The 68,698-nt window shown below is 50.7% G+C and overlaps 3 protein-coding genes and 1 pseudogene across 7 annotated transcripts in view; all 4 read right to left on the reverse strand.

The window, feature by feature from the left end:
* Positions 1–10,101: 10,101 nt before the first annotated feature.
* LOC117096479 (DNA dC->dU-editing enzyme APOBEC-3F) lies at positions 10,102–23,598 on the reverse strand. Of its 3 annotated transcripts, XM_033233924.1 has the most exons (8): positions 22,821–23,509; positions 22,417–22,554; positions 20,686–20,839; positions 18,580–18,862; positions 18,259–18,373; positions 14,207–14,363; positions 11,397–11,676; positions 10,102–11,172 (listed from the first exon to the last, which is right to left on the reverse strand). In XM_033233924.1, the coding sequence occupies exons 2-8, from the start codon at positions 22,464–22,466 to the stop codon at positions 11,054–11,056; spliced, it is 1,158 nt and encodes a 385-aa protein (XP_033089815.1). In that variant the 5' UTR covers positions 22,467–22,554; positions 22,821–23,509; the 3' UTR covers positions 10,102–11,053. The 3 variants fall into 3 exon arrangements, with proteins under 3 accessions (XP_033089815.1, XP_033089816.1, XP_033089817.1); XM_033233925.1 differs by lacking the exon at positions 22,417–22,554 and having other exon boundaries at positions 22,821–23,193; XM_033233926.1 differs by lacking the exons at positions 10,102–11,172; positions 11,397–11,676; positions 14,207–14,363; ... (1 more) ...; positions 18,580–18,862; positions 22,417–22,554 and adding an exon at positions 18,869–19,713 and having other exon boundaries at positions 20,681–20,839; positions 22,821–23,598.
* A 7,763-nt stretch (positions 23,599–31,361) lies between these two features.
* Positions 31,362–41,070, reverse strand: LOC117096478 (DNA dC->dU-editing enzyme APOBEC-3F-like). Of its 2 annotated transcripts, none has more exons than XM_033233922.1 (7): positions 40,752–41,070; positions 39,300–39,456; positions 37,444–37,723; positions 37,122–37,236; positions 34,448–34,604; positions 32,105–32,384; positions 31,362–31,786 (listed from the first exon to the last, which is right to left on the reverse strand). In XM_033233922.1, the coding sequence occupies exons 2-7, from the start codon at positions 39,447–39,449 to the stop codon at positions 31,500–31,502; spliced, it is 1,269 nt and encodes a 422-aa protein (XP_033089813.1). In that variant the 5' UTR covers positions 39,450–39,456; positions 40,752–41,070; the 3' UTR covers positions 31,362–31,499. The 2 variants fall into 2 exon arrangements, with proteins under 2 accessions (XP_033089813.1, XP_033089814.1); XM_033233923.1 differs by having other exon boundaries at positions 31,445–31,880.
* An 858-nt stretch (positions 41,071–41,928) lies between these two features.
* Positions 41,929–47,956, reverse strand: APOBEC3C (apolipoprotein B mRNA editing enzyme catalytic subunit 3C). The gene is made up of 4 exons (XM_033233932.1): positions 47,718–47,956; positions 46,199–46,355; positions 44,238–44,517; positions 41,929–44,013 (listed from the first exon to the last, which is right to left on the reverse strand). The coding sequence occupies exons 1-4, from the start codon at positions 47,732–47,734 to the stop codon at positions 43,895–43,897; spliced, it is 573 nt and encodes a 190-aa protein (XP_033089823.1). The 5' UTR covers positions 47,735–47,956; the 3' UTR covers positions 41,929–43,894.
* Positions 47,957–66,477: 18,521 nt separating this feature from the next.
* Positions 66,478–68,698, reverse strand: part of LOC117096484 — a 2,324-nt pseudogene continuing 103 nt past the window's right edge. Inside the window, exons 1-4 of the transcript XR_004442504.1 lie at positions 68,495–68,698; positions 67,618–67,908; positions 67,091–67,206; positions 66,478–66,813 (exon numbers count right to left, since the gene is read on the reverse strand). The exon at positions 68,495–68,698 is cut by the window's right edge and continues 103 nt beyond it. The product of XR_004442504.1 is annotated as a DNA dC->dU-editing enzyme APOBEC-3A-like (transcript). The remainder of the gene's footprint in view (positions 66,814–67,090; positions 67,207–67,617; positions 67,909–68,494) is intronic.

Below are 68,698 nucleotides of genomic sequence, written 5' to 3' on the forward strand. Positions count from 1 at the left end.
TTCTCCTGCCTCAGCCTCTAGAGTAGCTGAGATCACAGGCATCCACTACCACACCTGGATAATTTTATTTTATTTTTAGTAGAGACGGGGTTTCACTATGTTGACCAGGCTTGTTTCACACTCCTGACTGTCAGGTCTTGGAGCCCAGGCTAAGCCACCATATCCCCTGTGACCTGCATGTATATATCCAGATGGCCTGAAGCAATTGAAGATCTACAAAAGAAGTGAAAATAGCCTTAACTGATGACATTCCACCATTGTGATTTGTTCCTGCCCACCCTAACTGATACCATATAGCCTCCCCCGCCCTTAGGAAGGTACTTTGTAATATTCTCCCCACCCTTGAGAATATACTTTGTATGCCTATCCCAAACCTGTAAGAACTGATGATAATCCCACCACCCTTTGCTGACTCCTTTTTCGGACCCAGCCCGCCTGCACCCAGGTGAAATAAACAGCCTTGTTGCTCACACAAAGCCTGTTGGTGGTCTCTTCACACAGACGCACATGACATTTAGTGCCGAAACCCTGGACAGGAGGACTCCTTCAGGAGACCGGTCCTCTGTCCTCGCCCTCACTCCCTGAGGAGATCCACCTACAACCTCGGGTCCTCAGACCAACCAGCCCAAGGAACATCTCACCAATTTCAAATCGGGTAAGCGTTCTTTTCACTCTTTTCCAACCTCTCTCCCTACCCTACAGTCTTCCTCTCTCACTACCCTTCAATCTCCCTGTCCTACCAATTCCAGTTCTTTTTCCTCTCTAGTAGAGACAAGGAGACACATTTTATCCATGGACCCAAAACTCTGGTGCCCATCACGGACTCAAGAAGACAAGTCTTCCCTTGGTGTTTAATCACTGCAGGGACACCTGTCTGATTATTCACCCACACTCCATTGGTGTCTGATCACCACAGGGACACCTGCCTTGGTCATTCACCCACCTTCCCTTGGTGGCCAGTCAATTGCAGGGATGCCTGCTTTGGCTGCTCACCTACATTGCAGCACAGGGCTGCTCACTAGCCTCCCTTCTTCATGTTTGTACCCTCTCTTTGCTCTGAGCTTGCCTCCTTCACTATGGGCGACCTTACACCCTCCATTCTTCCCTCTTCTCCCTTAGCCTGTGTTCTCAAAAACTTAAAACCTCTTCAACTCACACCTGACATAAAACCTAAGCATCTTATTTTCTTCCACAGCACCGCTCGGCCCCAGTACAAACTCAACAATGATTCAAAACAGCCAGAAAACGGCACTTTCGATTTCTCCTTCCTACAATATCTAGAACATTCTTGTCCTAAAATGGACAAATAGTCTGAGGTGTCTGACGTCCAGGCATTGTTTTACACATCAGTCCCTTCCTAATCTCTGCTCCTGATGAGACTCATCCCAAATCTTCTTTCTCTCCTGTCTGTTCCTTCAGTCTCCACCCCAAGCTCTGAGTCATTCGAATCCTCCTTTTGCACGGACTCATCTGACCTCTTCCCTTCTCCTCAGTCTGCTCCTCGCCAGGCTGAGCCAGGTCCCAACTCTTCTTCAGCCTCTGCTCCCCCACCCTATAATCCTTCTATCACCTCCCCTCCTCACACCTGGTCTGGCCTATAGTTTCATTCCACAACTAGCCCTTCCCCACCTGCCCAACAGTTTCCTCTTAGAGAAGTGGTTGGAGCTGAAGGCATAGCCAAGGTTAATGCTCCATTTTCTTTACCCAACCTCTCTCAAATCGGTGAGCATTTAGGTGCTTTTTCATCAAATATGAAAACCCAGCCCAGTCCATGGCCCATTTGGCGATAACCCTTAGATGCTTTACCGCCCTAGATCCAGAGGGGCCAGAAGGCTGTTGTATTCTCAATACACGTTTTGTTACCCAACCCATTCCTGACATTAGAAAAAGCTCCAAAAATTGGATTCTGGCCCTCAATCCCACAACAGGACTTAATTAACCTCATCTTTGAGGTGTGCAATAATAGAGAAGAGTTGCAATTACTTGCCTCTGCTGTGAGAGAAACCCCAGTCACAACTCCAGCACACAAGGACTTCAGAACACCTAAACAGCAGGGGCCAGGTGTTCCTCCAGGACCGCCTTCCCCAAGATCTTGCTTCAAGTGCCAGAAATCTGGCCACTGGGGCAAGGAATGCCCAAAGCCCAGGATTCCTCCTAAGCCATGCCCCACCTGTGCAGGATCACACTGGAAATCGGACTGTCCAACTCACCCGGCAGACAGTCCCAGAGCCCCTGGAACTCTGGCCCAAGGTTCTCTGACTGACTCCTTCCCAGATCTTCTCGGCTTAGCGGCTGAAGACTGACGCTGTCTGATTGCCTCGGAAGCCTTCTGGACCATCACAGAAGCTTTGGGTAACTCTTACAGTGGAGGGTAAGTCTGTCCCCTTCTTAATCAATACGAAGGCTACCCACTCCACATTACCTTCTTTTCAAAGGCCTGTTTCCCTTGCCTCCATAACTGTTGTGGGTATTGATGGCCAGACTTCTAAACCTCTTAAAACTCCCCAACTCTGGCGTCAACTTGGACAACATTCTTTTATGCAGTCTTTTTTAGTTATCCCCACCTGCCCAGCTCCCTTATTAGGTCAAGACACTTTAACCAAATTATATGCTTCCCTGACTACTCCTGGGCTCCAGCCACACCTCATTGCCACCCTTTTCCCCAGTTCAAAGCCTCCTTTGCATCCTCCCCTTGTGTCTTCCTACCTCAATCCACAAGTATGGGACACCTCTCCTCCCTCCTTGGCAAACGATCATGCACTCCTTACCTTCCCATTAAAACCTAATCACCCTTACCCCGCTCAATGCCAATATCCCATCCCACAGCAGGCTTTAAAAAGGATTAAAGCCTGTTATCACTCAACTATTACAGCATGGCCTTTTAAAGCCTAAAAACTCTCCCGTTTTACCTGTCCAAAAACTGGACAAGCCTTATAGGCTAGTTCAGGATCTGTGCCTTATCAACTAAATTGTCTTGCCTATCCACCCCATGGTGCCAAACTCATATACTCTCCTCTCCTCAATACCTCCCTCCACAACCCATTATTCAGTCCTGGATCTCAAACATGCTTTCTTTACTATTCCTTTGCATGCTTCATCCCAGCCCCTCTTTGCTTTTACCTGGACTGACCCTGACACCCATCAGTCCCAGCAGCTTACCTGGGCTGTGCTGCCACAAGGCTTCAGGGACAGCCCTCATTACTTCAGCCAAGCCCTTTCTCATGATTTACTTTCTTTCCACCCCTCTGCTTCCCACCTTATTTAACACATTGGTGATCTTTTACTTTGTAGTCCCTCCTTTGAATTTTCTCAACAAGATACCTTCCTGCTCCTTCAACATTTATTCTCCAGAGGATATCGGGTATCCCCCTCCAAAGCTCAAATTTCTTCCGCATCCTTTACCTACCTCGGCATAATTCTTCATGAAAACATGTGTGTTCTCCCTGCCGATCGTGTCTGGCTAATCTCTCAAACCCCAACCCCTTCTACAAAACAACAACTTCTTTCCTTCCTAGACATGGTTGGATACTTTCACCTTTGGATACCTGGTTTTGCCATCCTAACAAAACCGTTATATAAACTCATAAAGGGAAACCTAGCTGACCCTATAGATCCTAAATCCTTTCCCCACTCCTCTTTCTGTTCCTTGAAGACAGCTTTAGAGACTGCTCCCACATTAGCTCTCCCTGACTCATCGCAACCATTTCCATTACACATAGCCTGAAGTGAAGGGCTGTGCAGTCGGAATTCTTACACAAGGACCGGGATTCTTACACAAAGCTACCGCACCCTGTAGCCTTTTTGTCCAAACAACTTGACTTTACTGTTTTAGGCTGGCCATCATGTCTCTGTGCAGTGGCTGCTGCTGCCTTAACACTTTTAGAGGCCCTCAAAATCACAAACTATGCTCAACTCATTCTCTACAGTTCTCATAACTTACAAAATCTATTTTCTTCCTCACGCCTGATGCATATACTTTCTGCTCCCCGGCTCCTTCAGCTATACTCACTCTTTGTTGAGTCTCTGAAAATTACCATTGTTCCTGGCCTGGACTTCAATCTGGCCTCCCACATTATTCCTGATACCACACTTAACACCCATGACTGTATCTCTCTGATACACCGGGCATTCACTCCATTTCCCCATATTTCCTTCTTTCCCATTCCTCACCCTGATCACACTTGGTTTATTGATGGCAGTTCCACCAGGCCTAATCACCACTCACTAGCAAAGGCAGGCTATGCTATAGTATCTTCCATATCTATCCTTGAGGCTACCACTCTGTCCTGCTCCACTACCTCTCAGCAAGCTAAACTCATTGCCTTAACTCAGGCCCTCACTCTTGCAAAGGGACTACACATCAATATTTATACTGACTCTAAATATGCCTTCCATATCCTGCACCTCCATGCTGTTATATGGGCAGAAAGAGGTTTCCTCACTACGCAAGGGTCCTCATCATCAGTGCCTCCTTAATAAAAACTCTCCTTAAAGCCACTTTACTTCCAAAGGAAGCTGGAGTCATTCACTGCAAGGGCCATCAAAAGGCATCAGATCCCATTGCTCAGGGCAACGCTAAAGAAGCAGCTAGAGTTCCAACTTCTGTCCCTCATGGCCAGTTTTTCTCCTTCTCATCAGTCACTCCCACCTACTTGCCCACTGAAACTTCCACCTATCAATCTCTTCCCACACAAGGCAAATGGTTCTTGGACCAAGGAAAATATCTCCTTCCAGCCTCACAGGCCCATTCTATTCTGTCATTTCATAACCTCTTCCATGTAGGTTATAAGTCGTTACCACACCTCTTAGAACCTCTCATTTCCTTTCCATCGTGGAAATCTATCCTCAAGGAAATCACTTCTCAGTGTTCCATCTGCTATTCCATTACTCCTCAGTGATTGTTCAGGCCCCCTCCCTTCCCTACACATCAAGCTCCAGGATTTGCCCCTGCCCAGGACTGGTAAATTGACTTTACTCACATGCCCCAAGTCAGAAAACTAAAATACCTCTTGGTCTGGATAGACACTTTCACTGAATGGGTAGAGAGGCCTTTCCCACAGGGTCTGAGAAGGCCACCGTGATCATTTCTTCCCTTCTGTTAGACAGAATTCCTCAGTTTGGCCTTCCCACCTCTATACAGTCTGGTAACGGACCGGCCTTTATTAGTCAAATCACCCAAGTGGTGTCTCAGGCTCTTGGTATTTAGTGGCTCCTGGTTTTACCTCAAATCACCACCCTTAAGTCTCTCTTGAAGTGGATAGAAGAACTTCAGGGGCAAGGTACCCTCCAATACTTTCACCCTGATGAAGTCCTATTCTTTACTTTTATACTCACTTTTACTCTGGTTCCCATTCTTATGCTACCCTCTACCTCTCCCCAGCTATCTCCACCACACCATCAATCTCACTCTCTCCTAGCCATTTCTAATCCTTCTTTAATGAACAATTGCTGGCTTTGCGTTTCTCTTTCCTCCAAAATCACCGAGGCATTGACTTACTCACTGCTAAAAAAAAGAAGACTGTATATTTTTAAATGAAGAGTGTTGTTTTTACCTGAATCAATCCAGCCGGGTATATGACAACATAAAAAAACTCAAGGATAGAGCCCCAAAACTCACCAACCAAGCAAATAATTACGTTGAACCCCCTTGGACACTGTCTAATTGGATGTAGTCCCAATTCTTAGTACTTTAATACCTATTTTTCTGGCCAGGTGCGGTGGCTCATGTCTGTAATCCCAGCACTTTGGTGCCGAGACCAGCTCAGTCGGGGAGACCCTAACCCAGCGGCACTAGAGGAATTAAAGACACAGACACAGAAATATAGAAGTGTGAAGTGGGAAATCAGGGATCTCACAGCCTTCAGAGCTGACAGCCCTGAACAGATATTTGCTCACATATTTATTAACAGCAAACCAGTCATTAGCATTGTTTCTATAGACATTAAATTAACTAAAAGTATCCCTTATGGGAAATGAATGGATGACCCGAATTAAAGAAATAGGTTGGGCTAGTTAACTGCAGCAGGAACATGCCCTTAAGGCACAGATCGCTCATGCCATTGTTTGTGGCTTAAGAATGCCTTTAAGCTGTTTTCCACCCTGGGTGGGCCAGGTGTTCCTTGCCCTCATTCCCATAAACCCACAACCTTCCAGCATGGGCGTTGGGACCATTATGAACATATTACAGTGCTGCAGATATTTTGTTTGGGGCCAGTTTATGGCCAGATTTTGGGGGGCTTGCTCCCTACACTTTGGGAGGCCGAGGTGGACGGATCACAAGGTCAGGAGATTGAGACCATCTGGCTAACATGCTGAAACCCCGTCTCTACTAAAAACAAAAAAAAATTAGCCGGGTGTGGTGGCGGGCGCCTGTAGTCCCAGCTACTCGGGAGGCTGAGGCAGGAGAATCACCTGGACCAGGGAGGCGGAGACTGCAGTAAGCCGAGATTGTGCCACTGCACTCCAGCCTGGGCAACAGAGTGAGACTCCGTCTCAAAAAAAAAAAAAAAAAAAAACTATTTTTTTCCTTATTTTATTCGGACCTTGTGTCTTCCATTTAGTTTCTCAATTCATACAAAACCACATCCAGACCATCACCAATAATTCTATACAACAAATGCTCCATCTAACAACCCCACAATATCACCCCTTACCCCAAAATATTTCTTCAGTTTAATCTCTCCCACCATAGGTTCCCACGCTGCCCTAATCCTGTTCGAAGCAGCCCTGAGAAACATCGCCCATTATCTCTCCATACCACCCTCCAAAATTTTCACCACCCCAACACTGCAGCACTATTTTGTTTTGTTTTTCTTATTAATATAAGTAGACAGGAATGTCAGGCTTCTGGCCCAAGCTAAGGCATTTCCTGTGACCTGCACGTTTACATCCAGATGGCCTGAAGCAACTGAAGATCCACAAAAGAAATGAAAATAGCTTTAACTGATGACATCCCACCACTGTGATTTGTTCCTGCCCCACCCTAACCGATACAATATAGTCTCCCCTGCCCTTAAGAATGTACTTTGTGCCGGGTGTGGTGGCTCAAGCCTGTAATCCCAGCACTTTGGGAGGCCGAGACGGGCGGATCATGAGGTCAGGAGATCGAGACCATCCTGACTAACCCGGTGAAACCCCATCTCTACTAAAAAATACAAAAAACTAGCCAGGCGAGGTGGCGGGTGCCTGTAGTCCCAGCTACTCCGGAGGCTGAGGCAGGAGAATGGTGTAAACCCGGGAGGTGGAGCTTGCAGTGAGCTGAGATCCGGCCACTGCACTCCAGCCTGGGCGACAGAGCGAGACTCCGTCTCAAAAAAAAAAAGAAAAAAAAAATTTACTTTGTAATATTCTCCCCCACCCTTAAGAATGTACTTTGTACACCTAGCCCAAACCTATAAGAACTAATGATAATCCCACCACCCTTTGCTGACTCCTTTTTCGGACTCAGCCCACCTGCACCCGGGTGAAGTAAACAGCCTTGTAGCTCACACAAAACCTGTTGGTGGTCTCTTCACATGGACGTGCGTGACACTGACCTCAAGTGATCTGCCCGCCTCAGCCTCCCAAAGTGCTAGGATTACATGCGTGAGCCACCAGGCCCGGCTGAGATGATTAATTTAAATGAGACCTCTAGTGTGGGCACAAATTAACTTGGCTGGGGTCCATAAAGGGGGTTGACCAGGTGTCATGAATCATGCCTTTAATCCCAGCACTTTGGGAGGCCAACGTGGGCAGTCAGGAATTTGAGACCAGCCTGGCCTCAAGTGTACGTGGTGATGTAGCAGGAATGGATGCAGACAAAACCGCTCAGACACCGGTTTTAGGAAGGAAGAGGCTTTAATCAGCTGGGAGCATCGACAGACTTGCATCTTAAGATCCAAGCTCCCTGAAGAAGTCTCTGGCCCTTTTAATGGCTTACAATTCTAGGGGGTCCACATGAAAGGGTTGTGATAGATTGTGCAAGTGTGGGCGATGTGACTGGGGGCTACATACATCAGCAGTGGGGGCTAGCAGAACAGAACAGAGAGTTTCACAATGCTTCTTCATATGGTCAGGTCAGGAGTTGATCTTTAACTACCAGGCCCAGGTAGCAGTGCCAAACAGTCTGGCCATTGATCTTACTTCTGCTTCTTTCTAACTTTTTGCTTCCTTCTGAAACAGGAGACAATGAGAGAGGTGGTCTCCTTCCTCAGTGAAACCTCATCTCTACTTAAAAATAGAAACATTAGCAGAGAGTGGTTCTGGGCATCTGTAATCCCAGCTACTCAGGAGGCTGAGGTAGGACAATTGCCTGAACCCAGGAGGCAGACGTTGCAGTGAGCAGTGATCCTGCCATTGCACTTCAGCCTGGGAAACAGAGTGAAACTCCATCTCAAAAAAACAAGAGGTTGTGTATGGTGGCTCATATCTGTAATCCCAGCACTTTGGGAGGCTGAGGAGGGTGGATCACCTGAGCTCACGAGTTCAAGACCAGCCTGAACAACATGGAGAAACTCCATCTCTACTAAAACTACAAAATTAGCTGGGTGTGGTGGCACACGCCTGTAGTCCCAACTACTCAGGAGACTGAGGCAGGAGAATCCCTTGAACTTGGAAGGCAGAGGTTGCAGTGAGCTGAGATTGTGCCATTGCACTCCAGCCTGGACAACAAAAGCAAAATTCTGTCTCAAAAAAAGAAGAAAAAAAAGTTGATATTTGGAGGCAGAGACCCCACAGGTGCAGGTGCACACAGGAAAGGCCACAGAGGACACAGCTGGAAGACTCCCTGCCACCCAGGAGGAGTGGCCTCCAAGCAAACAACCCCACCCACCCCTCGAACTTGGACCTGCAGCCCCCAGATCTGCGAGAAAATAAATGTCTGCTGTGTGGACACCTGGTCCAGGGCATCTTCTATGGAGGCCACAGCATGAAGGGGTCATTTTTATAGAGTCTCATTCTCTAATAACTTACATCTGCTTTGAAAATGTCAAGTCAAATTTGAAGTGTGGAGAAGAGCCTCTAAGTCTCACTTTTCATTTGCAAAGAAAGAATTGTAATTTGGGACATACACGCAGTCCAGGTGGTGTGCACCATGACGGGAGAACAGAGACGGCAACAGGTTTTATAAAAAGGAGAAATGGGCTAGGCACTGTGGCTCACACCAGCAATCCCAGCAATTTGGGAGGCCAAGGAGGGCAGATCACCTGAGGCCAGGATTTTAAGACCAGCCTAAGCTGGGCCCGGTGGCTCACGCCTATAATCCCAGCACTTTGGGTGTCCGAGATGGCTGGATCACGAGGTCAAGAATTCAAGACCAGCCTGGCCAAGATGCTAAAACCCCATCTCTACTAAAAACACAAAAATTAGCCAGGCATGGTGGCACGTGCATGTAATCCCAGTTACTTGGGAGGCTGAGGCAGGAGAATAGCTTGAACCTGGGCGACAGAGGTTACAGCAAGCCGAGATCACACCATTGCACCCCAGCCTGGGGAACAGAGCAAGATTCTGTTTCAAAAAATAAAATAAAAATAAGACCAGCCTGGGCAACATGATGAAACCCGTTTTTATGAAAAATACAAAAATTAGCCCGGCATGGTGGTGCACGCCTGTAATCCCAGCTACTCGGGAGGCTGAAACAGGCGAATCACTTGAACAAGGGAGGAGGAGGTTGCAGTGAGCCAAGACTGGGCCATTGCCCTTCAGCCTGGGCAACAAGGCGAGACATTTCAAAAAAAAAGGAGAAATGTTCTCTTGCCCTTTGGGAAAGCCCACGGGCACTAGGAAGGGTTGGGAGCTGGGAGGTTCCGTTGTTGAGTCGCTGCTTTGGGAGCAAGGAGTCCAAGACTTACAGCCATTTATCACAGAAGCTGTGGATAAAGCTGGTTTCAGGGTACAATGCACAGTTTCAGGAGTCAGGCTTGCAGAGAAGTCCATTTTGGGAGCAATGGTATGTGGCCTGACCGCTTTTCCTCCCTGGCTCCTGGCCTCTGTTTTAGCTGGGTAGGACATGAATGACCCAATTCATAGGATGAAATTTACAAAAGATGTTTCTCAAAACTTCTGGTATTCAATTTACATATATTCATACTCATTTAGGTTGAGTTTATTTATGAATTTATTTTCAGGCAGGGTCTCAATCTGCCATGCAGACCGGAGTTCAGTGGCGCGATCTCAGTTCCCTGCAGCCTCCATCTCCCCAGCTCAAGCAATCTTCCCACTTCAGCCTCCCAAGTAGCTTAAACTACAGGTGCATGCAACCACACCTGGCTTTTTATTTATTTATTTATTTATTTATTTATTTATTTATTTATTTATGTATTGTAGAGATGGGGCTTTGTCCTGTGGCCCAGGCTGGTCTCGAACTCCTGGGCTCAAGGGATTCTCCCACCTCTGCCTCCCAAATTGCTGGGGGATTACAGGCGTGAGTCACTGCGGCCAGCCTAGGTTGAGTTTAATAAGATGTGTTTACGCAGCCGGGCGGGGTTGCTTATGCCTGTAATCCCAGCACTTTGGGAGGCCGAGATGAGCGGATCACCTGAGGTCAGGAGTTCAAGACCAGCCTGGCCAACATGGTGAAACCCAGTTACTACTAAAAATACAAAAAAAAAAAAAAAAAAAAAAAAATTAGCTGGGCGTGGTGGCAGGCATCTGTAATCCCAGCTATTTGGGAGGCTGAGGCAGGAGAATCGCTTGAACCTGGTAGGCGGAGTTTGCAGTGAGCCAACATCAAGCCATTGTACTCCAGTCTGGGCGACAGAGCAACACTCCGTCTCAAAAAAAAAAGATTGGTTATGCTGGGGAGATGGGAAAAGGCAGGTTAGGGGCACATAGGCTGAGGGAACGGGGTCTTGGTGGGTGGATGGGTAGCCATGGAGGCAGAAAGGGGCCTCTGAAGGAAGAGCCTGGGAGAGCGGGGAGGAGGCAGTGAGGCAGGGGAGCACTGTGGAATGGCCTTGAGGGCAGGAGGGGCTCAGGATGACCAGGCAAAAGCAGAGCTGGTCCAGGGTGGAGGGGAAGCCCCTGCAGCGTGAGCAGGAGGCTAGAGGAGACAGACCATGAGGCCCGGGGAGACCCCTCACTCGAGAATCTCCTGCAGTTTGCTGTCCAGGAATAGAAAGTTGTCTTTTAGTCCCTTCCAAGGCTTGAACCGCTCATCACCATTGTACACAAAGTTTTCCCAACAATATTTAAAATCTGAGAAAAAACGAAGAGAAAGCAGTGAGGGCCCAGCAGGCCTCTCTCCAGGCCCTGGGCCTTCCCCTCCCAGGCCAGGTTTCCTGGCTGCCAGTTACAGTGGACGCTGGCCCCATCCCTGCAGGCTTCCCGGGGACACTGCCCCGCCCCACGGCATTGCAGCCCCACCTGCCCCTCATGCTGTCCCTCCCGCACCCGCTCCCCTCAGCCTTCCCACATCTCACCTTCGTAGATCATGATCTCCACGGAGGCCCCTTCCTCACTCAGGCTGCGGAGCCCCTCCTGGTAATCTGTATCCCAGAAGTAGTAGAGGCGGGCGGTATAGATGGTGAGCTTCACATTACTGTGCCTGGCCAGGAACTCGGCCACCTCCCCTGCACAATCTAGGCAAGGGCTCCAAGATGTGTACCAGGTGACCTGGTAGTTTGTGTTAGGAGACAGTATGTCCTCGCAGAACCAAGAGAGGAAGCACTTTTCTGCATGACAATGGGTCTTAGATTCAACCTGGGGAAGGAGGAGGAGGAGGTCAGGGGGAGCTCAGACCAGGAGCAGGAGGAGTGCAGGGGTGGGGCAGTGGGAGCAGAGGGTGGGCCTGGAGCCCCAGGGCGTTTCCTTATTTATTTATTTTTGGGACATGGTCTCTCTCTATTGCCCAGGCTGGGGTGCAGTGGTGCGATCTGGGCTGACTGTAGCCTTCACCTCCCAGGCTTGAGGAATCTTCCCACCTCAGCCTCCTGATTAGCTGGGACTGCAGGTGCGTGCCGCCACGCCTGTCTAATCTTTTCGTAATTTTTGCAGAGACAGGATTTCACCCAGGGTGATCTTGAACTCTTGGGCTCAGGCCGTCCTCCTGCCTCACCCTCCCAAAGCTCTGGGACTATGAGCGTAAACCACATGCACGGCCTTATTTTCTTTACTTTTCATTTTTCTGGGTACATAGTAGGCCCTAGGGCTTTTTATTCATAGAATTATCCCTTCTTCCATCCTTGTCCTTCCTTTTTCTTTTTTCTTCTTCTTCTTTTTTTTTTTTTCGATACGGAGTCTTGCTCTGTCACCCAGGCTGGAGTGCAGTGGCGCGATCTCCACTCACTGCAAGCTCCACTTCCCGGGTTTACGCCATTCTCCTGCCTCAGCCTCCCAAGTAGCTGGGACTACAGGCGCCTGCCACCATGCCCGGCTAATTTTTTGTATTTTTAGTAGAGACAGGGTTTCACTGACTTATTGAGCATGGTCTCACTCTCCTGATCTCGTGATCCGCATGCCTCAGCCTCCCAAAGTGCTGAGATTACAGGCGTGAGCCACTGCACCCGGCCCTTCCTCTTTACTTTTTTTGAGAGATGGAGTCTTGCTCTGTCACCCAGGCTGGAGTGCAGTGGCAAGATCTCGGCTCACTGAAACCTCTGCCTCCCGGGTTCAAGCAATTCTCCTGCCTCAGCCTCCCGAGTAGATGGGACTACAGGGGCGCACCCCCACGCCTGGCTAATTTTTGTAGTTTTAGTAGAGATGGGGTTTCACCATATTAGCCAGGCTGGTCTCAAACTCCTGACCTCATGATCCTGCCGCCTTGGCCTCCCAAAGTGCTGGGATTACAGGCGTGAGCCCCCGTGCTCGGCCCCTTCCTTCTTTATTTTATTGAGTCTTTCCCTGTCTCGTCACAGGTCATATGTGATTTCTGGCATCCTGTTCTCCAGGCACCCATTAACCAGGCATCCTCAGCCCCTGCTGTGGCCTGGCCCTATGGGGGTCTGCCTTGTTCCCTGTCTGCCTTCTGCTACGCAGGTCATTGGACCAGCATTGCCCATGGAGTTGAAGGTTGGCCAAAGGGGCTACTGAGCACTTGAAATGGGGCCCTGATTAGAAACGTTGGCCTGTGAACAATACACAGCTCATTTCAAAATCTCATTGTGAGAACAGACAAACTTTAACTCTCTCATGAGGCATTTTATATTAAGTATATGTTGAAATCGTATGTGAGATAATTGAGCTAATGCAGACATTAAAATGTCTTCCACCAGTTCTTGCCGCCTTTTTAGCGTGTGGGGACTTCACTTGTGCTTCACTCCTGAGTCCTGGGCGTTTCCGAGGCCAGCACTGCTGTAAGCCAGGCCTGCCCAGAACACAGACGGCTCCCTCCCTGAACACACTCTGAAAAGTCTCCTGTCTGGGCAGTGGGGACAGCAGGGGTGGGTGGAACATGACAGGGTGGGTGGGAGGTCAGTGGCCTTTGTGGGGGCGGCACGGTGAGGAGCAAGGGTTCACCATCCTGTGATGATGTGTCCTTGACATCGAGGAATCAGGGCAGTGGTGGGGGCGGCCCCACCAGCCCAGCAGTGACTGGCCCAGACACAGTGCCAGACACCACAGCAGAGACAGGATGGAAACCCGCTTCCCACAGCTGCTGTTTCTCGAGGACTGCCAGACGCACAGCTCCATGACAAGATTTTGGGAAAGAAAGTCAAGAGTGAGGGTGCTGGGCTCTAAGCAAGGCCTTTTGGGAAGAGGCAAACCCCCTCCACCATCCGATCCCAGGAGAGTCAGGGAGGAAGATCTGGGCCACGGACTTAAAAATGTGGGAGGAGGTTGGGCGCGGTAGCTCATGCCTGTAATCCTAGCACTTTGGGAGGCCAAGGAGGGGTGGATCCCGTGAGGTCAGGAGTTCGAAACCAGCCTGGCCACTGTGGTGAAACCCCGTCTCTACTAAAAATAGAATAAAAATTAGCCGGGTGTGGTGGCGGGCACCTGTAATCCCAGCTACTCAGGAGGCTGAGGCAGGAGAATCGCTTGAACCCAAGAGGCAGAGGTTGCAGTGAGCCAAGATCGCACCATTGCACTCCAGCCTGGGCAATTAAGCGAGACTGTCTCAAAAAAAAAAAAAAAGAAGAAAGAAAAAGGAAAAGAAAAAGAAAAAGAAAAAAAGAAATGTAAAAGGAAAGTACACACAGGAGAGCCCGCGCCGGGCACGTCACTTCTTGTGTTTTCTGCATTCCTAGCTGCTTAGCTCCTATTTGGGGTGTAACTAGGACTTTGGTGCTACCTGGTTTCGGAAGACGCCCTTCTTCCAGGAGACAGTTGAGCAATGCTTTATAATTTCCATGGTGAAGCACAGCCAGCTTTCGTTCCGACCATAGGCTTTCCGTAGGTTTTTAAAGTGGAAGTAGAATATGTGTGGATACATTGCCTCCATTGGGTTTCTGAAGGCATAAGACAGACAGAAGGCATAAGACAGACAATGCAGAGACTCCCCCTCCCCCACCCGGAGTCCTGGGGGCTGATGCCCGCTGAACACCACTTCCTGGACCGCCCTGGGCTCTGGGCCTCCCCCATCCCTCCACAGCCCTGAGAATGTCTGCTGCTTTCCCAGGCAGGAAGATTGGGAGAGAGAAAGAGGAGGGGATACTGGCAGGGGCAGCAGGGCCGGAGTGACCTATCCCAGCTGGAACCCCAGCTCTGGGTCTACCAATGCACACCTTTAACCTCCGAGTTTTTCTGCCACACATCTCCCGACCCATTAGGAAAATGCAACAGACAATAAAACTCTCCAACCTCAAATAGTTGCTTGAACATTTCAGCTCAATTCCTTCCTCACATTTCACCTGTCCGATGATGATGATTATTTTCACATTGGGATCACACCAAATACTCTCTTTTTTTTTTTTTTTTGAGACAGAATCTCACTGGCATCCAGGATGGAGTGCAGTGGCACGATCTCGGCTCACTGCAACCTGCACCTCCCGGGTTGAAGTGATTCTCCCGCCTCAGCTTCCTGAGTAGCTGGGATTACAGGCTTGTGTCACCACGCCTGGCTGATCTTTGTATTTTTATTTATTTATTTTTATACGGGGTCTCACTCTTTCACCAGGCTGGAGAGGAGTGGTGCAATCTCGGCTCACTGCAACCTCTGCCTCCTGGTTTCAAGCGATTCTCCTGCCTCAGCCTCCCAAGTAGCAGGGACTACAGGCATGTGCCACCACGCCCAGCTAACTTTTTGTATTTTTAGTAGAGACAGGGTTTTACCATGTTAGCCAGGATGGTCTTGAACTGCTGACCTTGTGATCTGCCCACCTCGGCCTCCCAAAGTGCTGGGATTACAAGCATGAGCCACCGTGCTCAGCACTAGTTTTTGTATGTTTAGTAGCGATCGGTTTTCATCATGTTGGCCAGGCTGGTCTTGAACTCCTGACTTCGTGATCTGCCCACCTCAGCCTCCCAAAGTTCTGGGATGACAGGCGTGAGCCACTGTGCCCGGCAGGCCCAGGTCACTCTCGTAAGTGCTGCATATGTCTGAGCTCATGGCACATGCCTGAGGCCTGCAGGGGCCATCCCTATTTTACAGAAGTGCCAGAGGCACAGAGAAGTAGGTAACCTGCCCAGGCCACAGAGCTGGGGATGGATGGAGGGCCCCTTTCCATGCCAGCCCTGTCCAGCCTCTGCATCACAGGCCCTGTAGCAGGGAGCTGTCGGGAACCAAGCTCTCTTCTTACTAAACTTTAAAATAAGAGCATTACTCCTGATCATCATATTTTTTCCTACATTCCAGGTTACATGTGTCATTCTAAAAGGTGAATGGTGCTTACGGAGGAGGAATGTGTGTCTGAGGTCATGTGCATCCTCCTCTGCTCACATTGGAGGCATCTTTGGAAGAAATGGCTTATTTTCTGGTACTGAGACCATTCCCTCCCCCACACCCTCTCCTAAGACTTTGTGTTGAAACAAAGTAAATCTTACAGAAATTTCATCAAAGTGCTGAGAAAAAAATGCCTGATTGCTGCAATCATCCTTTGGTTCAATTCTCCCAGTTCCTGAACTCAGGAATGGTGGGAAGCACACAGAGGGAGCACCCTCCCAGGGTGGGGAGCACCAACCCCATGGTGCCTTTCTGGGGAGAGTCTCAGCAGGGGGCCTGGGCTGGGGCAGGTCGGGGAGGCGGCCCATTCAGAAGCTGCAGACGGGTGACCACATAGCAGGGCAAACAGCATGGCTGGGAGTGGGAGCAAAAGAGGAAGCAGATAGGAGAGAGCCTAGGGCTGGGGCTGGGGCAGGGGGAGGCCAGGGCTGAGGCCCAGCAGGGCCACCAGGCAGGAAGAGGCAGCAGAGGCCCCGCGGGCAGAGCGGACGGTGGTCCCTGATCTGGGGCTTCATGTGCAGCCTCCTTGGCAGGCTTGCCCTGGCCCTGATGTTAGTCCTGGGCTTGGGTTCTATTTCTATCTTCCAGGGCCCTTGTTCCAGGAGACACCGGCTCTGTGAGTGACCTCCCAGGCCCACCTGAGTGCAGGCCTCACTCCAGGCTGCTTTCTCACCTGGATGGGAGGACCGCCAGAGGGACCCCTGGATCCTGCCCTCAGGAATCATCCCAGGGACGCCCCCCACCCAGCAGCTATGTGGTAGGGAGGGAGAGTGAGGGGCAGGTGTCTGCCTACCCCCATGCCTTCACACTCAGAGGCCACCATTGGAGGGAGGAATAGCGGGTGGGAGGTGGCCCTCAGATGTCCCCTCAGGATGCCACGTGTGCTCCCACACTGAGCTCCTTCCTTCCACATCTCCTGCCCAGAGTTGTTCCCTGGCTGGCTGAGTTCTTGTCTATATATCATAAAAGGGCAGAGCCTGGTGTCCCCGGCCACCCTGTCTTGCAGTTTGCTCTTCCTGTCTAAGACCCAGGTGCTTAGTTCCCGTCTCTCCCAAGGGCCTTAGATCATCTCTTTCTATGGCCTCTCTGGTCCCTGGTTGCATTTTTCTATTGTGCTTCCTGGAAAGTTCCTGGCATCTCAAGCCTCCCATTATCCAAGCCTAATCTTTTGTAAAATCTCACTCAACACCTGGCCAACATTGCAAAACCCCATCTCTACTAAAGATACAAATATTAGCCAGTGTGGTGACATGTGCCTGTAATCCCAGGTACTTGGGAGGTTGAGACAAGAGAATTGCTAGAACCTGGGAAGCAGAGGTTGCAGTGAGCCGAGATCGCACCACAGCACTCCAGACTGGGCGACTGAGGGAGAGGCTGTTTCAAAAAAAAAAAAAATGTATTCACATGGGACCTTGATCACTGAGTGTTTGACTCTTTCTGCATCTCCATCCTGTGGGAGGGATTTGAGAAGGGACAGGCGTGAGCAGGAGGCCGGGCTGGGTGCTGTTGGGTGGGGAAGCCATGGGGTGCGGCCCAGGGTGCAGCAAGGTCTGAAGGGAGGTGCTGTGAGGGTCAGGGCAGGACTCCTGGGAGACAGACACACAGAACGGGGACCCCTGCACACACCACCCAGGCTTGACCCAAAGCCTCCTGGGTCGTTGTCATGGGGTAAGTTGTATCTTCCCAACGCTGATATGTTGAAGTCCTCACCCCCACCTCCTCACAGGATAACTGTATTTGGAGACAGGTCCACTAAAGTGGTGATTAAATTAACTCATGGTCCTTAGGGCGGACCCTAATCCTGTCTGACTGGGGACCATAAACAAGGAGGACATTTAGAGGCAGAGAGACCCTAGGGTTGCAGGTGCACAGAGGAACGGCCAGAGGGGACAGGGCTGGAGGAGCGGCCACAGAGGACACAGCCCCGCCCACCCCTCCACCCTGGACTTGCAGCCTCCAGATCTGTGAGAAAATAAATGCCTGCCCTGTGGGCACCCGGCCTGGACCATCTTCTATGGCAGCCGAAGCCTGAAGCTCTGTTTCCACAGAGGCGGCTCCTTCTCAGGGGCTCAGGTCAGCCTTGAAGGATGTTGCTCAAAGCTTCTGGCTGTCGGGCTTGTGAATATTCACGCCCACTTACGTCCAGTGTTATGACAACTTCGGTTATGCCAGGGAGATGGAAGGAGCCAGGCTGGGGATCCCAGGCTGTGGGGAGGGCGGCCTTGGGGGTGGATGGAGGTCGCTCTGGAGGCCGAAGGGGCCTCTCACTCACAGAGGGGCCCAGGAAAGCAGCGGGGAGGCAGGGAGGTGGAGGAAACACAAGGAGTTGGGGTGAGGGGGTGTAACTATGAGGGCAGACAGGGGGCAGAAGGGAGGGCAGGAGGGCCTGGCCAGGGGAGGTCTCAGGAGGATGAGCAGGAGGTGAGAGGAGAGAGACCATGAGGCCAGAGGGAGACCCTCACCTGAGAATCTCCTTTAGCTTGCTGTGCAGGAATGCATAATTGTCATCGAATTTGTCCCAAGGCATGAATGACTGACCTTCATTGTACACAAACTTTTCCCAGCAGTATGCAAATTCTGACATGAAGAGGCAGGAAGCAGTCAGGCTCTCCCCTGACCCTGGTCCTGCCCTCCCAGACCTTGTCTCCTGGCTGTCAGTTGTGGTCAGCGCTGGCCCTGCCCCTGTAGGCTGCCCTGGGACGCCCCCAGCCATGGCATTGCAGATCCATCCATCTCTCATGCTGTTCCTCCCCTCACACTCCCCTGACCCCTCCTCCTCTCACCTTCATTGTCCATGATCTTCACACGAGCCCCTCCTGCCTGACGCAGCCTGCAGAGTGCCCTGCGGTAATCTGTTTCCCAGTAGTAGTAGAGGCGGGCAGCAGAGATGGTCAGGGTGACATTAGGGTGCTCAGCTAGGAATTCGGCCACCTTCGCCACACAGTCCGGGCAGGGGGTCCAGGATACAAACCAGGTGATCCGGAAGCGCTTGTAAGCAGGCAGCTGGTTGCCACAGAACCAAGAGAGGAAGCACATTTCTGCATGGTACTGAGGCTCGAAATACACCTGGAAGAGGAGCAGGGGCAGGAGAAGCTCTGAGAGGGGGAGCAGGAGGAGAGCAGGGGTGGTGCAGAGGGAGGAGGGGCCAGGACAGGAGTCCAGGGGATCTTGCCATTGAAGCTCCTTTCCTCCATCCCCCTGATTAGTTTGAGTGATTGTCTGCTCCAAAGCTCATGTTCAGTGTTAATTGCTATGGTAATGGCCTTAAGAGGTGGCACCTACAAGCGGCTATGAGGTTGTGGGGACTGCACCTTTGTGGGTGCCACTGCTGTGGTTATTCAAGGGCAACTTTAGCCCCACTTTCTGTCTCTTGCCCTCTAGCTGGAGGGGCAGCCAGTCAGACTAAACTCCTGCTTCCTCTTGTCCCGGTGTCATGGAGCAGCAGTGACTCGACATCCCAGGCCACTCTGTCTAGAGCATCCCCTGAGCTTCTGGCAACAACCTTCACCCCCACGTGACTGTGCAGCTCGCAGGGCCTGGAAAGTCGCTGGTGCCTTGACAGTGGACTTCCCAGCGTCCAGAACTCGAGCCAGCACATTTCTATTCATTGTGAATGTCCCCGTCTCAGTCCTGCTGTTGAAGCAACACAAGGTGCACCAAGACACGTGCTTCCCTTCGTTTGGGAGTTTTCCCAGCCCTCTTCACAGACGTGTGTGTGAACTCTGGCATCCATTCTCCCAGGCATCCATTCACCAGACATCCTCAGTCCCTGCTGTGGCCTGGCCCCCTGGGGTCGGCCTTGTTCCCTCCCTGCCATCTGCTGGGGAGGCCACTGGACTTGCGCTCTCCCATGTAGTGGGGGGCACTGGCCAAGGGGGCTACTGAGCACTTGAAATGGGGCTCTGATGAGAGAGAGACCTGGGCACCTGAAAAATACATCATACACTGCTGATTTCTCTTTTTGTTGTTGTTGAGACATAGTTTCACTCTTGTTGCCCAGGCTGGAGTGCAATGATGCAATCTCAACTCACCATAACCTCTGCCTCATGGGTTCAAGTGATTCTCCTGCCTCAGCCTCCCAAGTAGCTGGGATTACAGGTGACTGCCACATTGCTTGGCTAATTTTTTTGTATTTTTAGTAGAGACAGGATTTCACCATGTTGGCCATCCTGGTTTTCGAACATCTGACCTCAGGTGATCTACCGGCCTTGGCCTCCGAAAGTGCTGGGATACAGGCACAAGCCACCCCCCAAACACAGCTTATTTCAAAGACTCAGCATGACAAGAAAAAGAAACTTCATTATCTTGTCAAGAATTTTATGTTAAATAATGTTGAAGTAATGTTAGCTACATTGGATTAAATAAAATATTAAAATTAAGCCGGCACTGTGGCTCACACCTGTAATTCCAACACTTTGGGAGGCCGAGGCAGGTGGATCATCTGAGGTCTGGAGTTCAAGACCAACCTAGCCAACATGGTAAAATCAGGTATCTATTAATAATACAAAAAAAAAAAAAAAAATTACCCATGCATGGTGGTGGGCACCTGTAATCCCAGCTACTCGGGAGTGTGAGGCGACAGAATTGCTTGAACCCAGGAGTCAGAGGCTGCAGTGGGCTGAGATTGCGTCATTGCACTCCAGCCTGAGCAACAAGAGAGAAACTCTGTCTCAAAAAAAAAAAAAAAAAAACAAGGCCTTTTGTGCAGAGGCAAACCCCCTCCACGATCCGATCCCAGGACGGTCCAGCAGGAAGGTCAGGGCCACGGACTTGGAAAGTGTGGGAGAGAAGGGCGCCCTGGACAGCCCGCCCCTGGGCATTTCACTCTTCAGTGTGTGGTTTGCTTTCCCAGCTGGCTTAGCTTCTGCCTGCAAAGTGATTGGAGGTACCTGGCCTCGAAAGATCTTTGCGCCCCAAGTAGGCATTGAGGGGCCCCTTGTTTTCACTTCGTAGCACAGCCAGACGGTATTCCGACGAGAAAGGATGGGTCTGTTATTAAAGTTGTAGAAGAATGTGTGTCGATCCATTCGCTCCACTGTGTTTCTGAAGACACAAGAGAGAAACCAGCCAATGCAGAGAGCGCTCCCAGGAGCCCTCCGCGCTGATGTCCGCTAAACACAGCTTCCCTGACGGCTCTGGGCCTCCCCCATCCCTCCACAGCCCTGAGAATTTCTAATTCCTTCCCAGGCAGGAAGACCGGGGAGAGAGCAAGAAAAGGGGGTGCTGGCAGGGGCAGCAGGACCGGGGTGACCTCTTCCTGCTCAGGGCCCAGCTCTGGTCATTCCAGGGGTACATTCCCCACCCTCCCGGTATTTCTCCCACCCACTCTCCAACGCATTAGTAAAATGCAAAAGAGAATAAAGTTATTGGCTGGACATTATGGCTCATAACTGTAATCCCAGCCTTTTGGGAGGCCGAGGTGGGCCGATCATTGAGGTCAGGAGTCTGAGACCAGTCTCACCAACATGGTGAAACCCAGTCTCTACTAAAAACACAAAAATTAGGCAGGCATGGTGGCGGGTGCATGTAATCCCAGCCACTCAGGAGGCTGAGACAGGAGAATCACTTGAACGTGGGAGGCAGAGGTTGTAGTGAGCTGAGATCGTGCCATTGCACTCCAGCCTGGACAACAAGAGCGAAAATTCATCTCAAAAAAAAAAAATAAAATAAAATAAAAAAAAATTTTTTTTAATAATAATATTTTTTAAAAAATATCATAGATTTTAACCTTTCAGCCAGTTCCTTCCTGACATTTCACCTCAGTATATTACTATTTTTAAATCACGGTAGAACTGAATTCTGAGGCCCAGGCCACTCTTCTAAGTGCTGCGTGGGTATGAGCTCATGTGATGCTGCCCTAGGCTTGCAGGGGCCATTCCCGTCTTACAAAGGAGGGGCCAGAGGCACAGAAAGGTGGGGTAACCTGCCCAGGCCACAGAGCTGGGGATGGATGGGGCTGGGCCTCTTATCAGACAAGCCCTGTCCAGTCTCTGTAGCACCGGCCCTGCAGGAGGGAGTCATTGGGGACCGGGCTCTCTTCTTACTAAATTTTAAAATAGAAGCATTTCTCCTGATCATTGAGGCTTTTCCCCCATATATTCCATGTTTTTTGTTTTGTTTTTGTTTTTGTTTTCTTTTGAGACTAAATTTCACTCTTGTTGCCCAGGCTGGAGTGCAATGGCACGATCTCGGCTCACTGCAACCTCCGCCTCCTGGGTTCAAGCGATTCTCCTGTCTCAGCCTCCAGAGTCACTGGGATTACAGGCGCTCACCACCGCACCTGGCTAATCATGTATTTCTAGTAGAGACAGGGTTTATCCATGTTTGTCAGGCTGGTCTCGAACTCCCGACCTCAGGCGATCCACCTGACTCGGCTTCCCAAAGTGCGGGGATGACAGGCTTGAGCCACCATGCCCGGTCACTATAATCCATGTTACTGGTGTCATTATAAATGGTGAATGCTGATCGTAGAGGAAGAGTGTGTGTTTGGAGTCATCTGCATCCTCCTCTGCCCACAGTGGAGACATCCTTGGAAGACATGATTTATCTTGTGCTTCAGAGACCATTCCCTCCCCACACCCTCTCCTAAGACTTGGTATTTAAAGCATAGTAAATCTTACAGAAAATCCATCGAAGCTCTGTGAACAAAATTCCACATTGCTCCCATCATCCTTTGGTTCAATTCTCCCAGTTCCAGAGTTCAGGAATGGCAGGAAGCACACAGAGGGAGCACCCTCCCAGGGCAGGGAGCACCAGTCCTGCCATGACTTTTGTGGCAGGGGAGAGTCTCAGCAAGGGGCCTGGGCTGGGGCAGGTGGGGGAGGCGGCCCATTCAGAAGTAGCAGTGGGGCAACCACAGAGCAGGACAAAGAGCCTGGCTGGGAGTGGCAGGGGCAGGGGAGCCAGAAGGGAGGGAGCCCAGGGCTGGGGCTGGGGCAGGGGGAGGCCAGGGCTGAGGCCCAGCAAGGCCACCAGGCAGGAAGGGGCAGCAGAGAGGCCCAGCGGGTCGAGCAGGCAGTGGTACCTGAACTGAGGCTTCATCCTTGGCTGGCTAGTCCCGACTATGATCTTTGTCTGAAGCAGGAGGGTTTCACTTTCTGCTACCGGCTCCTGGTTTTAGGACAGCCCTCCTTAAAGTGACCTCCCAGGGCCTCGTAGTCATGGCCCCTCCCTCTTCCTGCTCTGGCACTGGAGTGGGAGGCTCTGGGATGCTTTATCTTCCTCAGGCTCTGACCCTCTTTCTGTTTTTCTCTGGGGTCCTCCCCCTGGCAGAGGGACCTCTGATAAAGACAGGCCGCTCTGTGAGGCAGGACCCAAAGTAACCGCAAAGGGAAAGAGAAAGTCTTTGCAGCCAGCGACTGGGAGGTGGGTCCACACCAGGCAGAGCCAGCAGAGCACAAGCCCCTCCCCTGGTAGTCCCGCCCAGCTGGAGCCGCCTCTCCACCCTCAAGACAGACAGGCTGATGCCTCTGCAGAGACTCCTGGATCCTGCCCTCAGGGATCGTCCCAGAGATGGTCTCCACCCAGCAGCCATGGGGACAGGGAGGAAGAGTGGAGGGTCAGGCATCTGCTTTCCCCCAGGCCTTCACACTCGGAGGCCACCATGGGAGGGAGGGACAGCAGGTGGGTGTGGGCCTCAGATGTCCCATCAGGATGCCATGTGCATCCCTGCACTGAGCTCTTTCCTTCCTGCTTCTCCTTCTTCCCCATCTCCTGCCTGGAGTTGCTCCCTGGTAGGCTGAGCTCTGGCCTCCTCATGTCATGGAAGGGCAGTGGCTGGTGTCGCAGGACAGCCTGTCTGGAGCCTCCCTGTGGGTCTCACAGCTCCCTTTCCCTGGTAGTGTACTCCCATGGTGCAGTGACCTAAAAATTACACAAGGTATACATTTGGTTTTTTTGTTTGCTTGCTTTTGTTTTTTGTGGTTGTTTTGTTTGTTTGTTTGTTTTTTGAGACAGAATCTTGCTCTGTTACCCATGCTGGAGTGCAGTGGCATGATCTCAGCTCACCGCAACCTCCGCCTGCCAGGTTGAAGCGATTCTCTTGCCTCAGCCTCCCATGTAATTGGGATTACAGACCGCCACCCCTATGCCTGGCTAATTTTTGTATTCTTAGTACAGACAGTGTTTCTCCTTGTTGGTCAGGCTTACAGGCACCCACCATTATGCCTGGCAAATTTTTGTGTTTTTAATAGAGACAGGGTTTCTCCACGTTGTTCAGCTGGTCTTGAACTCGCAGTCTGAGGAGATCCATACACTTCGGCCTACCAAAGTGCTGGGATTACAGACGTGAGCCACCACGCCTGGCCACAATGTATACATTTGGAAAGGAGACTTTATTTCTTGTTAAGAGTGACAGCCTGCAGGTGGCCATCCTGCAGCCTGGGAAGAGCAGCCTCCGGGAAACACCAGAGACAGACATTTAGAAGCAGGAGGGGTTGGGGCAGGAGCTTTATGCTGAAGGGGTTGGCTAAACATACGTATTGAACAGGCTACAGGATGAGCTGTGAATATTCATGTAGGTGGCTGCAGTCCGTGCTTATCGAACAAACATGCATGTAACATATGATCCCAGGCGGGCACGGTGGCTCACGCCTGTAATCCCAGCACTTTGGGAGGCCGAGGCAGGTGGGTCATCTGAGGTCAGTGTCAGGCCTCTGAGCCGGAGCTAAGCCATTGTAACCCCTGTGAACTGCACATATACATCCAGATGGCCTGCAGCAGCCAAGAAGTCTGAAGCAGTTGAAAAACCACAAAAGAAGTGAAACAGCCAGTTTCTGCCTTAACTGATTAACCAACCTTGAGACGTTCCACCGTTATGACTTGCTCCTGCACTGCCCTAAGTGATCAATCGATCTTATGACACTTCTCCTGGACAATGGGTCTCATGGTCTCCCCACCATGCGCCTTGTGACCCCCTCCCCTGCTGACAACAGATGACCACCTTCGACTGTAACTTTCCACTGCCTACCCAAGTCCTATAAAGCTGCCCCTCTCCTATCTCCCTTCGCTGTCTCTCTTTTCGGACTCAGCCCTCTTACACCCAAGTGAATAAACGGCCTTATTGCTTACACAAAGCCTGTTTAGGTGGTCTTCTGTATGGAAACACGTGACAGTCAGGAGTTCGAGACCAATGTGGCCAATATGGTAAGACCTCGTCTCTATTAAAACTACAAAAATTAGCCAGGCGTGGTGGCGGGTGCCTGTAATTCCAGCTACTGGGGAGGCTGAGGCAGGAGAATCACTTGAACCTGGGAGGTGGAGGTTGCAGTGAGCTGAGATCGCGCCACTGTCCTCCAGCCTGGGAGACAGAGTGAGAGTCCATCTCAAAACAAAAAACAAAAAAAGAACAAAACAAACAAACAAAAATCTAAAAAAAAAAAGAAGCCACCGTATAAACCCTCCTCACATTGCGGTGGAGACATTTAAATATACTACAATTAAGCCTGTATGTCAAAAGGTCCCTTCAGGACATGGAGGCACCGAGATTTGCCAGGTCTGTAAACCACGCAGAACCAGTCCGTGGTCCATGGTCTGTGGTCCATGGTATTCTGATCTGGAGAAAGTCACTGAAATCAGTCTCTTGTGCAGGGAAAGCAGGAATGAGGGCTGTGGAGCAGAGGCTCTGTGGCTCCGTGTCAGGACGCTGGATGAGCTGTGATTGTTTTCATCTTTACCTAGAGGCAGTGCTTGTTTAGCTGCTAGAGCAAAAGAAAAACTCTGTGGCAGGCAGAACAGAGTTTGCTGTTGAAGTGTGGGATGTGTGACCTCACCCTTGCCTGGCACGGCCTGAGGTCCTGGTTGTGATTTGGTATCTTATTGCCATGAAGAGTCTGTTCTTGTTCTGCCCGTCTTACGATTCTGTTTTAACATTACTGCTGGTCAGCTTTTTCTGCTGGTCAGCTTTTTCTAAGCTGCAAAAGGGCGGGGTGATAATGAGGCGTGCCTGACCTCCCCTCCCATCACACCCGGGAACTCAGTTTTAAGGTTTTTCTGAGATACCCTTGACCAATCGGGGCCAAAGCTGGTGGGGGGATCGGGGGGGGGGCAAAGATTTTATTTTTACTTCATAGACCTGAAGACTAAGCTCTGATTTGTTTTTATTTAATCTTGCCCAGAATCCTATCTAAGGGGTCTGGGGACTCATGCCTTACAAACCACACATCCTCGTCAGAGGGGTTCTATTTTTATTTTATTGTATTGTATTTTAATTGAGGCCGAGTTTTGCTCTTCTTGCCCAGGCTGGAGTGCAATGGTGCGGTCTTGGCTCACTGCAACCGCCGCCTCCCAGGTTCAAGCGATTCTCCTGTCTCAGCCTCCCAAGTAGCTGGCATTATAGGTGCCTGCCACCACGCCTGGCTAATTTTTGTAGTTTTAGTCGAGACAGGGTTTCACCATGTTGGCCAGGCTGGTCTCAAACTCCTGACCTCAGGTGATCCACCCGCCTCGGCCTCCCAAAGTGCTGGGATTACAGACATGAACCACCGCGCCTGGCACAGATGGGTTTTATTTAATCCTATATATTGTGAGTTACTTTCCAATCTGACTCAGACACAACATTATGTGACAGAGAAGAAAGACAAAATATTTTACCCCAAAACATGTTTCTTTGCCGTATCTTGAAAAGGCCATGCAAAGTTGTCCTTCGTGGGGGAAAGTTTGCATCTGTAAAGAATCTTTATTAATAAAGCTGGATCTTTTCTTCTAGGCCTCCCAGTCCTAAACAGATTAACTAGTTGCACCTTTTAAAGACGTGAATGGGAAACATTTGTCATCTATTGTCTCTAAGGGCAGCCACTATGAGACTTCAAAAGAACCTTGGTCTCCACAATCTTTTATCTTAACCTAAACATTTCCTTTCTGTGGATGCCAGGTCTCTAGACAAACTCACCCAATCATCAACCAGAAAATGTTTAAATTTACCTGTAGCGTGGAAGCCCCCCACCTCCCTTTCCCTCACTTTGAGTCGTCCGACCTTTCTGGACTAAACTCAGTTTTTGTTTTTCTTTCTTTCTTTTTTTTTTTTTTTTCTTTCTTTATACTTTTTTTTTTTTGAGATGGAGTCTTGCTCTGTTGCCCAGGCTGGAGTGCAGTGGTGTGACCTCGGCTCACTGCAACCCCCACCTCCCGGGTTCACGCCATTCTCCTGTCTCAGCCCACTGAGTAGCTGAGATTACAGGTGCACACCACCACGCCTGGCTAACGTTTTGTGTATTTTTAGTAGAGATGGGGTTTCACTATGTTGGCCAGACTGGTCTCGAACTCCTGACCTCATGATCCGCCCACCTCGGCCTCCCAAAGTGCGGGGATTACAGGCACGAGGCGCCATGCCTGGCCTTTTCTTTTTTTTTTTTTATTTGAGACGGAGTCTTGCTCTGTTGCCCAGGCTGGAGTGCAGTGGCATGGTCTTGGCTCACTGCAACCTCTGCCTCCTGGATTCACACAATTCTCCTGCCTCAGTATCCCAAGTAGCTGGGATTACAGGTGCACACCACCACACTCGGCTAATTTTTTGTATCTTTAGTAGAGACGAGGGTTCACTATGTTGGCAAGGGTAGTCTTGAACTCCTGACCTCGTGATCCACCTGCCTCAGCCTCCCAAAGTGCTGGGATTACAGGCGTGAGCCACCGCGCCCAGCTCTTGTATTTCTTAAATGTATTTGATTGATGGCCCGTGCCTCTCTAAAATGTATAAAACCAAGCTGCACCCCCACCATCTTGAGCACATGTTCTCAAGCTGTGTCATGGGCCATGGTCACTGGTATTTGGCTCAGAACACATCTCTTCAAATATTTTACAGAGTTTGACTCTTTTCGTTGACAGCCCCAAGACCCAGGTGCCTACTCTGTTTCCTCTGAGGGCTCGAGCTTCCGGTTCTCTAGCCCCTCTGGTTCCTGGTTGCCCTTCTACTTTCTGTTCTGCTTTCTCGAAAAGCTCTGGGCATCTCAAGCCTCCATGGAGTACCCAATTCGACTTTTTACTGAAAATCTCACTTAAACACCAACTTGATCACTGATCAAGTTTTCTTTGCTCTTTCTCTTTCACGTTCCCTAGGCTGTGTCCTAGTCCAGAGCCGCACTGCTGGGAGGAATTTCACAAAGGAGGGGCATGAGCAGGAGGGAAGGCTGGGTGCTCTTGGGTGCAGGAGGGTAGGCTGGGTGGTACACCCAGGAAGATCTGGGTGGAGGGGCTGTGAGGGGCAGGTCGAGACTCCCCTGGGAGACAGACACACAGGACAGGAACCCCTGCACACCCCACTCAGGCCCGCCCACAATGACTGCAGCTTGTTGCCGTGTTGCCCTGTTTCTCCCAAAAATCAGTATATTGAAGCCCTAACCCCTCTACCTCAATGTGTGCTTGTATTTGGAGACAGGTCCTTTTCAACAGATGATTGATTACTTACTTAATTAATTTTTTTGGAGACGGAGTCTCACTCTGTCTCACAAGCTGCAGTGCAGTGGCACCATCTCGGCTCACTGCAACCTGTGCCTCCCTGGTTCAAGTGATTCAAGCCTCAGCCTCCAGATTTGCTGGGATTCCAGGTGTCCACCACCACACCCAACTACTTTTGCAATTTCAGTAGAGATGGGGTTTCACCATGTTGGCCAGGCTGACCTCCACCTCCGCCACCTTGGCCTCGAAAAGTGTTGGGATTACAGGCGTGCGCCACCACACCCAACCCAAATTAATTAATTTATTATTATTATTATTTTTTATATGCAGTCTCACTCTGTCTTCCAGGTTGGAGTGCAATGGCGCGATCTCGGGTCACTGCAACCTCTGCCTTCCAGGTTCCAGTGATTCTCCAGCCTCAGCCTCCAGAGTAGCTGAGATTACAGGCGTCCACTACCACATCCAGCTAATTTTTTGCATTTTTAGTAGAGACGGGGTTTCACCGTGTTGACCAGGCTTGTTTCAAACTCCTGACCTCAAGTGATCCACTGGCCTCGGCCTCCCAAAGTGCTAGGATTACATGTAGGCATGAGCCACCACGCCCGGCCGAGATGATTAATTTAAATGAGACCTCTAGTGTGGGCACAAATTCACTTGGCTGGTGTCCATAAAGGAGGAGGTCCGCCGGGTGCTGTGGCTCTTGCCTTTAATCTCAGCACTTTGGGAGGCCGAGGTGGGCAGTCAGGAATTCGACACCAGCCTGGCCAACATGGTGAAACCCCATCTCTACTTTAAAATACAAGAATTAGTGGAGAGTGGTTCAGGGCGCCTGTAATCCCAGCAACTCAGGAGGATGAGGCAGGAGAATTGCTTGAACCTGGGAGGTGGAGGCTGCAGTGAGCAGTGATCATGCCATTGCACTCCAACCTGGGCAACAGAGTAAAACTCTGTCTCAAAAAAAAATAAAAGGTCAGGTACGGTGGCTCATACCTGTAATCCCAGCACTTTGGGAGGCCGGGGAGGGTGGATCACCTAAGCTCACGAGTTCGAGACCAGCCTGAGAAAAATGGAGAAATCCCTTTCTCTACCAAAACTACAAAATTAGCCAGGCATGGTGGCCCATACCTATAGTCCCAGCTACTCAGGAGGCTGAGGCACGAGAATCGCTTGAACCCTGAAGGTGGAGGTTGCAGTGAGCCAAGATTGTGCCATTGCACTCCAGCCTGGGCAACAAGAGTAAAACTCAGTCTCAAAAAAAAGATAATATTTGGAGGCAGAGAGACCCCAGTGGTGCAGGTGCACAGAGGAAAGGCCACAGAGAACACAGCCAGGAGGAGCAGCCTCAGAGCAAACAACCCCACCCACCCCTCAAACTAGGACCTGCAGCCTCCAGATCTGTGAGAAAATAAATGCCTGCCGTGTGGACACCTGGCCCGGGGCATCTTCTATGGAGGCCAGAGCATGAAGGGTCATTTTTATAGAGTCATTCTCTAATAACTTACATCTGCCTTGAAAATGTCGAGTCAAATTTAAAGTATGGAGAAGAGCCTCTAAATTTCACATTTCATTTGCAAAGAAAGAATTGTAATTTGGGACATACACGCAGTCCGGGTGGTGTTCACTATATCCGGAGAACAAAGAGATGGCAACACGTTTTATGAAAAGGAGAAATGGGCTAGGCGCTGTGGCTCATACCAGCAATCCCAGCAATTTGGGAGGCCAAGGAGGGCAGATCACCTGAGGTCAGGACATTAAGACTAGCCTAAGCCAGGCCTGGTGGCTCACACCTGTAATCCCAGCACTTTGGGTGTCTGAAACGGCTGGATCACCGGGTGAGGAGTTCAAGACCAGCCTGGCCAAAATGCTGAAACCCCATCTCTACTAAAAACACAAAAATTAGCCAGATGTGGTGGCATGCACATGTAATCTCAGTTACTCGGGAGGCTGAGGTAGGAGAATAGCTTGAACCTGGGCGACAGAGGTTGCAGTGAGCCCAGATCGCACCACTGCACTCCAGCCTGGGTGACAGAGCAAGACTTCGTCTCAAAAAAATAAAAAAAAAATAAGACTGCCCTGGGCAACATGACGAAACCTGTTTTTACTAAAAATACAAAAATTAGCCCGGCATGGTGGTGCGCACCTGTAATCCCAGCTACTCGGGAGGCTGAGACAGGAGAATCACTTGAACAAGGGAGGCAGAGGTTGCAGTGAGCTGAAACTGTGTCATTGCACTCCAGCCTGGGTGACAGGGCGAGACACCGTTTCAAAAAAAAAAGAGGAGAAATGTTCTCTTGCCCTTTGGGAAAGCTCACGGGCACTAGGAAGGGTTGGGAGCTGGGAGGGTCCATTGCTGAGTCGCTGCTTTTGGAGCAAGGAGTCCAAGACTTACAGCCATTTATCGCAGAAGCTGTGGATAAAGCTGGTTTCAGGGTACAACGCACAGTTTCAGGAGTCAGGCTTGCAGAGAAGTCCATTTTGGGAGCAATGGTGTGTGGCCTGACTGCTTTTCCTCCCTGGCTCCTGGCCCCTGTTTTAGCTGGGTAGGACATGAATGGCCCAATTCATAGGATGAAATTTACAAAGGATGTGTATCAAAACTTCTGGTATTCAATTTACATGTATTCACACCCATTTAGGTTGAGTTAATTTATTGATTTATTTTCAGATGGGGTCTCGATCTGTTGCTCAGACTGGAGTTCTGTGGCGTGATCTCAGTTCACTCTAGCCTCCACCTCCCCGGCTCATGCAATCCTCCCACTTCAGCCTCCCAAGTAGCTTAAACTACAGGTGCATGGAACCACACCTGGCTTTTTTTTTTCCTGTATTTCTTTTGTAGAGATGGGGCTTTGTCATGTGGCCCAGGCTGGTCTCAAATTCCTGGGCTCAAGCAATTCTCCCAACTCTGCCTGCCAAAGGCATGAGTCACTGCAGCCAGCCTAGATTGAGTTTAATAAGATTTGGTTATGTAGCCGGGTGGGGTGGCTCACGCCTGTAACCCCAGCACTTTGGGAGGCAGAGATGGGCAGATCACCTGAGGTCAGGAGTTCAAGACCAGTCTGGCCAATGTGGTGAAATCCAGTCACTATTAAAAATATTAAAAAAAAAAAAAATTAGCTGTATGTGGTGGCAGGCACCTGTTATCCCAGCTACTCAGAGGCTGAGACAGGAGAATCACTTGAACCAGCTAGGTGGAGTTTGCAGTGAGCCGAGATCCAGCCATTGCACTCCAGTCTGGGTGATAGAGCGAAACTCCGTCTCAAAAAAAAAAACAAATTTTTTTTTTTGTTATGCTGGGAAGATGGGAAGAGGCAGGTTAGGAGCACCCAGGCTGGGGAAACAGGACTGGGGAGGTGGATGGAGATAGCCATAGAAGCAGAAAGGGGCCTCTGCAAGAAGAGCCTGGGAGAGTGGGGAGGAGGCGGTGAGGCAGGGGAGCACTGTGGAATGGCCCTGAGGGCAGGAGGGGCTCAGGATGACCAGGCAAAAGCAGAGCTGGTCCAGGGTGGAGGGGAGGAGGCCCCGGCAGCATGAGCAGGAGGCTAGAGGAGACAGACCATGAGGACCGGGGAGACCCCTCACTCGAGAATCTCCTGCAGTTTGCTGTCCAGGAATAGAAAGTTGTCTTTTAGTCCCTTCCAACGCTTGAACCGCTCATCACCATTGTACACAAAGTTTTCCCAACAATATTCAAAATCTGAGAAAAAACGAAGAGAAAGCAGTGAGGACCCAGCAGGCCTCTCTCCAGGCCCTGGTCCCTCCCCTCCCAGGCCAGGTTTCCTGGCTGCCAGTTGCAGTGGGCACCAGCTCCATCCCCACAGACTCCCAGGGGACACTGCCCTGCCCCACGGCATTGGAGACCCACCTGCCCCTCATGCTGTCCCTCCCGAACCCACTTACCTCAGCCTCCCCACATCTCACCTTCGTAGTCCATGATCTCCAAGGAGGCCCCTTCCTCACTCAGGCTGCGGAGCCCCTCCTGGTAATCTGTATCCCAGAAGTAGTAGAGGCGGGCGGTATAGATGGTGAGCTTCACGTTGCTGTGCTCGGCCAGGAACTCCGCCACTTCCCCTGCACACTCTGGACAAGGGCTCCAAGATGTGTACCAGGTGACCTGGTAGTTTTTCTTAGGAGACAGTGTGTTGTTGCAGAACCAAGAGAGGAAGCGCTTTTCTGCATGACAATGGGTCTCAGGATCAACCTGGGGAAGGAGGAGGAGGAGGTCAGGGGGAGCTCAGACCAGGAGCAGGAGGAGTGCAGGGGTGGGGCAGTGGGAGCAGAGGGCGGGCCTGGAGCCCCAGGGCGTTTCCTTATTTATTTATTTTTGGGACAGGGTCTCTCTCTATTGCCCAGGCTGGGGTGCAGTGGTGCCATCTGGGCTGACTGCAGCCTTGACCTCCCAAGCACAAGGAATCTTCCCACCTCAGCCTCTCGATTAGCTGAGGTTGCAGGTGTGTGCTGCCACACCTGTCTAAATTTTTTTTTGTAATTTTTGTGGAGACGGAGTTTCACCATGTTGCCTTGGCTGTTCTTGAACTCTTGGGCTCAAGCGATCCTCCTGCCTCAGCCTACCAAATTTCTAGGACTATGAGCATAAACCACATGCATGACCTTATTTTATTTCTTTACTTTTCATTTTTCTGGGTACATAGTAGGCCCCAGGGCATTTCATTCATTGAATTTCCCTTATTCCATTCTTCTCCTTCCTTTTTATTTTTTTGTTTTTATTTTTTACGAGATGGAGCCTTGCTCTGTCGCGCAGGCGGGAGAGCAGTGGTGTGATTTCGGCTCACTGCAACTTCTACCTCCTGGGTTTTTTTTGTTTTTTGTTTTTTGTTTTGAGACAGAGTCTCACTCTGTCACTCAGGCTGGAGTGCAGTGGTGCAATCTCAGCTCACTTGAATCCTCCTGGATTCAAGCAGTTCTCCTGCCTCAGCCTCCCGAGTAGCTGGGATTACAGGCGCCCGCCACCATGCCTGTCTAATTTTTATAGTATTAGTAGAGATGGGGTTTCACCATGTTAGCCAGGCTGGTCTCAAACTCCTGACCTCATGATCCGCCGGCCTCGGCCTCCCAAAGTGCTGGGATTACAGGCGTGAGCCACTGGGCTCAGCCCCTTCCTTCTTTATTTTATTGAGTCTTTCCCTGTTTCATCATGCCCTCAAGCGTAAATTCTGGCATCCTTTCCCCCAGGCATCCACTAACCAGGCATCCTCAGCCCCTGCTGTGGCCTGGCTGTATGGGGTCTGCCTTGTTCCCTGTCTGCCTTCTGCTGTGGAGCTCACTGGACCAGCATTGCTCATGGAGTTGAAGGTTGGCCAAAGGGGCTACTGAGCACTTGAAATGGGGCCCTGATTAGAAACGTTGGTCCACGTACAATACACAGCTCATCTCAAAATCTCATTGTGAGAATAGACAAACTTTAACTCCCTCATGAGGCATTTTATGTTAAGTATATGTTGAAATCATATGTGAGATAATTCAGCTAATGCAGACATTGAAATGTCTTCCACCAGTTCTTGCTGTCTTTTTAGCGTGTGGGGACTGGAAACACTTGTGCTTCAGTCTTGAGTCCTGGGTGTTTCTGAGGCCAGCACTGCTGTAGGCCAGGCCTGCCCAGCACATAGACAACTCCCACCGCAAATACACTCTGAAAAGTCTCCTGCCAGGGCGGAGGGGACTGCAGGAGTGGGTGGGACACGACAGGGTGGGTGAGAGGTCAGTGGCCCGTGTGGACAAAATTTTGGGAAAGAAAGTCAAGAGCAAGGCCTTTTGGGAAGAGGCAAACCCCCTCCACCATCCGATCCCAGGAGAGTCAGGGAGGAAGATCTGGGCCACGGACTTAAAAAATGTGGGAGGAGGTTGGGCGCGGTGGCTTATGCCTGTAATCCTAGCACTTTGGAAGGCCAAGGGGGGCCGTTCACGTGAGGTCAGGAGTTCAAAACCAGCCTGGCCACCGTGGTGAAACCATGTCTCTACTAAAAATAGAATAAAAATTAGCCGGGTGCGGTGATGGGCACCTGTAATCCCAGCTACTCAGGAGGCTGAGGCAGGCAAATCGCTCGAACCCAAGAGGCAGAGGTTGCCTGAGAGAGACTCTGTCTCAAAAAAAAGAAGAAAAGAAAGAAATGTAAGAGGAAAATATACACAGGAGAGCCCACGCCAGGCACAGGAGAGCCAACGCCAGGCACATCACTTATTGTGTTTTCTGCATCTTCAGCTGCTTAACTCCTATTTGGGGTGTAACTAGGACTTTGGTGCTACCTGGTTTCGGAAGACGCCCCTCTTCCAGGGGACAGGTAAGTACTGCTTTATAATTTCCACGGCGAAGCACAGCCAGGTTTCATTCCGACCATAGGCTTTCTCTAGGTTTTCAAAGTGGAAGTAGAATATGTGTGGATCCATTGCCTCCATCGGGTTTCTGAGGGCACAAGACAGAAACCCCAATGCAGACACCTCCCCCCACCAGAGTCCTGGGGGCTGATGCCCACTGAACACCACTCCCTGGACCGCCCTGGGCTCTGGGCCTCCCCCATCCCTCCACAGCCCTGAGAATGTCTGCTGCTTTCCCAGGCAGGAAGATTGGGAGAGAGAAAAGAGGAGGGGATACTGGGGATACTGGCAGGGGCAGCAGGGCCAGGGTGTCCACTCCTAGCTGGAACCCCAGCTCTGGGGCTACCAATGGGACACCCTCAACGTCCCTGTTTCTCTGCCACACATCTCCCAACCCATTAGGAAAATGCAACAGAGAATAAAACTCTTCACCCTAAAATAATTGCTTGAACATTTCAGCTCAATTCCTTCCCCACATTTTACCTTCTGATGATGATGATGATGATTTTTACATTGAGATCACACCAAATTTATTCTTTTTTTTTTTTTACATAGGGTCTCACTCTTGCACCCAGGCCGGAGTGCAGTGGTGCAATCTCAGCTCACTGCACTCTCCGCCTCCTGGTTTCAAACGATTCTCCTGCCTCAGCCTCCCAAGTAGCTGGGAATACAGGCGCCCACCACCACACCTGTCTAATTTTCTGTATTTTTAGTAGAGACGGGGTTTCATCATGTTAGTCAGGATGGTCTTGAACTCCTGACCTTGTGATCCGCCCGCCTCAGCCTCCCAACGTGCTGATTACAGGCGTGAGCCACCGTGCCCTGCCCTAATTTTTGTATTTTTAGTAGAGATCAGGTTTCACCATGTTGGCCAGGCTGGTCTTGAACTCCTGATTTCGTGATCTGCCTGCTTCAGTCTCCCAAAGTGCTGGGATGAGAGGCATGAGTTATTGTGCCCGGCCGGCCAAGGCCACTATCCTAAGTGCTGCATATGTCTGAGCTCATGGCATGTGCCTGAGGCATGCAGGGACCATCCCTATTTTACAGAGGAGGTGCCAGAGGCGTACAGAGGCCAGGTAATCTGCCCGAGCCACAGAGCTGGGGCAGCAGATCGAGCTGGGGCCCCTTTCCATGCCAGCCCTGTCCAGCCACTGCATCACGGTCCCGCAGCAGGGAGCTGTCGGGAACCAGGCTCTCTTCTTACTAAACTTTAAAATAAGGGCATTACTCCTGATCATCATATTTTTTCCTACATTCCATGTTACAGGGGTCATTCTGAAGGCGAAGGGTGCTTACAGAGGAGGAGCCTGTGTCTGGGGTCATGTGCATCCTCCTCTGCTCACACTGGAGGCATCTTTGGAAGAAATGACTTATTTTCTGGTACGGAGACCATTCCCTCCCCCACACCCTCTCCTAAGACTTTGTATTGAAACAAAGTAAATCTTACAGAAATTCCATCAAAGTGCTGAGAACACAATTCCACATTGCTCCAATTATCCTTTGGTTCATTTCTCCCAGTTCCAAGGTTCAAGAATGGTGGGAAGCACACAGAGGGAGCACCCTCCCAAGGTGGGGAGCATCAGCGTGGCCATGGCTTTCAGGGGAGAGTCTCAGCAGGGGGCTTGGGCTGGGGCAGGTGAGGGAGGCGGCTCATTCAGAAGCAGCAGTGGGGCGACAACATAGCAGGGCAAAGAGCCTGGCTGGGAGTGGGGGGGCAGGGGAAGCAGAGGGGAGAGAGCCTAGGGCTGGGGCTGGGGCAGGGGGAGGCCAGGGCTGAGGCCCAGCAGGGCCACCAGGCAGGAAGGGGCAGCAGAGGCCCCGCGGGCAGAGCGGACGGTGGTCCCTAATCTGGGGCTTCACATGCAGCCTCTTTGGCAGGCTTGTCCTGGCCCTGATGTTAGTCCTGGGCTTGGGTTCTATTTCTATCTTCCAGGGCCCTTGTTCCAGGAGACACCTGCGCTGTGAGTGACCTCCCAGGCCCATCTGAGTGCAGTCCTCATTCCAGACTGCTTTCTCATCTGGATGGGAGGCCCGCCAGAGGGACCCCTGGATCCTGCCCTCAGGAATCATCCCAGGGACGCCCCACCCAGCAGCTATGTGGTAGGGAGGGAGAGTGGGGGGCAGGTGTCTGCCTCCCCCCATGCCTTCACACTCAGAGGCCACCATTGGAGGGAGGAATAGCGGGTGGGGGTGGCCCTCAGATGTCCCCCCAGGATGCCACACGTGCCGCCACACTGAGCTCCTTCCTTCCACATCTCCTGCCCAGAGTTGTTCCCTGGCAGGCTGAGTTCTTGCCTCCTCTTGTCCCCATGTCACAGAAGGGCAGCGGCTGGTGTCTCAGGCCACCCTGTCTTGCTGTTTGTTCCTCTAGTCCAAGACCCCTGTGCCTCAGAGGCAGAAGGGGCCTCTCACTCACAGGAAGGGCCCAGGAAAGCAGGGAGGAGGCAGTGTGGAGGGAGCACCAGGAGTTAAGGGAAGGCGGTGTGACCATGAGGGCAGGCGGTGGGTCAGGAGGGAAGGCAGGAGGGCCTGGCCAGGGGAGGCCTCAGGAGGATGAGCAGGAGGTGAGAGGAGAAAGACCATGAGGCCAGAGGGAGACCCTCACCTGAGAATCTCCTTTAGCATGTGGTGCAGGAATGCATAATTGTCATCAAATTTGTACCAAGGCACGAATGGCTGACCTTTATTGTACACAAAGTTCTCCCAGCAGTATGCAAATTCTGAGACGAAGAGGAGGGAAGCAGTCAGGCTCTCCCCTGACCCTGGTCCTGCCCTCCCAGGCCTGCTCTCCTGACTGTCAGTTGTGGTCAGTGCCAGCCCTGCCCCTGCAGGCTGCCCTGGGACGCCCCCAGCCATGGCATTGCAGATCCATCCATCTCTCATGCTGTTCCTCCCGCTCATGCTCCCCTGACCCCTCCTCCTCTCACCTTCATAGTCCATGATCTTCACTCGGGCCCCTGCCTGACGCAGCCTGCAGAGCGCCCTCCGCCAATCTCTATCCCAGTAGTAGTAGAGGCGGGCGGCGGAGATGGTCAGGGTGACTTTAGGGTGCTCAGCCAGGAATTCGGCCACCTTTGCCACACAGTCCGGGCAGGGGGTCCAGGATACAAACCAGGTGATCCAGAAGCGCTTGTAAGCAGGCAGCTGGTTGCCACAGAACCAAGAGAGGAAGTACATTTCTGCGTGGTGCTCAGGCTCAGAATACACCTGGGAGAGGAGCAGGGGGCAGGGAATGATCTGACAGGGGGAGTAGGAGGAGTGCAGGGGTGGGGCAGGGGAAGGAGAGACCAGCACAGGAGTCCAGGGGATCTTGCCATTGAAGCTCCTTTCCTCCATTTCCCCCTGTTTGGTTTGAGTGATTGTCTGCTCCAAAGCTCATGTTCAGTGTTAATCGCTGTTGTAACGGCCTTAAGTGGTGGCACCTACAAGCAGTTATGAGGCTGTGGGGACTGCACCTTTGTGGGTGCCACTGCTGTGGTTATTCAAGGGTAACATCAGCCCCTCTTTCTGTCTCTTGCCTTCTATCTGGAAGGGCAGTGTGTCAGACTAAACTCCTGCTTCCTCTTGTCCCGGTGTCATGGAGCAGCAGTGACCCGACATCCCAGTCCACTCTGTCTGGAGCATCCCCTGAGCTTCTGGCAACAACCTTCACCCCCACGTGACTGTGCAGCTCACACGCTGAGGCAGGAGAATCGCTTGAACCCGGCAGGTGGAAGTTGAGTGAGCCATTGCACTCCAGCCCCAGACAACAAGAGCGAAACTTGGTCTCAAAAAAAAAAAAAAAAAAAAAAGAAAAGAAAAGAAAAGAAAAGAAATCTGGGAAGTGGCCAGGCATGATGATTTATGCTTGTAAACCCAGCACTTTGGGAGGCCAAGGCAGGTGAATCCCCTGAGGTCAGGAATTCCCCAGCCTGGCCAACAAGGTGAAACCCTGTCTCTACTAAAAATAGAAAAAATTAACTGGGCATGGTGGTGGGCTTCTGTAATCCCAGCTATTCAGGAGGCTGAGGCAGAAGAATCACTTGAATCTAAGAAGTGGAGGTTGTAGTGAGCCGAGATTGTGCAATTGCACTCCAACCTGGGCGCCAGAGCAAGACTCCATCTCAAAAAAAAAAAAAAAAAAAAGAAAAAAAGACATGTGGGAAAAAATACACAATTGAGAGCCCATCCCTGGGCATTTTATTTATTGTTGTATTTTCTGCATTCCCAGCTGCTTAGGTCCTGCTGTAGCACGGGTTAAAAAGAAAAGATGAACTAGTTTTCCTCCACCTAGCCAGCTCACTCCAAGGACAGTTATAAGATAACACTGCCTGAGAAGTCAAGGCCAAAGGAATGGGCTCCAGACACCACCCTCACACCCCTCCAGAGCAAGGTTGAAGAAAATAAAAAAAAATTTTAAAAAAGACAAATTCCTTTACTGTCTCTCCTTTCCAGAACCATTAATTATAACTATATTTTACAAATGTCTATATTCAGCCAGCTCCTGTTTTTCTTTAGACATAGCTTCTAGGCCACCAGGTATAGAAGGCCATAAGTTATGCCAAGTCATCAGTTATGCTATGCATTCTGTGATCTGTCACTGTTGGATTAACGCCTTTGTTCTGCTTCTATAAGTTTGCCTATAAATACTTCAGTCTGTCTTTGTTAAGGGCTTAGCCTTTTTGGATGTGAGTCTACTGAGCTGGCGCACCTAAATAAATCCTCCAGTCTCACCCATATCAGTCTCTCCAGTCCTCTAATTCCTGCAACACTGCCTGTGATTTGATTGAAGTTTGGGTCGTACCTGGCCTCGAAAGACCCCTGTGTCCCAAGGGAGCTTTGAGGGGTCCTTCCTTTTTTTCACTTCGTAGCACAGCCAGGTGTAGCTCCGACCATAGAGGATGGGTTCATTTTCAAAGTTGTAGTAGAATATGCGTTGATACATCCGCTTCATTGGATTTCTGAAGGCACAAGAGAGAAACCGGCCCATGCAGAGAGCCCTCCCTGGAGTCCTTGGGGCTCATGTCCACTGAACACAGCTCCTGGGATGGCCCTGGGCCTCCCCCACCCCTCCACAGCCCTGAGAATTTCTGCTGTCTTCCCAGGCAGGAAGACTGAGGGGAGAGGAAGAGGAGGGGATGCTGGCAGGGGCACCAGGGCCAGGGCGATCTCTCCCAGCTCGGGCCCAACTCTGGCCTTTCCAGAGGTACATTCCCCACCCTCTCAGTATTTCTGCCAACTCACTCCCCAACCCATTAAGAAAATGCAAAAGATAATAAAACTCTTCACCCTTAAAAAATGGCTTTTAACCTTTCAGCTCAACACCTTCCTGATGTTTCACTTTGCATGTTAACATTATTTTAAAATCACGGTAGAACCGATTTCTGAGGCCCAGGCCACTCTTCTAAGTGCTGTGAGGGGTTTGAACTCATGTGAGGCTGCCCTAGGCCTGCAGGGGCCATTCCCATCTTACAGAGGAGGGGCCAGAGGCGCAGAGAGGTGCGTAACCTGCCCAGGCCACAGAGCTGGGGACAGATGGAGCTGGGGCCCCTTTCCAGGCCTGTCCTGTCCAGCCTCTGCATCACAGGGCCCTGCAGGAGAAAGCTGCTGGGGACTGGGCTCTCTTTTCACTAAATTTTAAAATAAGAACATTTCTCCTGATCATTGTGTTCTTTCTCACATTCCATGTTACTGGTCATGTTCTAAAAGATGAAGAGTGACCTTGGAGTGGAACCTGTCTGGGGCCATCTGCTGACTGTGGAGACATCCTTGGACGATATGATTTATCCTGTGCTTCAGAGACCATTCCCTCCCCACACCCTCTCCTAAGACTTGGTATTTAAACAAAGTAAATCTTACAAAAAGTCCAACAAAGCGTTGTAAACAAAGTGCCTGATTGCCCCAATCATCCTTTGGTTCAATTCTCCCAGTTCCTGAGCTCAGGAATGGTGGGAAGCGCACAGAGGGAGCACCCTCTCAGAGCGGGGAGCACCAGCCTGGCCATGACTTTCAGTGGAGAGTCTCAGCAGGGGGCCCGGGCTGTGGCAGGTGGGGAAGGTCGCCCATTCAGAAGCAGCAGTGGGGCAACCACACAGCAGGGCAAGGAGCCTCGCTGGGAGTGGGGATGGCAGGGAAGCCAGAGGGAAGGAAGTCCAGAGCTGGGGCTGGGGCAGAGGGAGGCCAGGGCTGAGGCCCAGCAGGACCACCAGACAGGAAGGGGCCAGAGGGACCCGGCGGACTGAGCGGGCAGCGGTACCTGATCTGTGGATTCACGTTCAGCCTCTTAGATACGCTTGTCCCAGTCCGCTCTTTTTTTTGAAACGCTGTGGTTTCACTTTCTGCTTACAGCGCCCTTGCAGTTAGGCAGCCCTCCTTAAGTGACCTCCCAGCCAGGCGCGGTGGTTCACAACTGTAATCCCAGCACTTTGGGAGGCTGAGGCAGGCGGATCACGAGGTCAGGAGTTCCAGATCAGCCTGATCAAAATGGAGAAACCCCGTCTCTACTAACAATACAAAAATTAGCCCGGTGTGGTGGTGGGCACCTGTAATCCCAGCTACTCGGGAGGCTGAGGCAGGAGAATCACTTGAACCCGGGAGGTGGAGGTTGCAGTGAGTCAAGATCGTGCCACTGTACTCCAGCCTCGGTGAGAGAGCGAGACTCTGTCTCAAAAAAAAAAAGCGACTTCCCAGGGCCTTGTGAGTCTTGGCCCGTCCCGCTTCCTGTTCTGGCACTGGTGTGGGAGGTCATGGGATGCTTTATCTTACTCAGTCTTTCACCCTCTTTCTGGTTTTCTCTGGGGCCCTCCCCTGTGTAGAGGAACCTGTGACAAAGACAGGCTGCTCCTTGAGGCAGGACCCAAGGCAATTGCAAAGTGAAAGAGAAAGTCATTGCAGCCAGAGGCCTGCAGGTGGGTCCACACCAGGCTGAGCCAGCAGAGCAGACGCCCCTCCCCTGGTGGTCCCGCCCAGCTGGAGCCTCCTCTCTACCATCAAGACAGACAGGCTGATGCCTCTGCAGGGACTCCCAGATCCTGCTCTCAGGGATCAACCCAGAGATGCCCCCCACCCAGGAGCCATGGGGACAGGGAGGGAGAGTGAAGGGCATGGCGTCTGCCTGCCCCCAGGCCTTCACACTAGGAGGCCACCATAGGAGTGGGGGACAGCAGGTGGGTGTGGGCCTCAGATGTCCCACCAGGATGTCAAGCGCGCCCCCAAACTGAGCTCTTTCCTTCCTGCTTCTCCTCCTTTCCCATCTCCTGCCCAGAGTTGCTCCCTGGTGGTATGAACTTTTGCCCTCTCTTGTCCCCAAGTCATGGAAGGGCAGCGGCTGGTGTCCCAGGCCAGCCTGTCTGGAGCCTCCCTGTGGGTCTCACAGCTCCCTTCCCCTGGTAGCGTGCTCCCATGGTGCGGTGACCTAAAAATTACACAAGGTATACATTTGCAAAGAACACTTTATTTCTTGATAAGGGTGACAGCCTGCAAGGTGGCCATCCCACAGCCTGGGAAAAGCAGCCTCTGGGAAACACCAGATACAGACATTTAGAAGCAGGAGGGGTTGGGGCAGGAGCTTTATGCTGAAGAGATTGGCTAAACATACATATTCAACAGGCTACAGGAGGAGCTATGAATATTCATGTAGGTGGTTGCAGTCCAGGTTTATCTAACATATATGCATGTAACATATGATCCCAGGCGGGCACAGTGGCTCACACCTGTAATCCCAGCACTTGGGGAGGCCGAGACAGGCAGATCACTTGAGGTCAGGAGTTCGAGACCAGCATGGCCAATGTAGTGAGATCCCTTCTCTACTAAAACTACAAAATTAATCGGGTGTGGTGATGCATGCCTTTAGTCCCAGGTACTTGGGAGGCTAAAGCAGAAGAATCACTTGAACTCGGGAGGCAGAGGTTGCAGTGAGCCGAGATCGTGCCATTGCACTCCAGCCTGGACAACAAGAGCAAAACTCTGTCTCAAAAAAAAAAGGTTGATATTTGATGTTTGGAGGCAGAGAGACCCCAGAGGTGCAGGTGCATAGAGGAAAGGCCACAGAGGACACGGCTGGAAGAGACTCCCTGCTAGCCAGGAGAATTGACCTCGGAGAAAACAACTCCACCCAATCCTCGAACTTGGACCTGCAGCCCCCAGATCTGCTAGAAAATAAATGCCTGCCGTGTGGGCACCTGGCCCGGGGCATCTTCTATGGAGGCCAGAGCATGAAGGGTCATTTTTATAGAGTCTCATTCTCTAATAACTTACATCTGCTTTGAAAATGTCAAGTCAAATTTAAAGTGTGGAGAAGAGCCTCTAAATTTCGTATTTCATTAGCAAAGAAATAATTGTAATTTGGGACATACACGCAGTCCGGATGGTGTTCACCGTGTCGGGAGAACAGAGAGAAGGCAATTATAGAAGGAGAAATGTTCTCCTGCCCTTTGGGAAAGCTCACGGGGACTAGGAAGGGTTGGGAGCTGGGAGGGTCCATTGCTGAGTCGCTGCTTTTGGAGCAAGGAGTCCAAGACTTACAGCCATTTATCGCAGAAGCTGTGGATAAAGCTGGTTTCAGGGTACAACGCACAGTTTCAGGAGTCAGGCTTGCAGAGAAGTCCATTTTGGGAGCAATGGTGCGTGGCCTGACTGCTTTTCCTCCCTGGCTCCTGGCCTCTGTTTTAGCTGGGTAGGACATGAATGACCCAATTCATAGGATGAAATTTATAAAGGATGTGTATCAAAACTTCTGGTATTCAATTTACATGTATTCACACCCATTTAGGTTGAGTTTATTTATTGATTTATTTTCAGGCAGGGTCTCGATTTACTGCCCAGACCGGAGTTCAGTGGTGCGATCTCTGTTCACTCCAACCTCCACCTCCAGGACTCAAGTAATCCTCCCACTTCAGCCTTCCAAGTAGCTTAAACTACAGGTGCATGCCATCACACCTAACTTTTTTTTTTTTTTTTTTTTTTTTTGGTAGAGATGGGGTTTTGTCATGTGGCCCAGGCTGGTCTCGAACTCCTGGGCTCAAGCGATTCTCCCATCTTTGCCTCCCAAAGTGCTGGGGGATTACAGGCGTGAGTCACCATGCCCAGCCTAGGTTGAGTTTAGTAAGATTTGGTTATGCTGGGGAGATGGGAAGAGCTAGGTTAGGAGCACGCAGGCTGGAGGAATGGGGTCTGAGCGGGTGGATGGGTAGCCATGGAGGCAGAAAGGGGCCTCTGCAAGAAGAGCCTGGGAGAGTGGGGAGGAGGCGGTGAGGCAGGGGAGCACTGTGGAATGGCCCTGAGGGCAGGAGGGGCTCAGGATGACCAGGCAGAAACAGAGCTGGTCCAGGGTGGAGGGGAGGCCCCCGCAGCATGAGTAGGAGGCTAGAGGAGACAGACCATGAGGCCCGGGGAGATCCCTCACTGAAGAATCTCCCGCAGGCATCTTGTCAGAGATCGAAAGTTGGTTTTTAGTCCCTTCCAAGGCTTGAATGGCTCACCATCATTGTACACAAAGTTTTCCCAACAATATTTAAAATCTGAGAAAAAACGAAGAGAAAGCAGTGAGGACCCAGCAGGCCTCTCTCCAGGCCCTGGTCCCTCCCCTCCCAGGCCAGGTTTCCTGGCTGCCAGTTGCAGTGAGCACCAGCTCCATCCCCACAGACTCCCAGGGGACACTGCCCTGCCCCACGGCATTGGAGACCCACCTGCCCCTCATGCTGTCCCTCCCGAACCCACTTACCTCAGCCTCCCCACATCTCACCTTCGTAGTCCATGATCTCCACAGGGACCCCTTCCTCATTCAGGCGGCGGAGCCCCTCCTGGTAATTCGGATACTGGGAGTAGTAGAGGCGGGCGGTATAGATGGTGAGCATCACGTTGCCGTGCCTGGCCAGGAACTTGGCCACCTCCCTTGCACACTCTGGGCAAGGGCTCCAAGATGTGTACCAGGTGACCTGGTAGTTTGTGTTAGGAGACAGTATGTTCTGGCAGAACCAAGAGAGGAAGCACTTTTCTGCATGACGATGGGTCTGAAGACCGACCTGGGGAAGGAGGAGGAGGAGAGCAGGAAAGCTTAGACCAGGAGCAGGAGAAGTGCAGGGGTGGGGCAGTGGGAGCAGAAGGTGGGCCAGAGCCCCGGGGCGTTTCCTTATTTATTTATTTTTGAGACAGGGTCTCTCTCTGTTGCCCAGGCTGGAGTGCAGTGGTGCCATCTGGGCTGACTGCAGTCTTGACCTCCCAGGCACAAGGAATCTTCCCACCTTAGCCTCCCAATTAACTGGGACTGCAAGTGTGTGCCGCCACACCTGCCTAAATTTTTGTTATTTTTGTAGAGACGGGGTTTCACCATGTTGCCCAGGCTCATCTCAAACTCTTGGGCTCAAGCGATCCTCCTGCCTCAGCCTCCCAAAGCTCTGTCTGGGACTATGAGGGTAAACCATATGCATGGCCTTATTTTATTTCTTTACTTTTCATTTTTCTGGGTACATAGTAGGCCCCAGGGTGTTTTATTCATTGAGTTTCCCTTGTTCTATCCTTCTCCTTCCTTCTTTATTCTTTTATTTTTATTTTTTTTCTGAGATGGAGTCTTGCTCTGTCACCCAGGCTGGAGTGCAGTGGCACAATCTTGGCTCACTGCAACCTCTGCCTCCCAGGTTCGAGCGATTCTCCTGCCTCGGCCTCCTGAGTAGCTGGGACTACAGGCATCCACCCCCACACCTGGCTAATCTTTGTATTTTTAGTAGAGATGGGGTTTCATCATGTTAGCCAGGCTGGTCTCGAACGCTTGACCTCATAATCTGCCTGCCTCGGCCTCCCAAAGTGCTGGGATTACAGGCATGAGCCACTGCACCGTGCCCAGCCCCTTCCTTCTATATTTCATTGAGTCTTTCCCTGTCTCACAGACTCATGTGTGAATTCTGCCATCTTTTCTCCCAGGTATCCATTCACCAGGCATCCACAGCCCCTGCTATGCCTGGCCTTCTGGGGTCTGCCTTGTTCCCTGCCTGCCTTCTGCTGAGGAATCAGGGCAGTGGCAGGGGCGGCCCCACAAGCCCAGCAGTGATTGGCCCAGACACAGAGCTGGACACCACACCCCTTGCTTCCCACAGCTGCTGTTTCTCGAGGACTGCCGGATGCACAGCTCCATGATAAGATTTTGGGGAACAAAGTCAAGAGTGAGGGTGCTGGGCGCTAAACAAGGCCGTTCGGGAAGAAGCAAAACCCCTCCACGATCTGATCACAGGAGAGTCAGGGAGGAAGATCTGGGCCATGGACTTAAAAAATGTGGGGAGGAGGCCAGACATGGTGTCTCATGCCTGTAATCCTAGCACCTTGGGGGGCCAAGGCTGGTGGATCACTTGAGGTCAGGAGTTCGAAACCAGCATGGCCAACATGGTGAAATCCCATTTGTACTAAAAATACAAAAAAATTAGCTGGGTGTGGTGGCAGACACCTGTAATCCCAGCTACTCGGGAGACTGAGGCAGGAGAATCGCTTGAACCCGGGAAGCAGAGGTTACTGTGAGCTGAGATCGCGCCACTGCATTCCAGTCTGGGTGACAAAAAAAAAAAAAAAAGAAAGAAAGAAAAAAGAAAAAGAAAGAAGACATGTGGCAGGGAAGTACACACAGGAGAGCCCACGCCGGGCACGTCACTTCTTGTGTTTTCTGCATTCCCAGCTGCTTAGCTCCTATTTGGGGTGTAACTAGGACTTTGGTGCTACCTGGTTTCGGAAGACGCCCCTCTTCCAGGAGACAGTTGAGTGGCGCTTTATAACTTCCACGGCGAAGCACAGCCAGCTTTCGTTCCGATTGTCAGCTTCCCATAGGTTTTTAAAGTGGAAGTAGAATGTGCCTGGATACATTGCCTCCATCGGGTTTCTGAGGGCACAAGAGAGAAACCCCAATGCAGAGACCGCCCCCCTCCGGAGTCCTGGGGGCTGATGTCCACTGAACACCACTCCCTGGACCACCCTGGGCTCTGGGCCTCCCCCATCCCTCCACAGCTCTGAGAATGTCTGCTGCTTTCCCAGGCAGGAAGACTGGGACAGAGAAAGAGGAGGCGATGCTGGTAGGGCCCGCAGGCCTGCAGTGACCTCTCCCAGCTGGAATCCCAGCTCTGGGGCTACCAGTGGGACACCCTCAACCTCCCAGTTTTTCTACCACACATCTCCCAACCCATTAGGAAAATGCAACAGACAATAAAACTCTTCACCCTGAAATAATTGCTTGAACATTTCAGCTCAATTCCTTCCTCCCATTTCACCTGTCCAATGATGATATCACACCGAATTCCCCAGGCCAAGGCTACCTTTATTTATTATTATTTTTTTAAGATGGCGTCTCGCTCTGTCCCCCAGGCTGGAGTGCAGTGGCACAATCTCGGCTCACTGCAACCTCCAGCCCCCAGGTTCAGGGATTCTCCTGCCTCAGCCTCCCAAGTAGCTGGGATTACAGACGCCTGCCACCACCCCTGGCTGATTTTTTGTATTTTCAGTAAAGACGGGCTTTCACCATGTTAGCCAGGCTGGTCTCAAACTCCTGACCACAAGTGATCCACCCGCCTCAGCCTCCCAAAGTGCTAGGATTACAGGCATAAGCCACCGTGCCCTGCGTAAAATAAGAGCATTTCTCCTGATCATCATATTTTTTCTACATTCCATGTTACAGGGGTCATTTTAAAAGAGGAATGGTGCTCACGAAGGAGGAGCCTGTGTCTGGGGTCATGTGCATCCTCCTCTGCTCACACTGCATCTTTGGAAGAAATGACTTATTTTCTGGTACGGAGACCATTCCCTCCCCCACACCCTCTCTTAAGACTTTGTATTGAAACAAAGTAAATCTTACAGAAATTCCATCAAAGCGCTGAGAACAAAATGCCTGATTGCTCCAATTATCCTTTGGTTCAATTCTCCCAGTTCCTGAGCTCAGGAATGGTGGGAAGCACACAGAGGGAGCACCCTCCCAGGGCGGGGAGCACCAGCCCGGTGGTGACTTTCTGGGGAGAGTCTCAGCAGGGGGCCTGGGCTGGGGCAGGTGGGGAAGGTGGCCCATTCAGAAGCAGCAGTGGGGCGACCACACAGCAGGGCAAGGACCTGGCTGGGAGTGGGGGCGGCGGAGGAGACAGAGGGGAGGGAGCCCAGAGGTGGGGCTGGGGCAGGGGGAGGCCAGGGCTGAGACCCAGCAGGACCACCAGGCAGGAAGGGGCAGGAGAGGCCTGGCAGACAGAGCGGGCAGCGGTACCTGATGTGTGGATTCATGTTCAGCCTCTTAGATACTCTTGTCCAGTCCCACTCTTTTCTGAAGTGCTGTGACTTCTCTTCCTGTTTGCAGAGTCCTTGCAGTTGGGCAGCCCTCTTTAAAGTGACCTCCCTGGGCCCTGTGAGTCATGGCCCCTCCCCATTCCTGCTCAGGCACTGGTGTGGGAGGCCCTGGGGTGCTTTACGTTTCTCTGACTCTGGCCCTCTTTCTGGTTTTCTTCTGGTCCCTCCCACTGGCAGAGGAACCTCGGATAAAGACAGGCTGCTCTGTCTTTATCTGTCTTGGGCAGGACCCAACGGAATTGCAAAGAGAAAGAGAAAGAGAAAGGCATTGCAGCCAGAGCCTGGGAGGCGGGTCCAGACCAGGCTGAGAGAGGGGCAGGTGCCCCCTTGCCTGGTGGATGGACAGGCTGGAGCCCCCTCTCCACCGCCCCCTCCCCAGCCCTGATGTGTGCCCAGAACTTTGAGCAGCACCTCCCTGTTGAGTGAGGGGAGGTTTTGAGACTCCAGTGGGGAAGGAAGTGTGGACTCCGCACAGCACACATGAAGGCTTAGGTGTGCCTCGAGTTCCCAGCTGTGTGCTGGGTCCATTGCATGCCTTCCCTCTTCCAACCTCCCAGCTTCCAGAAGGTGGGGCGCAGCTCAGCCCCTCAGAGGTGTGGGCGGAGGATTACCCAGGTGCTGAGGCAAGAGACTGAAGGCACACACTGTTTCAGTATAGTAAAGCATATACTTACAATAAGAATAGTTATAATACAAATTAGATATAGAGATCATCATGGACATTATCAATCATTAGTATAGACATTATTAATCATTAGCTTTTAACATTACTCTTTATTACTCTTTAATATTACACTCCTTTATTAAGAGTAATATCAATATTATTATATAACTGGTGGGTATATGGTCAAGTGCTGAAGGGGTGTTGTGAGAAGTGACCGAGAATACAAGAGGTGAGCCCTCTGTCCCACCTGCGTAAGGGCCACTTGAAGGCTCCTTGGTCAAGCGGTGACGCCACTGCCAAGAGAGCACCCGTTACTTAGCAGGCCGGGAAAAGGAGTCTCCCTTCTCTTGGAGGAGTCAGGGAACGCTCTGCTCCACCAGTTTCTTGTGGGAGGCTGGATCTTATCCAGGCCTGCCCGCAGTCATCCGGAGGCCTAAACCCCTCCCTGTAGTGCTGTGCTTTAATGGTCACGCTCCTTGTCCACTTTCATGTTCCTCACGTACTCCTGGTTCCTCTTGAAGTTCTTAGAAGATAGTGCTAGAAGAAATAGCGAAAGCCTTGAAGTCTTTGATCCTTCTGATAAGTGCATAGAAGAAAACGCTGATGTATGCTGCCTTCCCTCTCTGTTTTGACTCCCTATAGGGAAGGGTCCCCTGTTCTATGATGACGTTACTTGCTTGACCTTATCAATCACTTGGATGATTCACCCTCCTTACCCTGCCCCCTTGTTTTGTGTGCAATAAATAACAGTGCGCCCAACCATTTGGGGCCACTACCGGTCTCCACGTCTTGGTGGTAGTGGTCCCCTGGGCCCAGCTGTTTTCTCTTTATCTCTTTGTTTTGTGTCTTTATTTCTTACAATCACTCGTCTCCACACACGGGGAGAATACCTGCTAAGCCCCATAGGGCCAGACCCTACATCAGGGACTGCTGAGCCCCTCCCCACCATTACCCTATAGTCCTGCCACGTCCCCCTCACCGAGATGGTAGAGATAGTGATCAATAAATACTAAGGGAACTCAGAGACCAGTGCTGGTGCCGGTCCTCCGTATGCTGAGCGCCAATCCCCTGGGCCCACTTTTCTTCCTCTATACTTTGTCTCTGTGTCTTACTTCCTTTCTCAATCTCTCATCTCCACCTTTCGAGAAATACCCACGGGTGTGGAGGGGCAGGCCCCCTTCAGTCCAGCTGGAGAAGTTGTGCTCTCTCTAGAGGCTCTGAACTCCTCTGGCTGCTACCCGAAGGCAGATAGGGAGGAGGATGCGTGGATGGGAGGGGGTGCAGCAGCGCCCCTATCTGCATGGAAGCTTGTCCTACCTCTGCACAAAGCAGACTCCTAGTAGTTGTTTTTGGAAGGTGACGTTTTCCTTCCTTCCTTCCTTCCTCCTTCCTTCCTTCCTTCCTTCCTTCCTTCCTTTCTTTTTCTTTCTCTTTCTTTCTTTCTCTCTCTCTCTCTTTCTTTCCTTTCTTTTTTCTCTCTCTCTCTCTCTTTCTTGCTTCTTCCCTAATATAAATATTTTAATTTAAAAGTACATTTTACTGTCAAAAATGGAAACTTGGGGAGGGCAGAAAGATCACACACAGGGCTGCCACTTCACAGCTGGAGGGTTGCTCCGCAGCCGTCCAGAGGCGCTCCTTACTTCCCAGACGGTGGGGCAGCTGGACAGAGGCGCTCCTCACTTCCCCGACAGTGGAGCAGCCAGGCAGAAGCGCTCCTCACTTCCCAGACAGTGGGGCAGAGGCGCTCCTCACTTCCCAGACGATGGGGGTGGCTGGGCAGAGGCGCTCCTCACTTCCCAGACGATGGGGGTGGCTGGGCAGAGGCGCTCCTCATTTCCCAGACGGTGGAGCAGCTGGGCAGAGGCGCTCCTCACTTCCCAGACAGTTGGGCAGCCAGGCAGAGGTGCTCCTCACTTCCCAGACCATGCGGCAGCAGTCCAGAGGCGCTCCTTACTTTTCAGACAGTGAGGCGGTGGGCAGAGGCGCTCCTTACTTTTCAGACAGTGAGGCGGTGGGCAGAGGCGCTCCTTACTTTTCAGACAGTGAGGCGGTGGGCAGAGGCGCTCCTTACTTTTCAGACAGTGAGGCGGTGGGCAGAGGCGCTCCTTACTTTTCAGACAGTGAGGCGGTGGGCAGAGGCGCTCCTTACTTTTCAGACAGTGAGGCGGTGGGCAGAGGCGCACCCCTTGAAGGTGAAGTTTTCTGTTGCCATCAGAAAGAGATGGACAAAGGACCATTGGTGGAAAATAATCAATTCCGTTTATCAGAAACACACTTCGTAAAAGAAAATGTAATAATAACCCTAGACCAGGGAGGCATCCTCAAACCCAGCAGTTAACGCACAGTGGGGAAGGGACATCAGCTTTGTAGCCAGGCAACTCTGAGATCCCCCCTTCCTTACTGTGTGACCTTGAGTGGTTTACTTAAGGTCTCCAGGCCTCTAACTGCAGGCGTGAGCCACTTACCCAGCCCATTTTATTATTTTGAAAACGTTTTCGGGTGAGGTGTGGTAGCTCATACCAGTAATCCCAGCACTGTGGGAGGCCGAGGCGGGCGGATCACTTGATATCAGAAGTTCAAGACCAGCCTGGCCAACATGGTGAAACCCTGTCTCTACAAAAACAAAAACAAATTAGCCAGATGTGGTGGTGCACACCTGTAATTCCAGCTACTAGGGAGGTTGAGAGGGGAGGATTACTTGAGTCATGATTGCATCACTGCACACCAGCCTGGGCGACAGAGTGAGACCCTGTCTCAAAAAAAAAAAAAGAAAAGAAAAACTTTTTCCACCTGTGTAATTTTATTTGAAGAAGGTTAAAAATGGCTGATTGCGGTAGCTCATATCTGTAATACCAGCACTTTGGAAGGCGAGGCGGGTGGATCACCTGAGGTCAGGAGATCAAGACCAGCCTGATCAACATGGTGAAACCCCGTCACGACTAAAAAAAAAAAAAAAAAAAAACAGGCATGGTGGCATGCACCTGTAGTCCCAGCTACCTGGGAGGCTGAGGCAGGAAAATAGCCGGAACCCGGGAAGTGGATGCTGCAGTGAGTGGAGATCTCACCACTGTACTCCAACCTAGGCAACAGAGCAAGACTCCATCTCAAAAAAAAAAAAAAATAGATCGGGTGCAGTGGCTCACACCTGTAATCCCAGCACTTTGGCTGGCTGACGTGGGGGGATCTCCTAAGGTTGGGAGTTCGAGACCATCCTGACCAACATGGAGAAACCCCATCTCTACTAAAAAAAGAATATAAAATTAGCCAGGTGTGGTGGTACTTGCCTGTAATCCCAGCTACTCAGGAGGCTGAGGCAGGAAAATTACTTGAACCTGGGAGACAGAGGTTGCCATGAGCCCAGACCGTGCCATTGCACTCAAACCTGGGCAACAAGAATGAAACACCATCTCAAAATAACATAAAATAAAATAATAAAAATAAATATAAAAAATAAGGTTATATATGGGATCTTTAGTATATGATTGTATGGAATATATATCTAGAATATATATATATGGGATCTTTTGATATGATTTCTTTTGATTTCTATAGAATCATCAGTACATGATTATACATGGAATGTATGTATGGAATCATTCGTGATTGACGTTTTTCACTCATCATAATACCCTTGAGGTTCATCTGAATTGTTGCTGGTTTCCATAGGTTGCTTGTTTCCATTGCAGGGCACGATTCATTCATGGCATGGATATACCACAGCAGGTTGAACCATTCACCCACTGGACGTTTAGATTGGTTGCTGTTTTTGGCTATTGTGAACAAAGCTGCAATGAACACAGGTTTTTGTTGTTTTTTCAAAAATGTGAACACAAGTTTTCATTTCTCTGGAATAAATGCCCAATAGTGCAATTGCTGGACTGTATGTTAAGCACATGTTTAGTTTTATAAGAAACTACTGGCCGGGCGCAGTGACTCACGCCTGTAATCCCAGCACTTGGGGAAGCCGAGGCTGGTGGATCATGAGGTCAGGAGATAGAGACCATCCTGGCGAACACGGTGAAACCCAGTCTCTACCAAAAATACAAAAAAATTGGCCGGGCGTGGTGGCGGGCACCTTTGTCCCAGCTTCTAGGGAGGCTGAGGCAGGAGAATGGCATGAACCCGGGAGGTGACGGAGCTTGTAATGAGAGGGGATTGCGCCACTGCACTCCAGCCTGGGCGACAGGATGAGACTTCATCTCAAAAAAAAAAAAAAAAAAAAAGAAACTACTTGGCTGGTCGCGGTGGCTCACTCCTGTAATCCCAGCACTTCGGGAGGCCGAGGCGGGCAGATCACGAGGTCAGGAGATCGAGACCATCCTGGCCAACATGGTGAAACCGTGTTTCTACTAAAAATACAAAAAAAAAAAAAAAAAAATTAGCTGGATGTGGTGGCGGGCGTTGTAGTCTCAGCTACTCAGGAGGCTGAGGCAGAAGAATTGCTTGAACCAGGAGGTGGAGGTTGCAGTGAGCCGAGATCGCGCCATTTCACTCCAGCCTAAGAGACAGAGCAAGACTCTGTCTCAAAGTTAAATAAATAAACAAATAAATAAATTAGCCGGGCATGGTAGCGGGTCCCTGTAATCCCAGCAACTTGGGAGACTGAGGCAGGAGAATTGCTTCAGCCCGGGAGGCGGAGGCTGCAGTGAACTGAGATCACGCCACTGCACTCCAGGCTGGGCGACGCAGCCTGTCTCAAAACAAACAAACAAACAAACAAACAAAAAACTCCTGACCGCAGGTGATCCGCTCACCTGAGCCTCCCAAAGTGCTGGGATTCTGAATATTCTAAGTGCGTCATATAAGTGGAATCATTCAGTATTTCTCTTTATGTGATTGGCTTATTTTACTCAGCATAATATCCTCAAGGTTCATCCATGTTGTAGCACGGGTCAGAACTTCCTTCCTTTTCTAGGCTGAATAACACTCCATTGTATGTGTAGACCACATTTTGCCTCTCCATTCACATATTGATGAAAACCTGGGTTGCTTCCATGGGTGTACAAATATCTCTTTGAGACTCTGCTTTCAATGTTTTTGAGTGTACACCTGGCAGTGGAATTGCTGGATCATCTGGCCATTCTATTTTTAATTTTTTGAGGAACCGCCATGCTGTTTTCCACAGTGGCTGTCTGCTGTTATTGGGTGAAGTGTTCTGTATATGTCTGTTAGATCTAGTTGGCTTATTGTGTTGAGTTCTCTATTTCCTTCCTTTTTTTCTATCTGGTTGTTCTGTCCATTATTGAACATTGAGCACTGAAGTCTCCAATTATTGTAGAACTTTAATTCTTCCTCAATTCTGTTAATTTTTGCCTCATATATTTTGAGGATCTGTTATTAAGTGTGTAAATCTTTTTTTTTTTTTTTTTTTTTGGATACAGTCTCTCTCTGTCGGCCAGGCTGGAGTGCAATGGCGAGATCTTGGCTCACTGCAACCTCCGCCTCCTGGGTTCAAGCAATTCTCCTGCCTCAGCCTTCCAAGCAGCTGGGATTACAGGCATGCGCCACCATGCCCGGCTAATTTTGTATTTTTAGTAGAGACGGGGTTTCATCATGTTGGTCAGGCTGGTCTCAAACTCCTGACCTCAGGTGATCAGCTCACCTCGGCCTCCCAAATTGCTGGGATTACAGGCATGAGCCAATGTGCCCTGCCTTGGTGTGTAAATTTGTATAACTGTTATACCTCTTGATGCCTTAAAACTTTTATTAATATATAATGTCCAGCTGGGCACAGTGGCTCACAGTTGTAATCCAAGCACTTTGGGAGGCCAAGACGAGAGGATCACTTGAGGTCAGGAGTTTGAGACCAGCCTGGCCAATATGGTGAAATCTTGTCTCTACTAAAAATACAAAAAATTATCTGTGCGTGCTGGTGTACGCCTGTAATCCCCGTTATTTGGGAGACAGAGGCAGGAGAATCACTTGTACCTGGGAGGTGGAGGTTGCAGTGAGCCAAGATCGCGGCATTGTACTCTAGCCTGGGCAACAAGAGTGAATCTCTGTCAAAAAAAAAAAAAAAGTATTTATTCGTGTCTTATAACCTTTCTTCATTTAAACTCAATTTTTTTTTTTAAGAGATAAGGTCTCACTATGTTGCCCAGGCTGGTCTTGAACTCCTGGGCTCAAGCAGTCCTCCCAACTCAGCCTCCTGAGTAGCTGGGATTACAGGCGTGAGCCACTACATCTGGTTAAAATATATTTTATCTGATATCAGCATAGCCACTGCTGCTCTCTTTTGGTTACTATTTGCATTACATTTTATTTTCATTCATTTGGGTGAGCCCGCCTTTAGTATCTGCCACACTCTCCAAAGTGATATTCCCAGTTGATATTCTCACTAGTGTTTACCTGTGTGTTAATAAGGCTGTTCAATTTTGCTTATTTTATTGCTTATTTCATTTCTTTTATAAATTGCCTATGCATATCCTTTGCCCATTTTTCTGTTATTTGTAGTAGACAAACCTTTTATATAGAAACCTTTTATGAGATTAAGAAAGCTCGCTAAGAGTTTTGTTGAACTAGGAATGCTTTCTTTGGCATGGCAGCACGCTTCAAGCTCTTAAGATAGCTTCTAAGCTGTCTTTGCATCTTCTAAGATACTATTTTGTTTTGTTTTGTTTTGTTTTGTTCTATTTTTTGAGACGGAGTCTTGCTCTGTTGCCCAGGCTGGAGTACAGTGGCGCGATCTCAGCTCACTGCAACCCCCCCCACCCCCAGATTCTAGCTATTCTCCTGCCTCAGCCTCCCAAGTAGCTGGGATTACAGGTGTTCACCTTCACATCCAGCCAATTTTTATATTTTTAATCAACTGATATAGTTGTAACATGATTCTGTTTGACAAGTAGTACTGGCTTGTGGTTTGGATTCACTATCAAAAGAAACATGATAGTCTTCACCCAGTATGCATTTCCTTGGCTTTAAGAAAAGATACAGGACAGATGGGACAATGTGTGTAGCAGCACAGAGTGGAAGTCTCAGGACTCCCACATGTAGCTTCTGAGGCCCCTTGTCACTCAAACACACGGACACTTGGTCCTGAGGCTGAGGGAGTGTGGACCTGCCCAGCTCTGGGAAGCCATCAGCTCTGGGGCCTTCAGATTTCATGTCTTTTTTTTTTTTTTCTTGAGACTGAGTCTCGCTCTATCACCCAGGCTGGAGTACAGTGGTGTGATCTCAGCTCACTGCAACCTCTGCCTCCTGGGTTCAAGTGATTCTCCTGCCTCAACCTCCCTGGTAGCTGGGATTACAGGTGTCTGCCAACACACCTGGCTAATTTTTGTTTTCTGTTTCTGTTTTTGTTTTTTTGAGGTGGAGTCTCACCCTGTCACCCAGGCTGGAGTACAGTGGCACAATCTTGGCTCACTGCAACCTCCGCCTCCCCAGTTTAAGCGATTCTCCTGCCGCAGCCTCCCTAGTAGCTGGGATTACAGGCACATGCCACCGTGCCCAGCTAAATTTTTGTTATCTTTAGTAGACACGAGGTTTCACCGTTTTGACCAGGCTGGTCTCGAACTCAGGTGATTTACCAACCTTGGCCTCCCAAAGTGCTGGGATTACAGGCATGCACCACCATGCCTGGCCAATTTTTGTGTCTTTACTAGAGAGGGGGGTTTCACCATGTTGGCCAGGCTGGTCTTGAACTCCTGACCTCAGGCAATCCGCCCACCTCAGTCTCCCAAAGTGCTGGGATTACAGGCGTGACTCACCGCGCCTGGCTGGATGTAATGCCTTTTTAGTCAGGGACTCTTCAGATCCTGGGCTGCCATGTCTCTGATTGAAGTTACTCATGAATTATAGTTTTTTAAACATTGTGCTCTATTTTTGCCCAGTTGTAGCATCAGGGTTGTGATTATCCTGGGTCATGATTTGGGAAGCTTCCCACCATTTTCTTTTCTCTGGAATAGTTTCTGTAATGTGGAATGATTTGTTCATTGACAATTTGGTGTAAATTGCCAGTAAAACCATCAAGGCCTGAGGTTAGGTAAGGGTTGGTTGGTTACCTTTTCAGTGTCCTCATTGATGATCGACCTCATTGAGTGATTTTTTTTTTCATTTTGAGTCAGTTTTGGTGATTCTTACTTTTACAGTTTTTTTTTCTGTCTTTTTTTTTCTTCCTTTTTGTGGAGAACAGGGTCTTGCTATATTGCCCAGGCAGGTCTCCAACTCCTGGGCTCAAGCTGTCCTCCTGCCTCTGGCCTCCCTGAGAGCTGGGATTACAGGCGTGAGCCACCGCACCCGGCGTGATTTTTACTTTTATGGACTATTTATGTAAGTGTGCTAGAAGGCCAACCAAGACTTTTCCATCTGCCCTAGAATTGGTGACTGGGAGTTAAAACCATGGTCAAAGAGAGATTACGTACCTAACATCCTAAAGAAAGCTTCAGATGGGTCAGGGTCAGACAGACACACCACAGAAAGGCTCACAGCAAAGTCTTGTGAAGAGGTGTTCAGCTTTGGCCAGGAGACCTCAGCAATAAGCAACAAGCAACGGCTGGGAATTAAGAGGGCGTAGGAAACTGAGTGTGCAGAAAAACACAAACTCAAGCCGTATTTTTCCTCTGTTCTCGCACCAACACAACAACAATCAACACAGAAGACTTCTGTGACCAAATGTGGGGGATTTCTTCCCACCAACAAATAAGCAATCCATTCTTCAGCAGACACCAGCCGGTGTCCTCTCAGTCACATCCAGCACTACCTTGAGATGGTGTCAGATCTCACAGGTTGAGGGCACAGTCCCCAAAACTGCCCCTGCTTTAGATACCAGTAGAAAGCCCAGACCCCTGGAGTGTCTGACCAACAGATTTCAAGTTGAGGTTCCCATGACCCACTCTTTGGGTTCAGTTCATTTGTTAGAGCACTACTCCAGAGGTTGCGGTAGGAGAATTGCTTGAATCCAGGAGGCAGAGGTTGCAGTGAGCTGAGATTGTGCCACTGCACTTCAGCCTGGGCAACAGAGCGAGGCTCCGTCTCAAAGAAAAAAAGGAAAAAAGATCAATGAGTTCTAAGTGTGCCTAATTCACATTATGATTTTGTCTTTAACGTGTGAATGATTTAGGAGCAATAGCAATGTTACTCCAGCAAGAACAGGAATCTAGCTCAAATACTGATACCATGGTGTCTAGCAGCACAGCCTACCCTGAACTCACTGGAAATCAAAACCCATTTGTCCCTTAAAATATTTTAAGTAATTTTGGAGAGATGTAGGAGAATAATGCTTTTTTCTTTTTCTTTTTCTTTTTTTTTTTTTTTGAGACAGAGTTTCAGTATTGTCACCCAGGCTGGGGTGCAATGGCATGATCTTGGCTCACTGCAACCTCCCACCATGGGGCTCAAGCAATTCTCCTGTCTCAGCCTCCTGAGTAGCTGAGATTACAGGTGTGTGCCACCATGCACAGCTAATCTTTGTATTTTTAGTAGAGATGGGGTTTCACCATGTTGGCCAGGCTGGTCTCCAACTCCTGACCTCAAGTGATATGCCCATCTTCGCTTCCCAGAGTGCTGGGATTACAGGTGTGAGCCACCGAGCCCAGCAGAGAATAATGCTTTTCAAACATTTTTTAAATTTTTTAAATTTTAATTAATTAAATTTAATGTTTTAATTTTTTAGAGACAAGATCTTGCTCGGTTGCCCAGTCTAGAGTGCAGTGATGGCTCACTGCAACCTCAAACTCCCTGGCTCAAGCAATCCTCCTAACTTTGCCTCTTTTTTTTTTTTTTTTGAGATGGAGTCTCGCTCTGTTGCCCAGGCTGGAGTGCAGTGGCGTGATCTCGGCTCACTGCAAGCTCCCCTTCCCAGGTTCACGCCATTCTCCTGCCTTAGGCTCCCGAGCAGCTGGGACTACAGGCACCCCCCGCCACCCCCGGCTAATTTTTGTTTTTTTTTTTTTTAGTAAAAGATGGGTTTCACCATGTTAGCCAGGATGGTCTCGATCTCCTGACTTTGTGATCCACCTGCCTCAGCCTCCCAAAGTGCTGGGATTACAGGTGTGAGCCACCGTGCCCAGCTCTAACTTTGCCTCTTAAAATGCTTGAATTACAGACATGAGCCACTGTACCCTTCCACAGTAATGCTTTTTAGGGCTGTATTAGTTGGGGTTCAGCCAATAAACAGAACCACTAAGATGTATATATTTCGTTTACGAATTTAAAACATATGAGTCTGACCTTACCCAGTTGCAGTCTGGTTAAGCAACCCGCATGAAGTGTTGGCTTCGCCGTCTCTGATGCTGGAGCTTGAAGTCTGCAGCGGGGTGGTGCAAGGGGCCATCACAAAGGGATGAGGGACACTAGGTGTGGGAGAGCAAGAACCAGCTAGAACCCACAGGTCTGAGCTGTGGAGCCCACGAGGAGAGACAGAAGCCATGTCATCGTTCTTGCCTCTGACTTTAATCATGTCCTACTGGGGCCCTTCCTCAAAGGACTAAAGACACACACTTGGCTCAGGATCAGAGACACTCAGGGACCATCTAGGACCACTCCTGGCAGCTGCAGACCCAGGTGCTGCTTCACACCAAGGAGACGTGAGCATGCCAGAAAAGCGCTACAGCCTTGCTTCCTCCCAGCAGACTTGCCAGGGTGGTCTTTCCGTGGCGCACCCTGAAATCTGACTACCGGGAAGGAGGGGCATCCTGACTTGGTGCACACACTACAGAGCTTCCACAAAGGGGCAGAAGAGCTGCCCCCAAACCCTGAGAATGTGAGTAGGATTGCATCAAATCTGTAGATTTAACTTTTTTTTTTTTGAGATGGAGTCTCGCTCTGTCACCTAAGCTGAAGTGCAGTGGCTTGATCTCGGCTCACTGCAACCTCCACCTCCCGGGTTTAAGCAATTCTTCTGCCTCAGCCTCCCGAGTAGCTGGGATTACAGGCACACACTACCATGCCTGGCTAATTTTTTGTATTTTCAGTAGAGACCGGGTTTCACCATGTTGGCCAGGGTCTCAAATTCTTGATCTCAAGTGATCTGTCTGCCTCAGCCTCCCAAAGTGCTGAGATTACAGGCATGAGCAACCACACTTGGCCAATTTAACCTCTTGATATTAAGTTTTTCAATCCCAAAACATGGTATATCTCACCATTGATTTAGGTATTTTTAAAAACTTTCTCTTAGTTCTTAGTAGAGTTTTGTAGTTTTCCGTGTATGGGTCTTATGCAGCTTTAATTTTTTTTTTTTTTTTTTTTTGAGATACAGTCTTGCCCTGTCACCCAGGCTGGAGTACAGTGGCTCAATCACAGCTCACTGCAATCTTGAGCTCCCCAGGCTCAGGTGATCCTCTTGTCTCAGCCTCCCAAGTAGTTGGGAGTACAGGTGCACACCTCCACATCCAGCTAATTTTTGTATTTTTTGTAGAGACAAGGTTTCACTATGTTGCCCAGGCTGGTCTTCAACTCTTAGGCTTAAACAATCCACCCACCTCAGCCTCCTAAAGTGCTGGGATTACATGCGTGAGCCACTGCACCTTGCCTGCAAGAATACTTTTTTTTTTTTTTTGAGACGGAGTCTCACTCTGTCACCCAGGCTGGAGTGCAGTGGTGCAATCTCAGTTCACTGCAACCTCCACCTCCCGGGTTCAAGCAGTTCTTCTGCCTCAGCCTCCCGAATTGCTGGGACTACAGGCACACCCCACCATGCCCAGCTAATGTCCATATTTTTAGTAGAGATGGGGTTTCACCATGTTAGTCAGACTGATCTCAAACTCCTGACCTTAGGTGATTCATCTGCCTCCCCTCCCAAAGTGCTGGGATTACTGGCATCATCCACTGTGCCCGACCATCAAGATGATTTTTAACGCTCCATTTACAGGGACAGATTTCTGGTGATAGATAACAACCAATATTCTAAATAGCTCACTATGGGCCAGGTGCTCTTTATAATATATGTAGCTATAATATGAATATGAACGAACTCATTTAAGCCTCACAGCCCACAATGAGGTCCCAGTGGCCCCCAACCCCCTCGCTTCCCTCTCGTCCTCCTCCACTCTGCCACGGTCATCACACCCAAAGCCAAATGCCCATCAACAACAGCCTCCCGAGTAGCTGGGATTACAGGTGTTCACCTTCACACCTGGCCAACTTTTATATTTTTAATAGAGATGGAGTTTCACCATGTTGGCCAGGCTGGTCATGAACTCCTGACCTTAAGTGATCCACCTGCCTCAGCCTCCCAAAATGCTGGGATTACAGGCAAAATTCTGGGATTAGTGCCCGGCCCTAAGATGCTATTTTAATGGCAAATACTTTCTACTTTTTATCATTGAGATGGTCATGTGGCTTTTCTCCTTTAATCTATTGATATAGTTGCAAATTCTTTCTGTTTGACAAGTAGTATTGGCTTGTGGTTTGGATTCACTATTAAAAGAGACATGATAGTCTTCACCCAGTATGCATTTCCTTGGCTTTAAGAAAAGATACAGGACAGATGGGACAGTGCGTATAGCAGCACAGAGTGGAAGTCTCAGGACTCCCACATGTAGCTTCTGAGGCCCCTTGTCACTCAAACACTTGGTCCTGAGGCTGAGGGAGTGTGGACCTGCCCAGCTCTGGGAAGCCATCAGCTCTGAGGCCTTCAGATTTAATGCCTTCTTTCTTTCTTTCTTTCTTTCTTTCTTTCTTTCTTTCTTTTTTTTCTGGAAACAGTCTTGCTCTATCACCCAGGCTGGAGTGTAGTGGTACGATCTCAGCTCACGATAACCTCTGCCTCCTCGCTAGAACTCAGAAAGTGGAGGTTGCAGTGAGCCAAGATTGCACCATTACACTCCAGCCTGGGAAACAGAGCAAGACTCCATCTCAAGAAAACAAAGCAAAACAACAAAAATTCTACATTTACAATTTAATTAACTTTTTTTTTTTTTTCAGATGAGTCTTGCTCTGTCTCCCAGGCTGGAGTGCAGTGGCACGATCTTGGCTCACTGCAAGCTCCGCCTCCCGGGTTCAAGACATTCTGCTGCCTCAGCCTCTCGAGTAGCTGGGATTATAGGCATGTGCCACCATGCCCAGCCAATTTTTGTATTTTCAGTAGAGACGGGGGTTTCACTATGTTGACCAGGCTGGTCTCAAACTCCTGACCTTAAGCGATCTGCCGGCCTCAGCCTCCCAAAGAGCTGGGATTACAGGTGTGAGCCACCCTGCCCAGCCCAGATTTTTTTTTTTTAATGAAACATTGTATCTGAACTAAGGAAGTTGCATGTAAAGTTAGGTAAATGGTAAAATACAAAAAAGAAAGAAAGAATCTTTGTAACTGATTTCAAGACTTGTTTCAATTGTCTCAGCCAGGTTTGAACACCTGGATAGAGACCTATCTGGCTGGATCAACCCCAGCTCTGCTTTGCAACCTCTAACTGCAATAGTCAGTTTCCTCATCTGAACAGAGAAGGTGAAAATGATGGCTCCTCACTGTACGGCTGGGCGCAAGGGTTCAGTGAGCCACTCCCCTTCAGGCATAAGGAACGGAGCCTAGTGGGTGGTCAGCACTCAGTAGATGTTGCTTATTTCTGCTTCTGTTTGAGTTGTTAAAGTTTACAGCCAGGGGAGTCATAACACCCAGTGCCAGCTCCCATTTTGGGGCTATGCTCACTCAAGGACCGTAGCACCGGACAAACATGGGCTGACAGCCTGCGTGTCCTCCCAAAGGCAGAAACAGCAAGGCTTAGGAACAGGGGAGGAAGGGCTGGGAGCACCAAGGGTGACTGCAGAGTCCAGCCCAGGAGACTGGGGGTGTCCAGCTGAAGAATCCAATTTGGTGTCATAAGTGACCAACATTGAGACCCGGGACCCAGTCGGAGGGAGGACAGGGCCAGGACAGAAGGCCCAGGGAGAGGAGGTTCCATTCAGCTGGGAGGAGGACGCTCACAGTCACAGGAGCCCCCAGAGGAGGGTGTCAGAGTAGAAAAGTGACCACAGTGTGCACAGCCTTGGTCTGCCTCTGTATTTCTTCTCCTCGAGTTTTGTTTCTCTTATCTTTACCATTTGAGGCCTCACCTGGCATGATGCTCTTCAGGGTCTCTGTCAATGGAGCACCCGTCCAGAAGGCAGAACTGGGGAAGCCAGCCCCACCCTTCCCTGGTTCCAGGACACGGAAGGTGCAGATCTGGGTTCTGCCCAGAAGCCATGAAAGTCCATCTGATACTAGCCTTGGTTTCCTGGACTGGGACGGACTCCCGTACATCCCTGCAGCCTTAGGGCAGGTCGTCCGGGTGATGCCACTCTGGGTGGCAAAGACAAAAAACAAAAAGGCCGGGCAGGCCGGGCGTGGTGGCTCATGCTTGTAATCCCAGCACTTTGGGAGGCCGAGGTGGGCAGATCACTTGAAGTCAGGAGTTTGAGACCAACCTGGCCAACAAGGTGAAACCCAGTCTCTACCAAAAATATAAAATATTAGCTGGGTGTGGTGGCATGCACCTGTAATCCCAGCTACTCAGGAGGCTGACACAGGAGAATCGCTTGAACCCAGGAGGCAGAGGTGGCAGTGAGCCCAGATGGTGCCACTGCACTCCAGCCTGAGTGACAAAGCAAGACTCCATCTCAAAAAAGACAAAAAACAAAAAATAAGACAAGCAAGGGCAGGTGCAGGCCAGCCCCATCCCTGTGCTTCCCAGCACCTGGCCCAGGTTCTGCAGGTCACAGACTGCTGGGTGTCCAAGCGGAGCTGCAGGGTCTCCTCCAGTGTGGCCTGGGGGTCCTGCGACCGGACTGTCACCGGACTCTGCTGAGGAAAGGGACAAAGGTTTATGCCGCACGTCTCTGCTGCATGCTCGCCCTCTAGAGGGTGTGACCTGAACCGCACACTTGAGAAGTCACATTTTTCTTACCTACTTACAGTTGACGAGGGGGTCTGTTAAGGAAAAGCAGGCTGGGTGGTGACAGCAGGCTTTGGTAAAAAGGTTCTGTCTGCCCCAGAGCCTGGGTCCAGTCTCTATTCTGGTGTTACCGAGGGCTGCAGCAGGGTGTGCTGGGAGGCCAACATGGATGGGTTTACAAACCAGAAATGTTAGACTACACAAACAGTTTTACATCTGTAAACCATTTCATCTGATGACAAACTCAGACTCAAGTGTTTACAGCACACTGGGGCAAAAATACTGTCTGGAGTTAAATTCTCAGTAGCAAATTGTACAAGCCAGAGAGCAGGGCAGTGCCTCCAGAGAGGAGAGAAGAGAGGGTGGGTGGGGCCCCCCACAAGCACAGAGGGAGGCCGGGACCCTCCCTGGGCAATGGTAGACAGGGGGAGCCACTGTCTGGGCTTCTGACTCCCATGAACCAGCCCAGGGTAGGTTAGATGTGAGTGGGAATGATTTTACTCCAGCCCCTGGACCCAGGATCTTCCATAAGAGCCACAACCTCAAACAGCAGGGCAGGCTCCCCTGGGACTGCTGTGCCCCCCGCCAGTGCCGCCACCCTGCACAACCACTTTCCTCTGGGCACTGGAGCCTGACTCTCTCAGGGCAGCAAAAAAACAGTGGGAACTGGCCCCTTCCTGGTCCTCTTGAGGTCAGGTCAGGGCAGAATTTGTAAGGACGGAGGGCAGGTCTCCCTGGGGGTGACTCTGGGCTCGTATCAGTGCTGCAGTCCTTAGAGTGACTGGGATAAGAGTGTGCACCATCCCTGGGCCAGCTGGAGGGAAGGAAGGAGATTGTGCCCTTTCCTGGGGAGTGACAGCACCTCCCCATTTCGGCCTCTGCGACACTGAGGGAAAATGAAAGACCTCACATCCCGCTGGAGTTTCCACCAGAGCCCAGGAAAGGTCCCCGGGACAGGAAGGAGCTGGTTCCGCATGTGGGCGGCAGGGATGGGAGCAGGGAGAATGGCCTCTGTCACAGGTGCAGGCTTCGCCCGAGATTCACCTTAGTCCCATGTAAGGGGGGACAAGACAGGTACCCAGGAGGGGTCCAGAATATTGAGGGACAGAGCAGGGCAGAGGGACCCTGGGCAGGTGCTGGGCTGTGCAGCCCGGGTCACCCTGGGACCGGAATGGAGGTCCCGCTTGGGTCTGGAGTCCATGCTGCTGTGTACGAGGTCCTGGCTCGGCCACCACTGTGGGGCCCCGTCTCCCTACACCCCAGAGGGACCACAGGCTCTCCGTTCCCAGCCCAGGTCCCAGCAGTGTCATGGGGCTGTGTCCAGTCACCTCACCAGGACTCACAGGGCTCCCAGGTCATGGGCAAAGCTGTGAGTTGAGGCCCCGGGGGACAGGGGACCTGGGCCCTTGGAAGGTGAGGTTCGGGGGCCGGGGTCGGGTCTCCTGGGACCTGCCCTGTGACATGACTAACTGTGGAGCTCTTTCACCAGCTGAACCCCTCTGGCCTCCCCTACACTGGCCCCTTTCCCAGAATGACTGCACGATTTTCATCACTTGCTTCCAACAAGTGGAGTTTGGGTGGTTGTCAGACCCAGAGACACAAGCAAAGGGCAGCTTGGACAACCCGGTCCCTCCTGCACCCGCCCCTGTGTGGGAAACGCCGAAGTCCTCAGCTCAGGGCGGGGCTGGGGTGTGCCCCGGAGTGCTCTGGGGCACCTGGAGGAGGTTTCTTTTCGTCAAGTCTCTGTCACTGTGTGTGGGTGCATGTGTTGTGTGTGCATGTGTTGTGTGTATGTGTGTCTTGTGTGTGTTTGTGTGTTGTGTGTGCATGTGTTGTGTGTGTCTTGTGCATGTTTGTGTGTTGTGTGTGTGTTGTATGTGTTGTATGTGTGTTGTGCGTGTTTGTGTGTTGTGTCTTGTGCATGTTTGTGTGTTGTGCGTGTGTTGTGTGTGTTGTGTGTGTTGTGCGTGTGTGTGCTGTGTGTGTGTTGTGTGTGTTATGCGTGTGTGTGTTGTGTGTGTGTTTGTGTGTGTGTTGTGTGTGTTGTGTGTGTGTTGTGCGTGTTTGTGTTTTGTGTGTGTGTCTTGTGCATGTTTGTGTGTGTGTGCCTTGTGCATGTTTGTGTGTTGTGTGTGTGTGTCTTGTGCGTGTTTGTGTGTTGTGTATGCGTTGTGTTGTGTGTGTGTGTATGTGTGTGTGTGTTGTGTATGTGTTGTGTGTGTGTTGTGTGTGTGTTTGTGTGTTGTGTGTGTCTAGGCCAGGGAAGCAGTGAGTCGTTTCTGTCCAGGAGCAGCTACGTGTGAGGCCAGTTCTTGGTCTTTTATGCGGCTTCTGCAGACTTTCCAGAAATCGTGAGGTAGGAGCCGCCTACTGTAATCAGGCACATAAGTCACACATTCCAGAGTTGGGAACCAGCGCAGAAGGCCCAGGACAGACCCCAAACTGAAGCCACAGCCCTGACACCTGACACCCTAGCCCTGGGCTCCATCTCTGCCTCTGGAGCCTCCTGTCTCCAGGGCTCAGCTCCCCTCCCCTCTGTGGCTGGGCTCTGCCTCCTGGGCTGCTCCTCTCCCCAGCCCTCTCTCTGGGCCCAGCCTGGACACCTGCCCCCTTCCTGGGCTCCTTCCCCTGACTGGCCCTGTCCTGGGTCTCAGCCATGGCCTCCCCTGGGCTCCCTCTCTAGGGGGTGGAATCAGGAAGGGGTGGACACAGGGCTGCTCCGGAGGGCCCCTGCCTGCACCTGTGTGGCTCCTTTCCAACAGGGAGACTGGCTGCTGGCTGTCCTCTTACTGCGGCCTGTCCCTTCCAATCAGCACCCCGGGCTCTGTGAGTGAGGGTGGGGTCTGCATTTAGGTTCCTCTCCTGTGAGGTTTAGCTGAGTTTTCTGGCTCCAGAGGGATGTTGTGTGACCTTTGCCCTGCTACTGGTCCACTACACCAGGAAAGACATCTACACATTTGCTAACGTTTTTTGTTGTTTTTGTTTTTGTTTTCTTTTTCTTTTTTGAGATACAGTCTTGCTCTGTTGCCCAGGCTGGTGTGCAGTGGCGCGATCTCGGCTCACTGCAAGCTCCGCTTCCCAGGTTCACACCATTCTCCTGCCTCAGCCTCCTGAGTAGCTGGGACTACAGGCACCCGCCACCTCGCCCAGCTAATTTTTTGTATGTGTTAGTGTTTATGTAAACACTTGCAATTCATGATACAATTGCTGAGCCAAAGCAATCATGGAAGATTCTTAATGTTTTATTAGTCTAGATACGAAGCCAGTTAATCATTTCATTAATAAATTGAAAACTATTCTGAGAATATTGAGCACAATCTTACTATTATATACTTAGAACATAAGATAAATTTTCAATTAAAATTAATTCACTCTGATTTTTAAAAAATCTATTTGTCAGGAGCACCTTGCTTTGCTGGTGTCTGTGAGCGGCTGGAGATGGTGGTGAGCAGCCTGTTTGCATTTCTTGGAAGAGGATCTTTTATTCTGAGGCTCAACCCAAGTCTCTGCCTTCCTTGGAGACTGAGACCCATCCTTCAGTTTCCCTGATTCTGGAAGAGCAGTGGGGTTGAATGGAGCAGGGGGTGAGAGAGTGGAAAGAGGGCATAGGGAGGAGGCCTGGGGACAGTGATAATGACCAGAGAGGAGGGAGGGATAGGGGAGGTGGGAGAGAAAGGGAGGCTGTGAGAAGGAAAGGGAGGGATGGAGTTGGGTGCCCTGGGGAGAGCAGGGAACCCAGAGGAGGCTCTGAGCAGAGGGGAACGCAGGCCCAGGGAGAGGGAAGAGGGGGAGGCCGATGGGGCACCAGGCAGGGGAGGAAGCCGTCACCTGCAGAATGGCCCGAAGCCTCCCACTCAGGGCTTGGCTGTGCTCATCTAGTCCATCCCAGGGCTGGAAGGGACGTCCCTGGCGGTCCACAAAGGTGTCCCAACAGTACTCAAATTCTGAAAAGGGACAGGGGAGATAAGTCATGCTCTGGCTGTGGGGACCAGTCGGCACCAAGAGCCTGTGACTCTCAGGACAGACTTCCCACATCCTGGTTTCGGTCCCTCCTTTCCCTCTCCCTCCCCGAGGGACTGAGCTCCTTCATCAGGCACTTCCTTCCCACTGGAATCTGGGCCAGCCCAGTTCTCATTCTTTTGGGAACCCCAAGTTCTGCTTCCACTTCCAGCCACCCTCCCTTCCCTCCCCGGGGCCACACCTCCTGGCCTGGCCTCTCTTCCCATAGACCCCAGAGTCGGGTCCCAGAGTGCAGCCATCGTCTCTGCAGGCAGCAGACCAAGCCTTTCTCCTTTTCTTCCCAGAGACCTCTCCTGCCCCCACCCACCCCACCCCACCCAAACCTCCCCTCTTACCCTCGTAGGTCATGATGGAGACTTGGGCCCCAGCATCCCACAGTGTTCGCAGTGCCTCCTGATACAGGGGTCGTAATCATAGATGCGGCAGCAAGATGCGCAGTCTCACGTGTGTGTTCTCCTGAAGGAACGCATGCACTTGCTCGGCACAGCCCCAGCTGAAGCAGGGGCTCCAGGAGATGAACCAAGTGACCCTGTGCATCTGGGCTGGGTCCAACTGCCAAGAAGAAACCTGGTCCAGAAGCACAGCTCTGCGTGGCAGCCGTCAACGCCATGGAGAGGATTCTTAGCCTAGAAAGGAAACGAGTATGAGGTGATGTGTGGTGAACAGGAGGGAGGACCTGGACCAGGTGGGCTGGGGAGGCGGGGGCCTCCAGCACAAAATTAGAGGGGTCGCCCAAACCCCAGTTATTAGGATGCATGATTTTCTCTGCAGTATTAAAAATATCAAATGTTATGCAGAAATCCCAAGATAAGCAAAATATTGTCCATTAAATACAAACAGGTCAGGAGCAATGAGGTTTGATTTCGCCCCAGCTCCGATATACACGGGACAGCACTCTCCTGTCAGTCTTTATTAAAATCTTCAGTTTTATTCATTGTGGTCTATTTGCATTAAATTTGCATTTTAAAATATTGCATTAATTATTAAATTAAATTGCATTTTCTCTAATTACTGACTCAACCCAACTGGCCATGGAGAGTCACTGAAGCCAAAGTTTCCCCCCTCAACCCCAGGGCCAAGCAGCAGCAGCTGCAGGAAGCATAGGTGACAGACACTCTGCAGGACACCACAGGTACCACAAAGAACCTTCTGCCCATGCATGTCCCTGGATTGGGAGGACCCTGCCTGGATGCAGGTGGCTCTGTTGGTCACCTGGTTGCATAGAAATCCCCAGTGCTGGTCCATCGGGACCCAGGTGCCATTGTCCAGGTGCTCCACCTCGTAGCACAAGTAGGTCTGGTGCCGTCCAAGGACCGAAAGGTCATTGTTAAAGTTGAAAGTGAACGTGTCTGGATCCATCAGGTGTCTGTGGACAAAGGTGGGGGAAACCAAAAGACCTAAGACACCTCCTGGGAC

The sequence above is a fragment of the Trachypithecus francoisi genome, unplaced genomic scaffold, assembly GCF_009764315.1.
Source record: "Trachypithecus francoisi isolate TF-2019V2 unplaced genomic scaffold, Tfra_2.0 Lachesis_group14, whole genome shotgun sequence".
Taxonomy (NCBI): domain Eukaryota; kingdom Metazoa; phylum Chordata; class Mammalia; order Primates; family Cercopithecidae; genus Trachypithecus; species Trachypithecus francoisi.

What these genes read in the sequence shown, in the direction of transcription:
- LOC117096479 (XM_033233924.1), bottom strand. Translation starts at nt 22,466, where the DNA reads ATGATGGGAGCAATGTGGAATTTTGTTCACAGAGCTTCGATGGATTTT. An exon ending in AGAGCTTCGATGGATTTTCT is followed by an intron (nt 20,840 to 22,416) that starts GTAAGATTTACT and finishes TTGTGTCTTCAG; the next exon opens with AAACACAGTGGAGCGAATGG. An exon ending in CAAAGATCTTTCGAGGCCAG is followed by an intron (nt 18,863 to 20,685) that starts GTACCTCCAATC and finishes CTCCTCTTCCAG; the next exon opens with GTGTATTTCGAGCCTCAGTA.
- LOC117096478 (XM_033233922.1), bottom strand. Translation starts at nt 39,449, where the DNA reads ATGAAGCGGATGTATCAACGCATATTCTACTACAACTTTGAAAATGAA. An exon ending in CAGGGGTCTTTCGAGGCCAG is followed by an intron (nt 37,724 to 39,299) that starts GTACGACCCAAA and finishes CTCCTCTCCCAG; the next exon opens with GTGTATTCTGAGCCTGAGCA. An exon ending in ATGCTAAAGGAGATTCTCAG is followed by an intron (nt 34,605 to 37,121) that starts GTGAGGGTCTCC and finishes TTGTGCCCTCAG; the next exon opens with AAACCCGATGGAGGCAATGG.
- APOBEC3C (XM_033233932.1), bottom strand. An exon ending in GGGGCGTCTTCCGAAACCAG is followed by an intron (nt 44,518 to 46,198) that starts GTAGCACCAAAG and finishes CTCCTTCCCCAG; the next exon opens with GTCGGTCTTCAGACCCATCG. An exon ending in GGAGATCATGGACTACGAAG is followed by an intron (nt 44,014 to 44,237) that starts GTGAGATGTGGG and finishes GTTTTTTCTCAG; the next exon opens with ATTTTAAATATTGTTGGGAA.